This window comes from Pristiophorus japonicus, chromosome 15, assembly GCF_044704955.1.
Source record: "Pristiophorus japonicus isolate sPriJap1 chromosome 15, sPriJap1.hap1, whole genome shotgun sequence".
NCBI classification, from domain to species: Eukaryota; Metazoa; Chordata; class Chondrichthyes; family Pristiophoridae; genus Pristiophorus; species Pristiophorus japonicus.
Genome location: NC_091991.1, coordinates 34750612 through 34822700, shown reverse-complemented (window position 1 = coordinate 34822700; position 72089 = coordinate 34750612). Strand labels below are relative to the sequence as shown.

The 72089-nt window shown below is 45.9% G+C and overlaps 1 protein-coding gene across 1 annotated transcript; it reads right to left on the bottom strand.

Annotated features, from left to right (window-relative positions):
• Positions 1-32693: 32693 nt before the first annotated feature.
• LOC139281528 (huntingtin-interacting protein K-like) lies at positions 32694-59966 on the bottom strand. Its single transcript, XM_070901697.1, has 2 exons — positions 59905-59966; positions 32694-32970 (listed from the first exon to the last, which is right to left on the bottom strand). The coding sequence occupies exons 1-2, from the start codon at positions 59964-59966 to the stop codon at positions 32694-32696; spliced, it is 339 nt and encodes a 112-aa protein (XP_070757798.1).
• Positions 59967-72089: the final 12123 nt, after the last annotated feature.

The following is a 72089-nucleotide window of genomic DNA, read 5'->3' as shown; positions in this document are numbered from 1 at the left end:
CTGAGTACTTGTATCGGGTAAAGTCGGAACAAATTCACGCGGAAGTGGGGGATGAGTACAGTACTGATTTCTGAAGTCAATATCAGAATAAAGATCTTATTGACAATTACCTGCTGAGATAGTTAGCAACTATAATTTTACATAACTTTCACTACTCTTTCGATAGTAAGATGATTATCTGACACCACACCGAGGGTTATTATCAGTGATTTCTGCGCTCCAACCCTAAACCACGCCGAGTATCTTTTGAGTGACAGGGAAATATCAATGCATGAGCGGATAAAGGTGACCTAGATAAGTGGAGGGGCTCTCCCCAGCGCCGTGCCATAAACAAACAGTAAAACCGGATGGAAATGTTGCACCAATCGCCCCACATTCCTCCCTGTGGGGCGAGGAAGGGGAATCTGAATATGACGTGATTGTGAAATGAGACTTTCCGGGGGTATCACTCACCAGCCCAGCCTACAAATAGGGGAGGTGCCAGGCCGCCAAACCGCTGTTGGCGGTGAAAGTGAGATTGTGCAGACAGATCATCCATCAATAGCAGGATGCTCTCTCCGGCCGCTTGGCTCCTATTAGCTTCCATCCCGAGTATTGGAGGAAGCGTGGGGTCGGCCTGCAAACCAGATGTGCCAGATGAGCTGATCAAGGATTTTTGCTCTTGTGTAGAAAGGGTCACCAAGAAGGTGATCCCGTTTGATTTATCTGCCAGAGTGGTTACAAAATCACCTTTCTAAATTTACAGAAATAAAAAAAATGCTTTAATTTTTTGCTGGCAGTTTGCATTGATTTATGGCATTATCTTCCACAATCTTTTCATATACAAAGTGCAGTGTAGATAGGAAGCTCTGCTCGGTGGTTTAACATTATGCTCATGCGTGTAAAGTTAGATAAAATATATTTTATTAAACGCCCATTGGCTTTTAATGACAATTTCGTAAAATGTTATTTACACACAGAGGAAAACTTCCCTTCTGACTGTAAAGTGTGGCACATCCTTTCATTTTTTATTTTTCCAGATTACTGGGACCGATGGACGAATCCTACCACAACTTTGTGAATTTGTGAATATGACAGTAAGTTTATTTATACATCAATATTTATCAAATACTGTAAGATATAAATCCTCTTGTAATCGTTAAATGTTTACTATTATTTTACAGAGAAAGGGCAAATGTACTGTTCTGAAGACGGCTTTGGGATTCTATCGTGTTTTCTTCAAAAGAAATCTACAAAACCTATCTGTACCTAAAGTTGTCAAAAATGATCTATCAAAAATCAAAGATTACACCCAGAAGATAAATTCGAACACAAAATGTGTAAGTTTGCTTTATTTTTCTATATCTAAGCTTTCTATAAAGCATTCGATCAAACTACCTCACTTGCAGATCATTGGATAAGACTTCACTCTGCAAGCAGTGGCATAGAGGCAATACTAAAAGTTGGCACACTGTACATTATGTACAGGATTTTATTTTCCCAGGGAGAGGGTCTGGCGATATGCTCCCCCAGAAATTGTTGAATGCTCATACCTTATTGGGTGCATTTTGGAATATATTTTGAGATATACATCATAGTTTCTGTTGTATATAATACTTTATATGAGAGAATAAACCACAAGTTGAATTTACATAGCTCCTTTAATGTAATAAATCATCCCAAGGCACTTCACATGAGCAATTATCGAACAAAATTCGACACTGAGCCACATAAGGAGGACAGGTGACCAAAAGCTTGGTCAAAGAAGCAGGTTTTAAGAAGTGTCTTAAAGGGGGGAGAAAGAGAGTGAGGTGGACAGGTTTAGGGAGGGAATTCTCGAGCTTAGGGTCTAGCAAGTTGAAGGCTGCCAATGGTGTACCGAAGAAAACTGGGGATGCACAAAGAGGCCAGAATTCGAGGAGTGCAGAGATCTCGGAGAGTTCGAGGACTGGAAGAGTTTACAGAGATGGGAAGGGGTGAGGCCATGGAGGGATTTGAAAACAAGGATTAGGATCCCATCAAACTGGACTGAAACTATAATGGTGAATCATATGTTATAACCTAGTAAGAAAATAATATCCTTGTTTCTTGATCCTGATGTAGTGCTTTACTCCTACAGTTTTTCAGCCTAGAAATTATTGTTGGTAACATTACTGTATTCCTCTGATTATTGTTTAATACAACAAAAACTTACATTTATATAGCACCTTAATGTAATAAAACATTTCAAGGCTTGTCACAGGAACATTATTAAACAAAATTTGACACCGAGCCATATAAGTAAATATTCGGTGTTATGTAATTTAATTTAATTATATAAACACCTCAGTTGCAATAGAGGAGAAAGGAATGTTATACAAATGCACTTAGTGTCCGGCCGCTAATATTAGCAACAGTAATTTCTAGTCTTTGGTCTCTCAATGAATTACTGATAATATAATCAGATAGTAAAAAAAAGCTCTTACAGAATCATAGAATAATACAGCACAGAAGGAGGCCATTCGGTTCATCAAGTCTGCACTGGCTCTTTCGAAGAACAATTCAGTTAGTCCCACTCCCCCGCTCTGTCCCCATATCCCTGCAATCATTTCTCCTTCAAGTATTTATCCAATTCCCTTTTGAAGGCTACTATTAAATCTGTATCCATCACCCTAACAGGCTGTGCATTCCAAATTCTAACCACTCATAGATTCATCGAAACTAACAACACAGAAGGAGGCCATCCTGTGCTGGAATTTTAAAGGAACAGCCGTGTTTAGTCCCTGAGGGGCTCTCGGGAGTTCAGAAGGATGAGGGGTGATCTTATAGAAACATTTAAAATAATGAAAGGGATAGACAAGATAGAGGCAGAGAGGTTGTTTCCACTGGTCGGGGAGACCAGAACTAGGGGGCACAGCCTCAAAATACGGGGGAGCCAATTTAAAACCGAGTTGAGAAGGAATTTCTTCTCCCAGAGGGTTGTGAATCTGTGGAATTCTCTGCCCAAGGAAGCAGTTGAGGCTAGCTCATTGAATGTATTCAAGTCACAGATAGATAGATTTTTAACCAATAAGGGAATTAAGGGTTACGGGGAGCGGACGGGTAAGTGGAGCTAAGTCCACGGCCAGATCAGCCATGATTTTGTTAAATGGCTGAGCAGGCTCGAGGGGCTAGATGGCCTACTCCTGTTCCTAATTCTTATGTTCTTATGTTCAGATCCTGCTTTTTGTCCATAACCCTGTAAGTTGCTCATCCTCAAGTACCTATCTAACTCTGTTTTAAAATTATTTGTGGAATCAGCTTTCACACCTTTTCAGGTAGAGCGTTCCAGATTCCGAAAACTCTGAGTGAAAACATTTCTCGTCTCCCCAATAGATCTTTTCCCAAAGATTTTGAATCTACGACCTCTAGTTATTGACCCACTTGCCAGAGAGGATATTTTTTTTCCCTATTTTACCAAACCTCTCATCATCTTGAAAACAGCTATTAGAATCATAGAAATTTACGGCACAGAAGGAGGCCTTTCGGCGCATCATGTCTGCGCCGGTCGAAAAAGAGCTATCCAGCCTAATCCCACTTTCGAACTCTTGGTTCATAACCTTGTAGTTTATTGCACCTCAAAGTGCATATTCAGATACTTTTTAAAAGCTCTTCCTGACAATGACCACCATGGAGGTTTACAATCTTTATCAGACGATGGCTGCAAATTTCACCTTGAGCTTGTGTTATTTGCCATTCTGTACTTCTGAAGCCAGGTTTGTAGCCTTCAAAAATGAAAACCGCATATACAACATCCCTGTTTGTGTAAGCACAAATGTATACTTTTGGTAGGATTACCTAATCTAACATTACACACAAATTTATGATAAGGCATCACTCAGAAGAAACACCAAAGTGCATAAACTTAAAACCACCATCTGTTAAATTACAGAGACGATGCAAGTCATTTAAGGATCACCCAGCAGAAAAAGCCATGGAGAAATTGCAAGAAGAAAAGCTTATGGTAATGGGTCTTTCACAACTACATTTAGATTATTTTAGATTTATTTAAAATACCAGTCTGTAATGCCGTTAATCATTCTGAAAGCATTGATTTTGTTGAGTCTCAATTCCTCTGCGAAACCTTAAAATGACCTATTTTATTTATGTTTACTCTTAGTTATTGAAGGTAAGATTGCAGTCCAAAAGACAGGTAGATGATGTTAAGAATGTATGTACATGGAGAGAGCAGGTTGATGAACCATACTTTCACAACCCATTTGCAGTGGAGAACTACTTCCTAAAATAATTCCCTTATGCTGGCTTCCAACATGCTGCTGTTGAAACCATCTTGTTTATATTCAACAGCAACCCAAAATTGCCGATTAACTTTAGAACAAATGCACGGTTACCAATTTGTTTTAACAAAGTTGCCACTTTTTCATTACTGCTGGTGCCTGCCTGCAGAATGTCTCTACAGTAGTAGAACAATAGTAGCTAAACCACTTTGTGGCCTGTATGAAGGTTGGTAGGAGTGCTGTGTTTAAGCTCATTGGCAGCTTCTGTGTTTCAGATTGGCTGCCTCTCTCTCTGGACTGGAGCTGAAGTGTTGTTGCTGTCAGAGATGGGCTGCCATTGTCTTCTCTGTCACTTCTGTTGGCACCAGCACTTGTGAATTGTAGCCTTGCATTTCCAACTCTCTATTGGGTCCCAAACTATTGCCAGTCATAGTACCAATTTAAGCAATTTATTTATTGTTGTTGCCAGACATCTATGAAAGGTGTTTGTAAGCAATTGTCAGCTATGGCTCAGTGGGTAGCACACTCGCCTATGAGTCAGAAGGTTCTGGGTCGAAGTCCCACTCCAGGAACTTAAGCACATAAATCAAGGCTGACACTCCAGTGCAGTGCTGAAGGAGTCTTTCGGATGTGACATTACACCGAGGCCCTTTCAAAGATCCCATGGCACTATTTCAAAGAAGAGCAGGGGAGTTAGCCCCGGTGTCCTCAGCCAACAGAACTAAAACAGATTATCTGGTCATTATCACATTGCTGTTTGTGGGAGTTTGCTGTGCGCAAGTTGGCTGCCGTGTTTCCCACATTATAAGAGTGACTACATTCCAAAAGTACGTCATTGGCAGTAAAGTGCTTTGAGACGTCCGGTGAAAGGCACTATATAAATGCAAGTTTTTCTTTCTAGCAAAGTGGCCTAAGTTGACTCACTTGTCCTATTTCCCCGCTGTGCCCATAGGAATTTTACACACTTTCTGTGGAGGAGGGACTTGCTTCTGGATGCCTTCCTTCATGGCCTACTTAAGAATTTTTGAGCAGAAACCCACATCCTAATGATTTATACAGCAGAGTTTAAGCTGGTTTATCGAGCATTTATTTTGAGTTCACTGATGCTATGGACAGCAGTCAGTCCATGGAAATATAATTGTATCTTTTCACTATTCTTACTACGATGAGATGTGCAGATTCTAAGAAAGGTTATTTTGGTTGATACTTGTAGTAAATATTTTTCTGAAATGCAATGCCGAACTTAAATAGAAGCTATTATTTATCGCTTGCTTCTGCCCTGAGGAACCTCGGATAATAGACCTGATGTACTCCAGAAATAACAATGACTAATTATCTGTACTTCTGGTTTAACATTTCCAGGTGAAGGGCTCATCACATGCCACTGTGTCAGAGATCATCTTTCAACTCTACGCTCTTCGAAATCTCCTTCTCGAAATAACCAACAAGCTGCCTTTCACAGGATGTTAATCCTCATCGTTGTCATTTTTGCTGATCAAGTTGGTTTTTAATCTGCTATAAATTTTAAGAACACAAGAAAAGTCAAGAAAGGAAATGGTCATTCAGCCCTTTGAAGCTCATCCTTCTAGAGCTTAATTCTTCCCTGACAGTATCCATCTGTATTTGAGAAAGTGTGCAGTGCATTTAAACAATGTAATGCATTTACATATAAACATTATTCCTTTATTTATTTTGAATTAATCAAAAACATTATTAAACAGTTTCATCTTTAATGCACACAATCTTTTCATAATATATCTTAATTGATTATGTTATTCATCTAGTTATTTATTTGACGTGCTTGTGAACACTTAGCAACATTCACTTTTTGTGAATGGTAAGTTATTTTGTAATGAGGGAGGCAGATTATGCAGTTTTCTTTCAGAGAACTGCAGTTATTCACTGGCTTTTACTTTCACTAGTCAAATTTTCAGTGGTCCAGCTGTAAATTACATATGTCAGCAGGTCAGGGGCAGGAAACTAGATCCAAGAGCCTCAAACTGGTGTTAAGTCTCTTAAAGGAACTTGTTTTCACCTAAGTATCTACGTCATATAAACCTCTTGTTTTCTTCAGTGTCTGCATTGTGTGTGTCAGTGAATTGACTTAGGGCTTCAGTTCTAATTTACAAATGTTTAAAACATTTTGTAATGAAATGATTTGATCGATATATAATAATTTGTTAAAATTGTTTTTCAAGGGGCATTTTGCCCACTTGAAATGCCTATCAGGAATTCAGATGCATGCCTCTCATGATTTTCTGTCCTTTAAAAATAATAGCTGGAAAATCATGGGAAGCCCGTGATGAATTTCTGATACACACTCCCAGCAGGTGGAGCACAAATTTGTAAAGTTAGCCCATAGTGGCTTTTCTGTTTGGATAACAAATGTTAAGTGTTATGTTAAGAATCCCATTTTTCAGTGTGAACATTTTACATTAGAAAGAAACATTGAGTGGATTAGTCACAGATTGATTTGACTTAGATATATAATAAACATAATCATTCTGTTCATAACATAGAGTATTCTATTTTATTGCTTGTTTTACCTAATGCTTTAAATGTATTCTATACAGAATCAAATGCCTTCTGGCTCTATCTCCATCAACCTCCTTTGCTATCTGTTCAAGTTCAGCCCAATGGTATGAATGTATCGCTTGACTTTGAGCTGAGCTTGAAACCCCATTTCGAATCTGCCATTGAGCCTGTGTTTTTCCATCTTGTGAACATTGGTCACTTATCCTTCGACCTTATTTCCTCCATCGCTCAAACTCTTATACAGGCTTTCATCGTTTTGAGGACTAATTTCTCAAGTGCTCTCTTTACCAGCCTTCATTATTCAGAAACTCTGGCCCTGATTTTTACAGGGAGCCTGATTTAAATATGTTAATGAAGTGTCTTGCTTCTCCAAGACGGGGCACTCGCACACCTCGCTACCCGCTGCCTTAAAAATGGCATCGGGCATGTAAGCAGTGGGTTGGGGGATCCTTCCCCATTTTTAGGGTTTAACAACCCCAAACCTCAAGCCCATCATGGGGGTTAATATCGAAGCCTTCATCTTATTTAGAACTCTGCAGTCTAAACCTAATGCTACACAAAGTTACACACACTCAACATCCCCATCCTTGTCTAAATCCGATTCAATTTCAACCTAATGGCCTGGATTTTTCAGTCAACTGCGAATGAGCGGTGGTCACCATTCATTACGGTTACAGCTGCCCACAGACTTATTGTGGGCTTTCGCGCAGCAACGTATGGTCATCGGGAGTCTGAAACAGCGGGGTGTCCTCTACAGGGGATCTGAGACTGTGTGAACGGGTAAAGCAACAACCTGTCCCCTCAACCAATCAGGTTGAAGAATCCTTACTGAGGCTCGCATAGTCGAATCCAGGAAGTGCAAGTTAGAATAATTAATTCAATGTAAAATCATGGACAGAACGCAAAATAAAGTGTGGGAAAGAAAAAAGGGATTAAGAGAGAGAGATTAAAACGACAGCAAGAAAAAGTAAAATAAAATTTAATTTTTAAAAAATCTCCAACAATAATTAAAAGACTTCACACTTGTAGAAGTAAAGTTTCAGTGCCAGAGAAGTTGTTTGCCAGTAATTAGTACCTCGCTGTTAAAAATTCACTTACACTAATATGGACAAGGCCTAACTTTTTCTGCCATGTTTAGTGGGTATCCAGTGGGTACGTACAGCAACTTCACGCCCTTTATGTGTTTGAATGTCGAATCTCTGGATGAGGTACTGGTGTAGTGAAACTTGTAGAAGAATGGGGCAACTCAGACAGCAACTTCCAGATTGCAGCATTTAACTGTGCATGTATATTGCTGCCCAATTTATTCCTTAATAACGGTGAGCACTGATAGCCTCACCGTTATTCCTACCACAAAATCCGTGGCCAACAATCCTTAAATCTCCCACCATATTTGGGAAATCCTTTCCAGCCATATTTGACTATCTAGACACTATGGGGGCAAAATTGCCCCCTTTTATAGCCCCATTAGAGCCTTCGGGGGTACTAACAGAGCACAATGGCGTTTTTGCCCGGGGGAGGGTGCCCTCCCAGGAAATTGCCCTGGAGGTTTGGAGGGGTACTGTCCCGGCAGTGCTATGCCCCGTGATTAGCGCCCTGGTCATCGGCGTGCGCACCGACCACTTTGCGTCCTGCGGGGGAAATTGCCCTGGCAGGCCACGAGGCTGTGTTGAGCAGGCTGTCATCATGCAGCCCAGCACTACGTTTGGATGCCGGGCTGCTGGCCCAGTCGATCGCCCCCCTGGTGGCCCAGTGGCAGCCACCAAAGGGCCTGCAGAGTGCACAGCGGTCCTACCCTTTAATTGAAGGGGAGGGGCGTTGTAGTGTGTCACGCTACACGGAGCATCCGGGTAACACTGGCCTGTTCCACACGACGCTGGACTGAGGGGCCTCTATTCCTCGATTTGGATTCCTGCTTGCACCCTCACCCCTCCACATCATCATCAGATACCATTCAGCTATTGCACCTCTGCCTTCTGGAATTCTCTTCCTAACCTGCTTTGGGTTGCTCGCTTTGTCTCTGCTTTCAAAAGTGTCTTTCTTCAGCTAAGCCTTGGGTCTCCTCCATAAATTTCCTTCATTTTGTGTTCAACATTCACTTGTCCCTTTTGTAAAGTGCCATGAGTGATTTGTCTCCATGAGGACTGCTATGTAAATGAAAATTGTTGTAAATTAGAAATAGGTGAAACAAGTAAACTGTGTTCCTAAATCATATTCATTATTCTAACTCTGGGAGGAGTGAAGATTCTTTGAAACATTTAAGATTCTGAGGGCGATTAACAGGGTAGATGCTGAGACATTGTTTCCCCGTGGCTGGTGAGTCTAGAACGAGGGGTCATAATCTCAGGATAAGGGGTCAGCCATTTAAGACTGAGATGAGGAGGAATTTCTTCACTCACAGGGTTGTGAATCTTTGTAATTCTCTACCTGAAAGAGCTGTGGATGCTGAGTCACTTAGTAATTTCAAGGCTAAGATAGATAGATTTTTGAGCTCTAGGGGAATCAAAGAATATAGGGATTGGGCAGGAAAGTTGAGTTGAGGTCGAAGAGCAGTCATGATCCTATTGAATGACGGAGCAGGCTCGAAATGGCCTACTCCTGCTCTTGCTTCTTATGTTCTTATGTTCACTCTGTGGCTGAGAAATTTGCAGGACAATGAGGAAAGAGCAGGGGGGTGACACTAACTGGATAGGACTTTCACAGAGCCGATACAGACTCGATGGGCTGATTGGTCGCCTTCTATGCTATAAGATTCTAAGATTCTATGACTGTCTCAGCACAATTGAATCATGGCAGCTCCCTGGGCATTTAATGTTGATGTACATTATTCCAGAAAGTTGGCCGTGTAAGACACAGGTTCAACAAAGGAGGCGTGAATACCAATCGGGGCTCAGTTGATGGCACACCGAATCCTGTGAAATCCCACTAAACTGTAGAAACACATATCCTTCTCCCACTGAGAAGCAGCATCCATTGGGAGGGTTAGGAGTTGGCAGGTCTGATGAATAAAGTATCTGTAACTTCATGTATACACCTTTGGATTGTGGACTGTGATTCATTGCAAATGTCCCCAGTGACATTGTGGAATGGTCCAGGGGTATAAAAATTGAGGGCATTGGTTACTTTTACTGCAAGCGGAGTGTGCTCAGAGTTCAGGGTGTAGATCTCCATAAAGCATGACACCGAACTTTTGGATTGCATTTTTATGGAAGCAAAGCTTCTAGATGAACTCCCCTGTGTCAGGCTCCAAAATCTGTGACATGATCACTACCTTCTGATGCACAGATACCATCAGATGGGGAACAGATGTTTTTGATGCAGTCAGACCCTCCTCTTCTCCCTATTGCTCCACCTCCTCACTTTCCATTGCTGCCAAGTGTAATGTATGTACATAAGGTCTGTCCACCAACAGGGGACACTACCGTCGGAGGTCCTAGGGTCATGGGTACGTTCGTGCTGGGCCCGGTATATAATCTGAACTTCACCTTTGTATCTTCACTTATGGAAGCCATTAAAGACTGACCAGGTTACACCTAATCACTGGCTCACAGTACGGAGTTCATTGTAACATTTCATACACTACAACTGGCGACAAGGCAAATACGAACCCCCGCAAAAGTATGGCGAGCACAGCACGATCGACTACTGTTGGAATTCTCGAGAGATTCAATGAGGGAGAGGATTGGGGAGATTTCACGGATGGTCTTGATCAGTATTTCCTGGCAAATGACCTAAACAAAGACGAGGATTCAGAGAAGCGAAGGGCAGTTCTTCTCACAATTTGTGGTCCCACGAGCTATGCACTCATCAAGAATCTGCTCTCACCCACTCTTCCTACCGAAAAGGATTACAAAGAACTGTGTGCTCTAGTTTGGGAACACCTTAAACCCACGGAAGGAATTCTCATATCCAGATATGGCTTCTATATGCACGTTCGTCCAGAAGGCCAGGACGTAGCGGCATTTGTTGCCCACCTGAGACATCTTGCAGGGCCTTGCAAATTTGGGCCTGCATTGGAAGACATGCTGCGTGACTTTTTCGTGATCGGGGTCAACCACGAGGCGATCTTAAGTAAGCTGCTGGCTGTGGAGATGCCGGACCTCAGCAAGGTCATCACCATTGCCCAGGCTTGCATGTCCATGCAGAAAAGCACAAAGCAGATATCGCGACAAAACAGGAACTCCACGGCAAGTACTGTGTACAAAATTGTATCGAAGGCCGGCAGAGCTGAACATGGCAGGGCCTACTCGACTGCGTCTGCAAGACCGGGAGCTGCTCAAAGTTCGCCATCGAGGGACTATTCGACTGCGTATGCGAGAACAGGAGCCGCTCAAAGCCCGCCATCGGGCGCAAATCCGAGCTCAACGTGTTGGCATTGCGGGGGCAATCACCGACCCTATCAATGTCGCTTCAGGCAGTATGTATGCAGAGGGTGTGCGAAGACGGAGCATCTTCAACGGATGTGGCCACAGCAGAGCAAGTGAGCTGCGACACACCACGTGGATGATGATCAATTCAGCGTGGATCTGACAATGCAGCCCGAGGCATTTGAGAGCTCCGAGGAGGAAGTGCATAGCGTAAGTGTGTTCCTAACAAAGAGCCAACCGATAATGATGGAGGTAAAATTAAACGGCGTGCCGGTATCGATGGAATTAGACATGGGTGTGAGTCAATCGATTATGAGCCAGAGGACTTTCAAAAAGCTGTGGGAGACCAAGGTAGGGAGACCCAAGCTGAGTCCGATAAATGCAAAGTTGCATACCCACACCAAAGAGCTCATACCAGTTATTGGTAGTGCAACAGTAAGAGTGTTGTACGAGGGAGCAGTTCATGATCTACCGTTATGTATTATCCCGGGCAATGGCCTATCGTTATTCGGCGGGAGTTGGCGTGAGAAAATAAAATGGAAATGGTACGATATCAAAGCTTTGTCATTAGCGGATGATGATTTGTGTGCTCAAGTGCTGAGCAAATTTCCCTCACTGTTTGAACCGGGAATTAGCAGCTTCAAGGGAGCCAAGGTGCAGATTCACCTAGGCCCAGACGCAAGGCCCATCCATCACAAAGCCAGGGCGGTCCCGCACATGATGAGAAAAGGTCGAGCTCGAATTGGACAGGCAACAACGTGAGGGGGTCATCTCACTGGTTGAATTTAATGAATGGACCAGCCCCATTTTTCTGGTGTTAAAGAGCGATGGCACAGTCAGGATTTGTGGAGACTACAAGGTCACGATCAATCGAGTTTCGAACCCGCTACCGAAAGCTGATGACCTGTTTGCAATGCTAGCCGGGGGAAAATCGTTTATCAAATTGGATCTAACTTCGGCCTACATGACACAGGAACTGGTTGAATCATCAAAGAAACCTACGTGCAAAAACACGCATAAAGGACTGTTTATTTACAACAGGTGCCCTTTTGACATTCGTTCGGCTGCAGCCATATTTCAGAGCACCATGGAGAGCCTATTGAAGTCCGTCTCCAGGACCGTGGTATTCCAAGACGACATCCTAGTCACAGGTCGTGACACCGTCGAGCACCTGCAAAATCTGGAAGAGGCTCTGTGTCGTCTGGACAAATTTGGACTCAGACTGAAACGTTCGAAGTGCGTTTTCATGGCACCAGAGGTTGAATTCCTTGGACGAAAGATTGCTGCAGACAGAATCAGGCCTACAGACACGAAAACAAAGGCCATCAAAAATGCACCCAGACCCCAGAATGTGAAGGAGCTGCATTCGTTCCTGGGTCTTCTCAACTACTTCGGTAACTTCTTACCCAAATTGAGCACAGTATTAGAGCCTTTGCACAAACTGCTCAGGAAAGGAGACGACTGGGTGTGGGGTGAACTTCCTGACAGAGCCTTTGAGAAGGCTAGAAATCTGTTGTGTTCCCTCAAGCTACTGGTCCTGTATGACCCATGCAAGTGTCTAGTTTTGACCTGTGATGCGTCATCCAATGGGGTCAGCTGCGTACTCCAGCAAGCCAAAGAGTCAGGCAAACTACAACCAGTTCATACGCATCTTGAAGCCTGTCCAAGGCGGAAAGAGCCTACGGCATGGTAAAGAAAGAGGCTTTTGCATGTGTTTATGGGGTTAAAAAAAATGCACCAGTACCTATTTGGGCTTCGCTTCGGCTGGAAACCAATTACAAGCCGCTTATATCATTGTTCTCGGAACATAAAGGTATCAATACCAACACATCGTCCCGCATCCAGAAGTGGGCGCTGACATTATCTGCCTATGATTATGTCATTCGCCATAGACTAGGCACCGACAACTGCGCTGATACATTGAGCCGGTTACTGTCGCCCACACCGGAGATGGAAACGCCAATGCCCGCAGAGCTACTCATGGTCATGGATGCCTTTGAGAGTGAAGGGTCGCCTGTCACTGCTCAACAAGTTAAGACCTGGACCAACAAGGATCCGACTCTATCGGTTGTAAAATGTTCTTTCCTTAATGGGGACTGGTCGACCATCCCCAAGGAAATGGGTGATGAAACAAAACCATGCAGCCATCGCAAAGCTGAGCTTTCCATCCAGTCCGACTGTTTACTGTGGGGTAATCGTGTTGTAAGACCCAAGAAAGGCAGGGCGAGATTTGTACGGGAGTTACATAGTACGCATCCCGGTATTGTCATGATGAAGGCCATCGCCAGGTCCCATGTTTGGTGGCCTGGCATTGACTCAGACTTAGAATCATGCGTGCATCAGTGCAGCACTTGCATGCAAATAAGCAATGCCCCAAAGGAAGCTCCGCTCAGTCTATGGTTATGGCCATCCAAACCATAGTCTAGAATCCACATCGACTTTGCAGGCCCATTCCTTGGTAAAATGTTTTTTGTGGTGGTGGATGCATACTCCAAATGGATAGTGTATGGCTCAAATAAAGCAATGTGACTGAGTACTGTAGCCTTGAGTAAGTGTGACCTTAGTCTCTTTATTCTGACTCCAGAGTGCTGGCACAGCATGGGAGGCCTGCTTATATGCAGTGCTGCCAAGGGATGCTGGGATCCCTTGGGACTCCAAAAGATGCGCCCTCTGGTGGCGGTAGAATGCTGGTTACAAGGTGTTGCATACATAACAGATAGAATGTGTGATCATGTCATCCAGCACTTCCACTGCCACCATTGAGAACCTGAGAGCCATGTTTGCCACACATGGTCTGCCAGACATCGTTGTCAACGACAACGGACCATGTTTCACAAGCCTGGAGTTTCAAGAGTTCATGAAACACAACGGCATAAAACACGTGAGGTCAGCCCCGTTCAAACCCGCGTCCAATGGTCAAGTGGACCCTGCAGTTCAAACCATCAAGCAGAGCCTGAAACGCGTAACTCACGGTTCCTTGCAGACATGCCTGTCACGCTTACAGGACAAGGCCACACCATCGCTCACTGGGGTCCTGCCTGCAGAACTATTGATGAAGAGAGTCCTCAAAACCAGGCTCTCTCAAGTCCATCCTGACCTTAACGATCATGTTGAAACCCGACATCAACGCCAGCAGTGGTATCACGACCGCGCCGCAGTGTCACACGACATATCTGTAAATGATCCTGATTATGTACTTGGGTCCTTGACCATGGTTAAGTGGCTCTCGGGTAATGTCATGGATAAGGAGGGTAACCGGGTGTATATGGTTAATCTCAAGAGTGGGTAGATGTGCACGAAACACATTGATCAAATCAAGCTAAGACACACTGAACAGTTGGAAGAAGACATCGCAAGCTTAGACGTCCAGCCATCAGAAGAACCCACTATGGTCAACGCCCAGCCCCAAGTCGTGAGAGATTCGGAAAGCACTGGGATTGTACTGAGACAGTCAACCAGGGAGCGAAGGGCTCCGGACGTCTGAACTTGTAATATGGACTTGTGCCAAGAACTGGGGGGGGGGGGGGGGAATGATGTAATGTATGTACATAAGGTCTGCCCACCAACAGGGGGCACTACCATTGGAGTCATAGGTATACTCGTGCTGGGCCCCGTATATAACCAGAACCTTTGTATCTTCACTTCTGGAAGCCATTAAAGACTGACCAGGTTACACCTGGTCACTGGCTCACAGTACGGAGTTCATTGTATCATTTCATACACTATACCAAGTACAGAGAAATTCCTAGAAGGAGCGTCATTTTCAGATTGATGCTCTTGTATAAGGATTGGTCAGAAATATAGTAGGCTCCAAACTATCAAAAAATAAACAAAATCTGGTATCAAAAATCAACAAATTCTAGAAGGGCCTGCACCCATAGAAAATTATCTTCTTGCCTTCAACACTCACATCCTCCTTAAGTAATTTCTAAATCATCATTGATCCAATGCAGAGAGTGATGGAATGTCAGGTGTACCTGTAGTGGAGGTTATACCAGCCCTTGTCCCACTGCACTCGCTGTCTAACTCCATGACTTCATGTTTATATTCAGAGCAGTTTTTGAGCTGTCAGCATTTTTGTAGTTGCTGGTCAGCTTTTGCTAGTTTTCTGGGTTGGCATGTGTGGGTGGGCCTGTATTTCAGGTGCGCTGCTTCTGTCCACCACTGAGGCAATGTGATCCAAGGAGAGTCTACTCTAATACTGATGTTCCCTCGCATCGAGGGAACATCAGCAGCAGGTCGGGGCCATAAAAGGAGCGGCAAGTGGCGGCCATGGGCAGCGTGGCGGCCCCGACCTGCGAGAGACCATCAGTGGCAGGTCAGGGCCATAAAAGGAGCGGTGAGCGGCGTACCACTTCAAGGTACAGCGCGAGATGGAGCAGGAGGGCGACGGTTGTGAAGAGTGACATCATCAAGATCCAGGTCGGTGATTGGAGCGTGGGCAGATACAGCAGGAGCGACGAGGTCGAGGCGAAGGAGCCGAGAGAGACTGCAGAGGGATGTGATCGGGGCCCAGGGGAGGTGTGAGTTCGGGACCCAGGGACGCAGACGGAGCACAGGTCAGCCCACACTGCGTTTTGTGTGTGCACTAGGTCCGTGCAGCAGTGCTGGTTTCCAGTCGTCTTGGGTAATCCTTGCCACTGGACCAAGACCTACCTCTGTCAAGCCCGTGTGGTGGCTGGTGTGCAACGGCCACCCCACGTTAAAAAAAATTCATGCATCTTCCACCCTTCAGGATGTAGTTTGGGTCCTTCATTGAAACACCTGTGAACTCGTCCTTTTATTGGCGTGGAAGCAAGTCAACCTCGTTCCGAGGGACCGCCTATAATGACTCTAATATTGCAAAACAAACTTACAGGACTTAAATTGTTAAAAATGTAAGACTCATTAAAGCAGCTTTTTTTGAGAGTTATGCAAGGTGCTTGCTTTACCATGTTTCAAACATTGTTTCACATCAGTGCCTGATGCTCAAATCCTCCATTCCCATACACAATGGGGTAGAAACTTGTCTCTGGCCATCGTGCAAAACATGCGGTATTGGTTTGGCCGCCTGCTATTCAATTTGATTGACAGCCATGGAACTGAATATTGGGCAGTGTATGTAACAGGCGGCCAATATAATACCGTCCATTTTATGCTACTGTCCAACATGAATTTCTAGCCCGAGTTGCTTTTGCAGCTCTCATTTGAGATGTGGAAGATTTTAGATAAGGGAAAATAGAAGTGACTGTTCATACAATTTGTCTGTCTGCATGTTTGCTTCCTAAGTGACCTTCAGATGCAAGCGAGCACGCTGACCTATTCACCCACTTGGCCAGCTGTGGGATAAGTTACAATGTGAGCTGCTACATTAAGAGGAGATAATGGGCAGAACGCAGCCTCGGCCTCAAACCATATATTTGCAAAAACAAGGTGTGAAGATAAGAATCATTTACTAATATACCTTTGAAGAACTGAGTCACATACTTCAATAGCTAATTAATCTACTGCACATGACTGAAACTAACTTGGAATGGAAATGATGAATACATTATATGAAAGGAAACCGGATAAATGTTTTTAAATTTCTATTTTATGATATTGTTTTGCTATCAAGTTGCGGAACGCAATTCTTTCCCAGCTTTAACATCCAGTACCGAAAAGAAAGACTTGCATTTATATAGAGCATTTCACGACCATCGGCTGTTCCAAAGCTCTTTACAGCCAATGAAGTACTTTAAAAAAAAGTGTAGTTGCTGTTGTAATCAAGACAGCCATTTTTTGTGCACAGCAAGCTCCCACAAACAGCAATATGATATGACCAGATAAACTGTTTTTAGTGATGTTGAGTGAGGAATAAATATTGGCCAAGACACTGGGGATAATTCCCCTGCTTTTCTTTGAAATCGTGCCATGGCATCTTTTACATCCACCTGAGAGGGCAGACAGGACCTCGGTTTAACATCTCATCTGAAAAACAGCACCTCTGACACTCCCTCAGCACTGCACTAGAGTGTCAGCCTAGATTTGTGTGCTCAAGTCCCTGGAGCTGGACTTGAACTCACAACCTTCGGACTCAGCAGCAAGAGTGCTGCCCACTGAGCCACAGCATTAAGTGCTCCTGAGCCAGTTATAGTATGGACCAGATGAAAAGTGAACATCCTCTACTCTACTCGACATTGGGCTGGAAAGTCTGCTGTGCATGGCCCATTCTTGTGCCGCTAAACAGCCTCCCAAGCCTTTATTGCTATAGGCCAAAGAATCGGCATGCAGTGCCCACTCCCTATGCATATGAAAATAAGGGTCCGAGGCTGCAATTGCCCTGTGCTGGGTTTAGAGTGCATAATTAGAATTGGATTTTTTTTGCGTCGGTGCGGGAATGCCAGCCCTGGCGTGGGATTGACCTCTTTGAGCAAAAAAAATGTTTCTTGAGCTAACAGAGCGTTCATGCAGCGCTTGCACAGCACGCGCTCAGCGCATCAGCTGATGACGTCAGCGCGATGCGAACATGCCACATCATGCTGACGTATCACAACGCCCCTCCTCTTCTTTTAAAGGAGAGAACCACTGCGCACTCTGCAACCTCTTTAGTGGCACCCACTGGGCCACCAGGGAGGATATCGGCTGGGCCAGCAGCCTGGCACCCAAAAGCAGGTGCCAGTCTGCATGTTGGTGGCCCGACCACACCAGCAGCTGCCATTGTTGGGCCGACTGAAACGTCGGCTGGCAGAAAAAAGATGGCAGCCGCCGCGCTACCACGACCCCTGTAAGGGCAGCCGGGACGCCCCAGCCACCACAGCTCCTTGCACTGAGAAGCTGTCAATGGCATCACCCCAATGCTGACCTCGTGTCCTGCAGGGTAATTTCCCCCGAGGGGCGCAAAGTGGTTGGCGCAGGGTGATAAGGGGTCAGCATGCATGGTGATGATGTCATCGGTGTGTGCTGTGCAGTGCACTAATTGCAAGGTACGGCGCAAACCACTTTTTGCCATTGGAGCCCCGGGGGCAAATCGGCGTGGGTTGATGTGCCCGCGCGCTAACTCATTAGCACTCCATTAGAACCGGCCGGCAGCGCTAACTGGCCCTGTGCAAAGGGGCAATTTCAGAATGTCTATTTAAAGCCCCCACTGCACGAGTGGCTTGCTCTGGAGCAGATGGCGATGGTTACACTTAGGAAAACCATGTCTACATGTGGCCTAACAGGTGGGCCTTCAAGGGACTGTCTGTTAGGCTGCAGCCAACAAAGTAAGGTTTTAAAATATACCTACCTGAATGTGGAGCTGGGATGAGCAGCAGTACTTCTCCTGATCCCACATACAAAAAATTCCAGGTAGCTGCCGGTTACTCCCCCTACCCCCGATTGCCACTTCCGCCTGATTTCCGTGCACACCTCCCTGCCCCACCACCCCCCCCATGATCACCGGCGCTCCCCCTCCCGATTGCAACTGCTCCCTCCTGAGCTAGTAACTCCCTTCCCGATCTTCAATCACCTTTCATGGTGAGCTGCCTGCTACCCTCCGCAGCTTGCCAGCTCAATAGCAATGAGGCCCCAGGCCCAATATCGGGGGCACCTCATACCTCACCATTCAGGGCATGGCAAAAATAGGCATGCCCAAATTTCTTGGCCAATATGTCTTAACTGAACTCCCAGAAGATCACAGTTAGCATGTTATTTCATTTCATATATTAGCTAGTCTTATGACCTGTCTGCCTGAGACTGTCAAATTAGAGACAGATTTTTGTGCAGTCTTGTTTAACGAACATTCGCACTAACTCATTTCATATAAGCAGTGGAAAAATACTTTCACCCCATTAGGTGGAACTGGATGTAAATTGAGGTCTGTACAGAAAAGGGCACTGTACTCATACACTGCACCACCTAGTTCCCCATAAGTTGTTTATTTTAAAACAGAGGCTTCTTCTTGCGTATGGTAATAGCAAAGCAAATCAAACGTCAATATCCAAGTTGGATATCCAGGACAAAGCTTCCGGTGTAACAGCGTGGATATCTTGTAGACTGCCTGCAAATTTCCTCTGAGGGCAGTGCTCAATGATGTGCTCCAGAGTCTGATTAGGAGCTCCACAGTCACATGATGGGGATGCTTTAATCTTCCACCTATGGAGAAGGTGGCAGCATCTACCATGACCGGTTCTGAGGTGGTTGATGGTTGTCTACTGTTTGTGAGGAAGGTTTGATCCTTCAAGTTGTACTGTGGGGTCCTCTATAAGGAATCCATTCCAAGTATTTCGCCATCGGTCATCAAGGCTGAGAAGAGATCGCTGAAGGGCTTTGACGATGGTCCAAAATGGCCTTCTAGATTTGAGACTGGCTGGTGGTAGGTTGTTCAAGTCAGCCTGGACCAGCATGTCTTTGCTGGTGTAGTGGTTGTATTCTCTGGAGACTGAATATTCATGGCATAGGTGTGTTGGTATGATGTTTGCAAGCACGGGAAGCCAAGGTGTTGGTGCCGATAATAGCGTACCAGTGATAATTCTCATAGAAGAATTCAGCTGGACATTAAACAGATTTGACATACAGATAGCCATGCCGGAGAGCAGTACTCCGCTGTAGAGTGCACCAGGGCGAGTGCTGCTGTACGCAGGGTTTGAGCGTCTGCTCCCCATGTGGATCCGGCGAGTTTCTGGAGCAAGTTGATCCTACTCTTTAGTTTCTTCCCAAAATTCTGGAGATGTTGTCTATCTGACAGTATTCGATCAAGCGTGACTCCTAAATAGGAGAGTTTTTGGCATGGTTTACCTCTGCGCCGCAAAAGGAGACTTTCAAAGTTTGGTTTGCTTAATGGATGTTGAGGTGGAATGTTGAGGTGACGGTCTTTTGCGGGTTCGGCCAAAGTCGCCATTGGCGGAAGTAAGTCTCCATCCTCTGTAAATCACTGGTCAGGGGCTTAAACCGAGGCTTAAACCGAGGCTTAAAATGTAACAGATAACTGATCACTTCACAAGATATGATAGGTGCCCTCAAATATTGTGTTGCCAATGATATTGTTACTACTGATCAACTTTTTGGACAGTAGTTTTTCATTGAGCAGTTTTGACCTTTTTTGTATTTTAATGACTTTTTAAAAAGCAGAAAAAATTGGGAGAATGGAATGAAGAAAACAAGTTTAATCAGGTTGGAGCAGGAGAAGAGTGTCAGCATTGAAGGGGTGAAAGAGAGTAGAGCCACTATGCTCTGGTGGGTTAGAGGGAAAAAAAGAGTATCTGTGTGAAATGCTGGGGAGCTGGATGGGATGGTGAGGGACAGAATTTGGGTGAGATAATGTTCGGATAAATAATGGTCTATTGAAATCAGATATCACTTTGTTTTTCCTATTTTTAAGGATGAAAAAGTGATTAAGTCTGAAGTACCAAAGTGTTTAAAATTAATCAGATGTATCTTTTTAATGTAAAAATTCAAAGTCATCAATGAGAACATGCCTCCAGGTCTCCTAAAAATGCACCATCAATGTTATGCCTTCAACATTTGGAATTCCCCCTCAGGCTTCCATGTATTTTTCCAACAATGCAAGTGAAGGAATGTTGGATATACTTACAGCTTAAGTTAAAAGGTCTGTGTAACTACTTTCACATATCAGTACCAATTTTTTAGCTATTAGCTGTGTCAGCTTTTTTGAAACAGTTGGTCAGCTTTTGAGCATTTTCTAGGCTGACATCTATTCCCCAGGGATGCTGGCAGACCTACAGCACATTGTTAGCTGACAAGGAAATGAGAGATATCGCTAAGTCTGGCATCACTAAAATCAATGTTCAAACCTGGAGGGTACACAATGCTCAGTAGGTAGATGAGTTACTGTTCCTGTTAAGTCCTGACTCTAATGTACTGACTTACACGAGACACATGCTGAAGTCAAGGTCACTCAGGACCTGCACCTTTAATTTCAGCTCTCCAGTGCTGCACTTGCCCGAGACCTCCCTTTATATATCTCAGTGGGACAGGTATGGAGTGTCTCCTGCAAGTGCACCACTGGTGGTAAGGTATGCTTATTGTTACAGGTCATATCCAGTTACAGTCATGTATAGCATGGTAAGATACAGTTATATACAGTAATATGAGATACATGACATCACCCTCCCCCAAAGTCTTATTGCTTTTATAGATTCAGTCTCTCAGGTGGTCTACGCTCTCGCAAGGAGCGTCTTAGTTGTGGTTCAGTTGTTTGCCTTGGTGACTGTGTTTCGTTCGGTGTGATTGCTGGTATCTCGCCTGGGCTGTCTGTTGAGACTGCCCTTTCCTCAGGTCGTTCCACCTGTCTGTCCACCAGGTATGGTGTAAGTTCCACATTGTGGTCTGCCTCTGGTTCTTCAGTGTTATCAGTGAATCTACTTTTTACTTGGTCTACATGCCTCCGACAGGTTTGACCATTGTCCATTTGTACAACCAGTAGCCTGTTTCCCTTTTTGTCTGTTACTGTCCCTGCAAGCCATTTGCGACCCAGGCCATCGTTTAGCACAAACACTTTGTCCCCTATCTCATTCCACCTCCCCCTCGAATTTCGGTCATGGTACTCAGTTAGCTTTTGACGCTGAGCCTCAACAATTTCATGCATGTCTGGGAGGATTAACGAGAGCCTGGTCTTTAAGGTTCGTTTCATCAATAGTTGCGCGGGGGGAACCCCAGTCAACGAATGCGGACGAGATCTGTATGCCAGCAGCAGTCGCGACAGGCGGCTCTGCAGCATGGGACCTTGGATTCTGAGCATGACTTGTTTAATGATCTGCACTGCTCGCTCCACCTGGCCATTGGAGGCCGGCTTGAAAGGTGCCGTCTTAACGTGATTTATGCCGTGGTCAACTATAAAATTGTGAAATTCTGCACTGGTGAAGCACGGACCATTATCACTGACCAATATGTCAGGAATGCCGTGCGTTGCAAACATGGTTCTAAGGCTCTCCACAGTGGTGGAGATGGTGCTCGAGTTTAAAATGGTGCACTCGATCCATTTTGAAAATGCATTAACGACTACGAGGAACATTTTGCTCATGAATGGGCCCGCATAGTCTACATGCACCCGGGACCACGGTTTGGTGGGCCAGGGCCAGGAGCTTAGCGGGGCCTCCCTGGGGGTATTACTGAATTGGGCACAAATGGTGCACGGACTGACGCAGAGCTCTAAGTCCACGTCAATGCCAGGCCACCAGACATGACATCTGGCTATGGCCTTCATAAGGACGATCCCCGGGTGTTCGTGATGGAGCTCCCGGACAAATGCCTCCCTGCCTCGTAAGGGCATAACTACTCAGCTGCCCCACATCAGGCAGTCTGCCTGTAGTGAGAGTTCATGCATGCGCCTATGGAAGGGTTTGACCTCCTCGGTGCAGGCATCGCAAGCCTCTGCCCAGTCACCGGTTAAAACGCATCTTTTAACTAGAGATAACGTGGGGTCGCTGGTCGTCCAGGCTCTGATTTGGCGAGCCGTCATGGGCGAACTTGTGGATTCAAAGGCATTGATTGCCGTGACCTTCTCACAGTCCTGTTCGTCGGACCCTTCTGTGGTCGCCAGGGGTAGCCTGCTAAGCGCGTCGGCACAATTGTCTGTGCCTGGTCTATGCCTTATCATGCTGCCAGCATGAGTGCCCACCGCTGAATGCGCGCCGAGGTGTTGGTGTTGATTGCCTTGCACTCGGATAGTCGGGACTTGAGGGGTTTGTGGTCGGTTTCTAACGCAAACTTGGCCCCCAAAATGTATTGGTGCATCTTTTTGACAAAGTGCACGCACGCAAGCGCCTCCTTCTCAACCATACCGTACCTGCGCTCCGCTCGCGAAAGTGACCTGGAAGCATAAGCAACGGGCTGCAATTTACCCGCATCATTGATGTGCTGTAAAATGTACCCGACCCCGTACGCTGACGCATCACACGTAAGTACTAACTTTTTACCTGGGTCAAAAAAGGCTAAAACACTTTTGGAACATAGAAGGTTGCGTGCCTTATTGAAGGCACGTTCTTGGGCGTCCCCCCAAAACCAATCACATCCCTTTCTGAGTAGCACATGGAGAGGCTCCAGCAGCATGCTCAAGTTCTGCATAAAGTTCCCAAAGTAATTGAGTAGCCCGAGAAAGGCGTGCAGGAGACCAAAGACGGAGTGGTGAGAGTGGGCATGAGAGGGGTATTCAAAGCGGTGAGACCCACAGAGGTCAAGGTCACACGTGGGAAGAGAATGGCGTTTTGCAATAAAACGGTAATCTCACTTGCATTTGGTCTCACCAGTGTAGAGCAGGCCAGCAAATACAGTATTATTGATCGGAGGAAGTAGATATAATTTGTGGTCTCACATGGAAAGTGTTTTTGGGCTTAGATAGTGTTATTGGAAGAGCTGAATGAACATAAGAACATAAGAAATAGGAGCAGGAGTAGGCTATTTGACCCCTCGAACCTGCTCCGTCATTTAATAAGATCATGGCTGATCTGATCGTGGACTCAGCTCCACTTCCCTGCCCGCTCCCTATAACCCTTTACTCTCTTATCAGTCAAAAATCTGTCTATTTCCATCTTAAATATATTCAGTGACCCAGCCTCCACAGCTCTCTGGGGCAGAGAATTCCACAGAATTACAACCCTCTGATAGAAGAAATTCCTCCTCATCTCAGTTTTAAATGGGCGGCCCCTTATTCTGAGACTATGCCCACTAGTTTTAGTTCCCCTATGAGTGGAAATATCCTCTCTGCATCCACCTTGTCGAGCCCCCTCATTATCTTACATGTTTCGATAAGATCACCACTCATTCTTCTTAACTTCAGTGAGCATAGGCCCAACCTACTCAACCTATTTTCATAAGGCAACCCCTTCATCTCTGGAATTAACCTAGTGAACCTTCTCTGAACTGCCTCCAATGCAAGTATATCCTTCCTTAAAAAGGAGACCAAAACTGAATGCAGTACTCTAGGTGTGGCCTCAGCAATACCCTGTACAGTTGTAGCAGGACTTCTCTGCTTTTATAATCTATCCCCCTTGCAATAAAGGCCAGCATTCCATTTGTCTTCCTGATTACTTGCTGTACCTGCTATTAACATTTGTGTTTCATGCACAAGGACCCCCAGGTCCCTCTGCACTGCAGCACTTTGCAATTGTTCTCCATTTAAATTATAATTTGCTTTTCTATTTTTTCTGCCAAAATGGATAACCTCACACTTTCCCACATTGTACTCCAGCTGCCAATTTTTTGCATACTCACTTAGCCTGTCTATATCCCTTTGCAGATTTTTTGTGTCCTCCTCACAATTTGCTTTCCCACCCATCTTTGTATCTTCAGCAAAATTGGCTACATTACACTCGGTCGCTTCATCCAAGTCATTAATATAGATTGTAAATAGTTGAGGCCCCAGCACCGATCCCTGCGGCACCCCACTAGTTACTGTTTGCCAACTGGAATATGACCCGTTTATCCTGACTCTTTTTTCTGTTAGTTAGCCAATCATCTATCCATGCTAATATATTACTCCCAACCCCATGAACTTTTATCTTGTGCAGTAACCTTTTATGTGGCACCTTATCGAATGCCTTCTGGAAATCCAAATACACCACATCCACTGGTTCCTCCTTATCCACCCTGCTCGTCACTTCCTCAAAAAACTCCAGCAAATTTGTCAAACACGATTTCCCTTTCATAAAACCTTGCTCACTCTGGAAATATCCTCTCTGCATCCACCTTGCCGAGCCCCCTCATTATCGTATATGTTTCGATAAGAGCACCTCTCATTCTTCTGAACTCCAATGAGTATAGGCCCAACCTACTCAACCTATCTTCATAAGTCAAAGCCTCATCTCTGGAATTGAATGATGCTTTTCCAAATGTTCTGCTACTGCTTCCTTAATAATGGACTCCAGCATCCAGCAATGGATGGTGTTGCATCTGCTGTGGTTGCATGGGAAAGTGCCAGTGAAAGGGTAGCCAGAGTTCAGGGTGATAAGAGAAAGAACAAAGATATCCTCGATGGACTGATCCCTCTGGAAGCCAGAGATGGATGGGGAGGGGAAAATCTGGTGGTGGTATCATGTTGTAAGTCGTGGGAAATTATCTGAAGAATGCAGGAGATGGTGAGGTGGAAGGTGAGCAAATAGGGGACCCTATCATTGTTGTGAGTGGAGGTCGAGGGGTTGAGAAGAGAGGCACAGGAAATAGCAACTACTTTTGAGTGGTAATCTTGGTTGAGGACAAAGGGCATTTTAGATGCTCTGATATGGAAAAGGGAGTCATCAGGTTGTCAGAGCAAGTGTGATAGAAATGGAGAAACTTGGAGAAAAGGAAGGATTTTTTTTACATAATTGGAAGAGCATAATCAGGGTAGTTAGATGAGTCTGTGGGCTTGTAATAGATGGCTGTAGAAGGGCCAAAACCAGAGATGAAGAGAGAGAAGTCCAAGAGAAGAAGGGAAGAGTAAGGACTGGCTGGATATTAGAAGCATAGTTAATGACATTCAAACATCTGTGCTCCCTGAAACTATCAGGATTAGATTGATGAGACTGGTCTTCCTGTTTCAGTTATCTCCTGTTGCACTCTGTTGTTAAACTACCTATGATACATATTTCAAAAACAATAAAATTGTCGCAAATTACAAATTCTGTGCAGTCTTTCAAATTCACTGGTCAGCCTGTGCCATTCAGCAGAACACTGGGGGACACAGTGGATAATTTAATGCAAGACGTATCTGTCTTTCATATCAGAGCACTGCATCAGAACATGTCATCAATTTCCCCCTTCAAAGGTTCCTTCCTGCACAATGACTGTCTAAAGCTCCCCTTCCATTACTGCTGCACTATTATGGAATACTAACAAAAATACACAATAAAGGCCCAGCCTGCATAAGAGGCCATGCGGGCAAAATTCAGCCCCCTTGCTCCGGGGGCTGAAAACGGGCCCCTGTACACGGTGATGATGTTGTCATTGCTGGCGCAGTGACCCGAGGCGCTACCGGCAGGAGCGATACGCTACTGATTAGCGTCTCCTCTAACTCCCGTGGAACTTCACGGGAGTCGGTAGCGGCCCAGTGCCCTGGGCGAAAAGTTGTTTGCGCCCTATTAGGGTCCCCACAACACAAATTTCTTCCCCCATGTTTGCAGTCCAATAAAAAAATAGTTTGAAAATTGTGTTTTTAAATTACACTTCCAAAATAAAATTAAAGCGTGGAGAAAATGTCCACAAGCAGAGAGATTTAAACACGCTGTCCCCTATCCACTGAGCCAGCTGGATGTCTTTGTACCTAATGGTCACTCTTTTGGCATGGATGACACACCGATTGGTGTCTTCAATAAGCTAAGGCAAGAAAACTGCTTTGCTCTATCAGCTCGCTCTGAAATTACTTCACTGAGTGTTTTACCAATATTTTCTGTTATACATGGACAGGATTATGAATATTCAAGTGCCATCTGAGCCCAGAGGGCAGCAGGGCATGGTGCCAAACAGGTGAAGAATGCAGAACTTCATTAATTCAGACCTCCTAGCCCTCCCGGGATGCACTGCAGTAAGGACAATCAGACTCCTGAGTCTGAGTATCACCATGCCATCTAGAATTATCACTCATGCCACCTGGAGGGAGGTGGCACTGACGCTGGCTGCCAACTCCCTCACCCCCAAGAGCCACAAGAAGCTCCATATCCTCAGCAGGGCAGACAAGGCAGCACACTACACACCTCCACCTTTACTTTCTTGTCCCTTTCCACCACCCCCCCCATCCCCCCCCCCCCACTGCCACCGATACCCATAAAGTTACAGTAGTAGCAGCAAGAGGAAATTCCTGGCCTCGGAAACTACCTACTGAGCAACACTATCTCTTCCCTTTTAGAAGATATGATTTATTTTTCAGTCCTTTAACCGGGATCATGGAAACATTGTGCCTTGTTGTTTCCCTCCTGAGCTGGTCTGGTCTTGTAGATTATAGAACGATCCACATGCTTTCTGGACTGTCTGCACTGATTGCAAGTGGTTGCTTCAAACTAACTTGGGACCATGAGAACTGTAGCCACCTTATCATCAACAAATTACACTGGCTGAGTATGATTGGGTACAACTCTCTACTTTTATCATCTTTTAAAAACAATTACTAATGCTCATGTTTAAATCCCTTCATGGCCTTGCTCCTCTCTGTCTCTGTGACCTCCTTCAGGCCTATAACCTTGCCCTCCAAACGCTCCATTCCTCTGATTCTGGCCTTGTGTAAATCCCTTCATGGCCTTGCTGCAATCTATTTCTGTAGCCTCCTTCAGGCCTATAACCACCCAATTGAACTCTCCATTCCTCTGACTCTGGCCTCTTGTGCATCCCCACCACTGGCAGTTGTGCCTTCAGCTGCCTCTGGAATTCCATACCTAAACCCTTCCACCTCACTATCTCCCTGTCATCCTTTAAGATCCTGTCTACAACCCAACTCTTTGATGAAGCTTCTGGTCACCTATGCTAATGTCTCCTTCTTTAGCTTGGTGTCCATTTTTTTGATTTTGCCTCTGTGATGTGCCTTTGGGTGTTTCATATGCATTCCCCTCTACCATCCATCTAAAATAACCTACCCAACTGGACTGATCCCTATATCATTTAAAAAACTGTAATCATATTCCTTTACGCCTGCATTTCTCTAAAGTAAATAGCCCTAACTCTCGGAATCTATCCTTATCGGCAACAGTGCTTAGGTTAAGTATCATCTGGCCACATCTCTCCACACTTTCTCCAGAACTTCAATATCCCTCACCATGTGCAAGAACTAAAACTGGCCACAATACTCCAATGCAGAGGTACCAAAGTCTTATAAAGCCTGAGTATCATGTTTTTTGTTTTATATTCAATGGTTCCAACAATGTATCCCAAGCCCTATTGTCTTTCCACAATTTTATATGGTTTGATGAAGGAGCGAGCTCCCGTTTTTGTGAGGCTAATGGAAGAACAGAGCAAATTGTCCAGCAAATTGTGGTAATTCGCAACTCATGACATATCTCTTCCTCGCCACAATTTGCTGGGTTTTTCTACACACTGATAACAAATTGCATCTTGAACTCGTTATTATTTTTCCAGCAAATTCTGGGCCATTAATCAGGAGATTTGCTTTGACAGCCTGTCATTGAATGTAGCACCCGATAGAGGGAGTTGTTCATTACTGCCTATAATGTATTAGGGGATTGTAGCCAACCAAAAATAGGGAAGGAGCAGGGCAGTCAAAAGTTGGGAATTGTCATGCTAATAATCTGTAATGCAAAAGGAAATGGAGAAAACTAAGTGAAGTTAACCAGCTATGTATTTGTCTTCCAGTCAACATATTAATGCAAGTTCTTTCATTCTTTTTCTTCAACATTGAAGCTGCCTAAAGCTAATTCTGCGAATCCTGATTTAGTCAAATAATAAATCCTGTAGCGCTCAAGGATATACATAAATATAATTTTCATTACTTTTGCATTTATTGCAAAAGATTTATAATCCCAATTGTTGCTTCCTAATAAACTTCCAGTGTACTGCTTTTGGTAGTTGCAGTTGTAGTTTGTAATCCATTAAAAAAATTCAACACCTACCAAAATGCCAGACACAATTTGTACATCGGTACTACTGATGAAAAATGCATGTGAAATTACTGGAGGATACAACTCGAACTGCTCAAAAGCTTCTTCTAGTCAGCGACATGAACAGAGCAACTTCATTTATATAAGCTTTCAGAACTTGCTAGGCAATGGAATTCCATCGATGAAAAACCCTCCATACATTCCTGGAAAAAATTGACAGCCCAACAACTTTTCAGGCTGAGTGATGCTAGGGGAATGGAACTTTAATCATTTCTGACAGCCAGTGTCAGCATCAAGCACTTCTCGATCAAGTATAGCACAGCTGATCACAGAGTAAAGTTCCCTCAACTCAGCCCCAATTATGTGCCTCAGTTTCAACATCAGAAGAGCACCTATTTTGCATACCAACCATTATGTGGTCTCTCTGGGTGAGAATGCCAACCAGTGCTGAAATAGGTACAGTTTTCAGCTGTGTGACAATGCCCACTAGGAACTGAATCAAGACTGTCCAAAGAAACAGCAGAGAGAGCAGACGTTCATACCAACACTCTGGCCTGATTTAAAACTTGGCCCAAGAAGTGAAAGCCTTGTGTCTAAAGCACTGTGGCACCCTGTTCCCCCACCTCTTTTTTTATAGGCTGCCATGAAAATGGGTGCTGTAGGTACAAAGTTCTCCATCGACCACTTTGGAAATGGATAGTATAGATGCATTGCACTCCACAGATTGCCTCGAAGTACATATTGGTGATGTAAAGTTTTCCATAGACTGCCAGAAAAAATAATGCTATAAATAGTTTCTCATAGGAGAATAGATGTCAGAAAATAGATGTCAGTAAATAAAAAACAAAGTTAAGTTGTTGGACCCAGATTTTGCAGTAAAAATAACGGTGAGACTATCAGCATTCAACGTTATTAAAGAATAAATCAGACAGCAACTTCTGGTGACAGCACATGTGCAATTAAACACAGAAATCAGGAAGTTGCTGTCTGAGTTGCCCTGCTCCTCCAGAAGCTTTGCTATATCGGCATTTAAATACATGGAAGGGCGTGAAGTTGGGATACTTACATGATAGATACACACTAAACTCAGCAGAAAAACTTAGGGTTTGTCCATTCAAGTGTAAGTGAATTTTTAAGTCTTAATTACTGCCAAACAACCTCTTTGACACAGAAAATTAACTTTTACAAGTGTGGAGTCTCATTCCTTCAGATTTTAATTATTGTTGAAGATTTAAAAACATTTGTTTTACTTTTTCTTTCTGTCTCTTTTATCGCTCTCTTAATCTCATCTTTCTTTCCCCTTTTTTATTTCGCTTTCTGTACATAATTTGCCATTGAATTAATTATTCTAACTTACACTTCCTAGTTTAGACGCTGCATGTAAGGATTATTCAATCTGATTGGTTAAGGTGATACACAGTTTCTTGCCCTGTTCACAGAATTCCCAGATCCCACTTAGAGGGCACCACGAGGTTTTGTATTTCTAATCACCACAAATTCTAGTGCAAAAGCCCATAGAAAGTCTGTGCGCAAGTGTAAGTGTAATGAATGGCTAGCACTGTTGATTTGCTGCTGACCGCAAAATCTGGGATATTAATTGCAAAAATGAAAACTGTTAAAGTATTTTTTGTAAGTATTTGTTTCTCCTTAAATCTCATTTGACATAAGGAAATATTATTAGATAATACAAAGCAGGTAAAAATTAAAAAATGATTAGTTTATACTGCAGCTGAAAAAGTAGCTGGGAGCAATGGCATAAGTGGTGAACACTCTTTTATTAACACAGACTTACATGGCTTCACTGGAGGGTCAAATGTTTGCTCATTAGTCCTTGAATTAATATTTATTTCAAATAGTTTTGTGTTATTATTGAATTCTGCATAAATGTACATGTTTTATCGGGTCATGATACAATATAAAGCAATAGAAAATACATGCTGCCTTGCAGGTTCCTTGGTGCTTGCAGGTATATACATTGAGTGAGCTGTACAGTTATTTGCACTTGGATGGAGTTTACTAATTGGCAAGGCAGGGTCATTCCTGATCGGGAAGTTCAGGTAATATGGGGATGGGGGTGGAGTTTGAGACAGTGAGAGACAGAGACAGAAGGACAGAAGGAGAGAGAGCAAGACAGTGAGGGTGTAAGGGAGAGGGTGAGTTATTGTTAGGAGCTGATTGCTGAGTGGGCTAAGGGGTAGTGATTTGTTTATTCGGTGATTGGTCTAGGAAGCACCTTGGCTGTGAGGTTTGAGGTGGATCAGAGCAAGGGGTTCCAGGTTGCTCTTTTATAATATTATGCCAGCAGTACTTACAATAACAATAGTTGAAAAATCAATTGCAGTGACAGTAGACGATAATTAAAAGCAACAGTAGTGATTATATATTTCAGAATTATCACCATTATTAATTTTAGATTCCCTAGCTGAGAGGGCACCAGGTAATCTGATTGCAGACTTTTGCAAGTTTTCTCAAGTTTGCTATTGGAAATCGCATATGATTGGCCTAAGCTGATTTTCTCTTCTTCTTGGTATCTCCCAAATCAAGAACTTGTGATGTGGGAAATTCCAGGAGCAAAACTACAACCTACCCGACCATGGCACAACAGAGTGGAAAAACTTCCTTCACCATACTTATCTTTTGATCAAGGTATTACAGGGGTCCAATGTTCAACTCAATACAGCACTCCGTGTTCTAAATCGTATTGATTGTCACCAGTAATTTAAAGAACAACAAAAGACCCATTATAATAATTGCTTTATTAATTAAAAAAAAACATTGAAACAACTTGAATTTCTTCCACAAAATTTGGGCTGGATGTTTTGTTAGATATTATATGGCCCGGCCCTTGTATCCGATTAGAAACAAGGCAAATTTGAGTTAGTAACAATGGGCCCAAGTTTCCCCAGAAGTTGCTCCTATTTTTTTGGAGCAACTAGTTTTTTTTGGAGTATCTTAAAAATCGCAATTCTCCCCATTTAGTTTGCTCCAGTTTAAGTGAGTTAGTTCAGTTACTTTTTAGTTCAGTTTTTTTTTTCAAAAGTGGGCATTACCAGCCACTTATGCCTGTTTTAACCATTTAAGCAAGTTTGGCCAGCAAAAAGTTATTCCAAACTAACTTAGGCCAGCGTATATGTTCACTTTTATACGCTCAGAAAAACCTTTCGGAGACTTAAGAAATCAGCGCAGGTAGCCAGAGAAGGGGGGGGGGGGGTGAGGGGAGCGGGGGTGGGGGGGGAGGGAAGTGAGAGGATTTTCCAAAGCACTAAACACCTTCACAACAACATTAAAGAAGCATAAGTACATTTAAAGCACCAAGCACTAAACAAAGTACAAAAATAAGCATTCAATAACAAATAAAAAATACAAGGAAGTTGAGAGGACCTGCACCAAGACTTGCAAAGCACTAAACAAAGCACAAAAAGTAATAAGCAATTAATTAACAAATAAAAAATAGAAGGAACCCTGCACCTAAAGCACCAAGACCAAAGTAATAAGCAATCAATAAAAATAAAAAAATAGAAGTCCTACCTTTATGTGAAGGGAAGGCAGAGGGAGGGGAGAGGAAGGAGGGAGAGGAGGGGCATGGAGAGGGGTGGAAAGAAGGGGGGGGGAAGAGGGGGGAAGGGGCAGAGGAGGGTGGGGAGGTGGAAGCACCCTCTTGATCAAATGGTACAAATCTTCTGGAAGGTCTGGAGCCAGCCCCTTGGACTTCAATATCCTGAGGATCTTGTTCCCAGTAACAAAATGCACCTGGGCAAAACCATGGGAATCCCTTTTTTCTAGATTCAATTAGCTTGGATTTTATTGTTTCAAGTTCTGAATCCTTTCAATCTTTTCCATTTTGAAGGCTATGGCCATCTTCAGGATTCATCGCCGGGGCACAACGAGGAACCCTTGCACAAGCAAAGCATTCATTTCACGGCGACGCCCCAATCCTGCCCCCAAACAGTGGACAACGTTAAACATACAAGCCTCCCTAGGTCCCATCCTACTCACGTCTTGCCCCCAGTCTCTTTGCTTTCCTGCTATCCCACTCCTCCGAACATCTCCGAGACAGTCCCAAGGAACGCTCGATGGCCTCAGTCAGTGAGAGCAATCAAGGCTTCAACGACATTTCCCAGATGCTCCCGGAGACTACGCTCTGCTGCACTTCGAGAAATCTCCATCTCATTCATAATGACTTCAACATCTTCCTTCTTGATGGTCACTTTTGCCAGCTCCTTCTCCCTTTCTTGTTTGGCTTTCTGTTCCTGGGATCTTCTGTCTCCGATGACGGACATTGTCGTCTCCAGGTCCGAGCTCAGGATCTCCTTCTTCTCCGTGTGGGAGCACAGTCCTGCATTTCTGAACTCTTTGCTTCAGCACACGGTCTGAAGTTTGGATTAAGAAAACAGTCAGATTGAAATTTGGATTAAAAAAACAGGAAGATTAGAAGATTGGAGCGAAAAGAGCAAGACAGCTGTTTACAACATATTGGTGACCCCGACGTGATGTTCAAAAGTTTGTTGGCTTATTTGAAGACCCCGATGTGAAGCAGAAAGTTGGCTGAGTTGTTCGAAGAAGTGTTTCCCACACATCAGTTCGAGGGGTGAGCATTCTCTTAGTTGTCGTGACTTAAAGGGATCTTCAGTTAGTAATAGGAGGATTGGGGAATATTCCAGATGAGGTCCGGTCATTTCTTAATGAGTGGATTGAGTCTAAAGGGGGATCTTATGGAATAAGGCAGGAAACAATGACAGGAGGATGGAGAGAGACACGGCAGTCCTTAGTGGAGAGTGTCCAGTTAAAAAAGATTAAAGTGTTTGGGTTAAAAAGTGATAAAAAGAGAAAAGCATTAGTGTAACAGTGTCTAATGCTGGGGATTCAAATGTTAGGAGAAGAGGCTGAGGTTAGAGATAGAGAAGTCTCAAAACTCAGAGAGCAGCTAACAGCAGTGAGTAAAGAAGTAGAGAACTGCCGATTTCAGGCATTCGGGGCAGCCAGGACTGTTCTGATGCTGGATCAGCATCTTTCCGATGAACAGAACCGTAATCAAGATCTCGAGAAAGGAATATCTAAGCTGCAGCAGATGGTGGTATTAGGTTGTCCAGCGGAGACAGCAATTGATAAAACCAGGTGGTATTCAGAGGATTCCCCAGGTCTGAGAGTTGAAAAGGGGATTAAGGGACAGGGAGAATGCCCACCGTTCCCATCCGCAACTCCTTTGTCTTCTCTGACTTCGGAGCCTCGAACCTGTGTGGTACGCATGGCAATGTTAGGTACGGAGGTGGAGCAGTTAGATGCCTCGTTGGTTCCTCAGACGCTTCACACGCCACAACATTATACATGACCTTCCGGTAATGCGGAGAGTGGGGGAAGCACTTTCGGGTGGACAAGGATGAGCAGGATGATTCCTCTACTCCCCATGGAGCTCGTGAGGGGAACACTACCTTAAGTGGTTTTGGGGATTCCTGGTATGAGCGAGGAGGGGTAACGTTACAGGACATGAGAGCTATCCATAGTGAAGTGGGACCTGCACCGCTTCAGGATCTTAATAAGTTTGCCCAATGGTGGTATGATATTCTGGGATGGTGGCAGTCAGGGAAAATATCAGAGAAATCGAGGGTTCACATGGTTTTGCGAGCTTTAGGGAATCACCGGGGAAAGGTAGTAGGTTTTGAAACAACTTCCAGGTCTCTGCTTGGTAGAATAATAGCTGCAATCTTTGGTGCTCACTCAGGGCCACAGTTAATAAAGCGGCTTGCATTATTACCAGGGGAAGGACCCAGGGAAGCGGTGAAATGTATATTCCAGTTGTGTAAAAGTTTGGGAAGTAATTGGATTGATACGTCAATTTGGGGATGGTACACATAGAGAGATCATTTTGATTCTCTTATCTCCTTCAGTAGTTCTGGAAGTAGATGCCTGGGGCGGGGACGATAGTTTTGATAAATGGTTGGCAAGGGTAGAAAGCTTGTTTCAGAGAGCTGCAGAAATCTCAATCATGGAAGTGACACAGGGGTTACAGCAATGGAAGACAGAAAGGCCTGAGTGGATGAATCCCGCGAGGAGTCGCATAAAAGGAGCAGGACCAGGTGGTGCCTGGATCGCGACCCATCAGTTGATTGAGGACAGGGATAAACTGGCTAAAGAATTAGAAAAGTTAAAAGAAAAGTTGAAGAAACAGGAAAGTGGAGTGAGAGTCACAGACAGGGATGATACCTCGGTTCGGTTTCTGAGGTCAGGGGTCGATTCCGCAGGTGAGGGAAGATTCCTATAGGGATGTCGGCTCAACCACACATGTCGTTCCTTTAGGACCCTTACTTCAGGATAGGGGTGGCCATACCCTTATCGAGGCATGTGTGGAAGGGCAGCGGGTAATTGACACAGGGTCTGCCGAACAAATGAAGGTGCTCCTGGAGGAAGGGGATTCCCCTCTTTCGAGACAGTACCCTATCTCCCCAGATGCACAAAGAATAGTTACTGAACAGTCAGAGATAAAAGCAGTGGGAGAAGCTTGTCCAGAAACATTTAAAGTTTCTGCAGGAATGGGCTGTCTCAGAACTGATGAGATGTTCAGTGAAAAGCTCAAATGTAGGAGTTACAAACATGATCTTAAAGGATGCGAAGTAGAAGTTGGTGCATTGCAAATGTCGAGAGAGAAAATCACAGCAGTTCCGAAGGGTGAACTAAGAGAAGGACTGGGTCTCTCGACTGACTATTCAGCATTTCCGTCATCCTTTACTCTATGTTGTTACCCTTCTCCCACAAAGCAGAGAAAATTGTTAAAACCTGTGCAGAAGACACCGATTGCGAGTTTACATTTCTGAATGTAAACAGCATGGAATTCAGTCGAAAACATCAAAAATTGAAAGCTGACCCTTAAGTGAAAATGGATATGGTGATCACAGACCAACGGACTTTAAAATGGCATCCTGAGAATCTGAGTCTGCAGCAACCCTACTTTGACCCTAATCGTGCTGCTATTTGGAAGAAGGAAATATGGAAATGGAATATAAGATTTCAACAGCTACAGAGTTTGAATCAAGCAATCGTTGTGGACATTAACCATTTACTGCGGATGTTGTGTTCGAAAACAAGAACTACAACTGGACAATGCTGTTGACTGAGCACGAACGACCATGCAAATGTATGTTGCCCAGATAAGACCTGCAGAGAGGCGAGGAGAAGTATTGGGGGAATGTGGGAGCACAGTCCTGCATTTCTGAACTCTTTGACTCTTTGCTTCAGCACAAGGTCTGAAGTTTGGATTAAGAAAACAGTAAGATTGAAGTTTGGATTAAAAAACAGGAAGATTGGAAGTTTGGATCGAAAAGAGACTGCTGGACAATATGGTGCCTTCCAGCCATTGAAATGAGTGACATCGCTGGTGGTATTTCTCCAGCGACTTGAGGTGTCTACTGTACATAGTCCACGTCTCTGAGTCATACAGGAGGATGGGTATTACTGCGACCCAGTAGACCATGAGCTTGATGACAGTTTTGAGGGACTGGTCTTCAAACACTCTTTTCCTCAGGCGGCCGAAGGCTGCACTGGCGCACTGGAGGCGGTGTTGGATCTCGTCGTCAATGCCTGCTCTTGTTGATAGGAGGCCCAGAGATGTCTCCGCAAGATCCTGCAAATCCCCTGGGAGGACAGACGTAGAAACATTAGCGTCCTCATCCAAGCCAACATCCCCAGCATTGAAGCACTAACCACACTTGATCAGTTCCGCTGGGCAGGCCACGTAGTTCGCATGCCAGTCACGAGACTCCCAAAGCAAGCGCTCTACTCGGCACTCGTCAACAGCAAACGAGCCAAAGGCGGGCAGAGGAAACGTTACAAGGACACCCTCAAAGCCTCCCTGATAAAGTGCGACATTCCCACTGACACCTGGGAGTCCCTGGCCATAGACCGCTCTAAGTGGAGGAAGTGCATTCGGGAGGGCACTGAGCTCCTCGAGTATCGTCGCCGAGAGCATGCAGAAATCAAGCGCAGGCAGCAGATGGAGCGTGTGGTAAACAGGCTCCCTGCCCACCCTTCCCTTCAACCACTGTCTGTCCCACCTGTGACTGAGACTGTGGTTCTCGTATTGGACTGTACAGCCACCTAAGAACTCATGCTAAGAGTGGAAGCAAGTCTTCCTCGATTCCGAGGGATGATGAAATGAGTAACTGGTCATTGTCTGGATGTTAAATATTTGAGTACCTTAGAACTAAATGATGTTAAGAATATAGAAATTCATGATTAAACGATTTGATGATGTCTGTGTGTTAAGTCTTTGAGTGTAACTTTGTTATTATGCAAGGGAACGATTCTGTATGTTAAGTATTTGATTGTACCTTTGTTACTATTTAATGACATCTGTAGATTAAATAAGCAATGTTAAGTATTTGAGCACCTTGTTACGGTGGGAATAATGGAATATTTGAGTACCTTAGAACTAAATGATGTTAAGTATTTGAGTACCTTGTTACGGTGGGAATAATAGTCCATATGTTAAACAATTTAGAAAGCAGTTAGTCATGATTGTCTAAATGCAAAGAATAAGAGTTCAAAGGCATTTTCAGTATAAAGATGAGACTCACACGTACACACAGAGCAGAGACACTCAGACAGCAGAGACACTCAGACAGCAGAGACACTCAGACTGCAGAGACACTGGACATTCGGAAGGTGTGTGCCTCAAGCAGCCACGGAAATCGAAGCAAGCTGTCTTTGTGAAGTGTTGTCAGTAACTTTCATACTTGGTTTGTTTAGTTTGAATGTTTAAATAAAAGCCCCAATCCAGCCTTTACTACAACTGAGTGTGTGCGAGTAATTCAACGTTAAAAGCAACAAAGCGAAAAGAGCTTGACAGCCGTTTACAACACTCTGCAGAGTCGGTCACCCGCTCCAGGAGTCCATTCAGCCAGGGCTAGGGGCAGCGTGCTTCGGGCCCCTCCCACACAGCCTGCAGAGATTCGGGGGCGAGGAGCTACTGCACATGCGCACACACTCTAGCGTGCATGTGCAGAGGTCCCGGCACTGTTTTCAGCGCCGGGACTTGGCTCCGCCCCCCACTGGATGTGGTGCACTACGCCGAGGCTGAAGACGTCCCGAGGAGCAGGGAGAATTCCTCGGTAAGTTTTAGGCGCGCTTTTTGTTCCAGAAAGTCGGCGCACCTCACGGAGGTGCACCATTCTAAGTGTCGCGGCGAACTTGGGCCCAATAAGACTAAGACTAATGAGAACTGCCTGGCAGCTGCCTAACCAATCGCAGTTGTCCACAGCCTTTCAAAGCTGCAGCTGCCTGGGAACTGCAGATGCTGTCTTGAACCTGATTTATACTGTGTCATATTTTCCATTTGTCGCAGTTCTGCAATGTGGTGAGCGTGCAGATGCCCTGAATTCACCTTTTTATATACTGGGCTGAATTCAGAGTAACACTGAAGCAATGGTGGGGAAGGTTCATACAAGCCAGCAATGTAAACCCACACTGAAGCACAACTACCCAGGATCGGAACAAAATGGCAACCATGATGTTACTGGTGGCCATTTAAGCTTGTTGTCAACAGCACTGTAGAGCCAGAGAACAACATCACCAAATAAGGTGGTGTTCTGAAGTCATGGCTGGAATTTTAATCTGAAGGTGGGTAGAGAGCGGGAAGGGCCTAGAAAGCATAGAAACATAGAAAATAGGTGCAGGAGTAGGCCATTTGGCCCTTCTAGCCTGCACCGCCATTCAATGAGTTCATGGCTGAACATGCAACTTCAGTACCCCATTCCTGCTTTCTCGCCATACCCCTTGATCCCCCTAGTAGTAAGGACTTCATCTAACTCCTTTTTGAATATATTTAGTGAATTGAGTGAAGCAAGTCGGAAAGCCCGGGAGAATGGCAGGGCCTGATTAATATTTCAAAGCTCTGTTTCCCTCCCGCATGCAGCTAGATGGAGAGGCTTGTTGGCTGTCGGGTGGGTAGACCTGCAGCACTAGGCCGCAGAGAGGAGGGAGGGACCGAGGGCTGGAGAAGGATCGTGGGGGGCGGGGGGCGGGGGGGGGGGGTAGTGTTCACAGAAGCCGGAAGAGGATCGGGGGGGGGGGGGTGGCGCAGAGGGCAGCAGTGTGGTCAAGTGCCAGGAGAGGATCGGGCCGGAAGGGTGAGGCCAGGAAAGCGAACAGGGGCCAGAAGGGGGCGATCGGAGGCCGGAGAGGAGAATAGGAGGCCTCGGGGAGGGGAGGTCAGGGGAGGGGGGAGGAGGGTGGGGAGGTGGATAGGAAGCCTCTTGGAGGGAAGTTGGAGTCCTCGAAGGAGAGGTCGGGGGAGATCGGAAGGATCGGGGTGGCGTGTGATGTGTGATCACGGAGAGCTGGTTGAGGAAGGGACGTTGGATCCAGCAGGTGTGGCAAAGCATTTACCTCCTGGATCCAGCTGTCCTCACCTCGCTTTAGCTGGCGGGTTTCCCAAGGCCTGGGAAACCCGGCCAACCAGAGTTAACTTTGAAATGGTGGATCACCATGAAGCACTTAAATGAGCGACCCGCCTCCTGGGAGTGGGTTGGTTGCCTGCCCCCTTGTCCCGCTGCTGTTAAAACCGGAAGTGGTTGGGCTGCAGGCAGGTTGGGGGTCGGTAATCAGTTTTTTAAAACTCTTTAACCTCCCACCCAAACCCAACCCACCCATTTTTGGGGGGTTAATATTCCCCCCTCCCCCCATGTATGCCTTCCAATTTATATGATGAAAGCACCTCAAATAGCACGCCACTGTCAGTAGCACTTGCATGGCAAGAGAGAGATGGAAGTCCCTGGTGCTGTCCAGAACTCAGCCTGTGAAACTTCACTGTCACAGAATAATGCATCTTTCAAAGAGAGTTGCTCGTGTAGTTTTTTGGCCTGCATTTGATATTATAGAAAGAATGAAATAACTATATAGTGCATTCCATGGCCTCAGGACATCCCAAAGAGCTTCATAACCAATGAATTACTTTTGAAGTATAGTCACTTGTTGTCACGGAGGCAAATATGGCAGCCCATTTCGTATAGCAAAGTCCCGCAGACAGCAATGCGATAGATGACCAGTTAATCTGTTTTTGGTGATGTTGATTGCGAGCTAAATGTTGGCCAGGACACTGGGGGAACTCCCTGTCCCTCTTTGAACAGTACCCTATGTCATGTATGTAACCTTCATGTAACTGTAACCTTCATGTAACAACACTGCTAATTGTATACATCTAAGAAATGCACACCTTGACCACAGGGGATGAACTTGTGGGAGACACTCCTCACCTGGTCATCCAGGTGTATAAAGGGAGGTCCCACGCAGGGTCATCACTTCTTGGTCCTGTGAATAAAGGTTCGGGTCACAAAATGACCTTGTCTGCAGAATGTGCCTCATGTGAAATGATAGTGGTGTGTAAGGACATTACATTTGGCGACGAGAAACGGGAATCAACGACTCATGAGAATGGCCACCGGTAGCACAGAGGAATGGTACTGTGTTGGTGAGGACTGGGACGATTTTGTTGAGAGGCTCCAGCAGAGCTTTGTCACGAAGGACTCGCTGGGAGATGCACCGGCTGACAAGCGAAGGGCGCATCTACCGACCAGCTGTGGACCTAAGACATACGCGCTGATGAAAGACCTGCTCGCACCCGAGAAACCGGTGGACAAAACCTTTGAAGAGCTCAGCAAACTGATTGGTGAGCACCTCAAACCTGCGAGCAGTATACACATGGCCCAACACCGATTCTATACACACCGACGTCGGGAAGGACAGAGCATACCAGACTTCGTTGCAGACCTTCGGTGCTTGGCCAGCCTCTGTAAGTTCACAAACGCCTACAGGGGGAGATGTTAAGGGATTTCTTTATTGAGGGCATTGGTCATGCCGGGATTTTCAGAAAGCTAATTGAGACCAAGGACTTGACCTTGGAAATGGCGGCATTGATGGCTCAGACCTTCATGGAGGTGGAGGAGGAAACCAAGATAATATACGCGCGCAACTCTGCTTCCAACATGGTGATGGATCAGGGAGTTAACATTGTAAACGCGACTCAGAACCCCGCAGGCAGGCAAGGGCAATTCGACACCACTCAGGCAGCAACAGACTCTAGAGTGGGTCCTCAACAGAGACAATGTCAGGTTGAACGGACATTTACGCCATCACGGTGGACAATGCGTCCCGGGATGGGACCATTGACACTCACTAACAGAGTGCTCAAGAGTAATCAAAGAGACAATCAGAGAGGAATGCCTGATAACAGCCCTTTTGTTCACAACAATCTCAGCTCATGCTGGAGGTGCGGGCAGACATGCTGCAAAAACCTGTGGGTTTCAACAATTTATCTGTAGAAACTGTAACTTCAGTGGACATTTAGCCAGAATGTGCAGGAAGCCCACAGCGAGGCTAATTTACGAGGCAGATGAACCAGAAGAAGGGTCTGCAAGGCAGGTTGATGCTTGGGACAAAGCAATGGACGCTGAAGTTCAGCGGGTTCATGTGGCAAACATCCACAGCTCATATACCAAAATGCCACCTATGATGATGAAAGTCCTATTAAACGGCATCCTGGTACGCATGGAGCTGGACACAGGGGGTAGCCAATCACTTATGAGTGTCCAACAATTCGAGAAACTATGGCCACTCAGAGCTAGCAGACCCAAACTAGAACGCATTGATACACAATTACGGACGTACACCAAAGAGGTCATCCCAGTGTGAGGCAGTGCAATGTTGGTGGTCACACATAATGAGTCAGAGAACCGGCTGCCACTCTGGATTGCCCCGGGAAATGGTCCCGCGCTTTTGGGGAGGAGCTGGCTAGCCTAGATGAACTGGAAATGGGGGGATGTGCACGCCATTTCATCTGTGGTGCGAAGTTCATGCTCACAAGTCCTACAGAAATTTGAGTCACTATTTCAACCTGGTGTCGGGACTTTCAAAGGTACCAAAGTAGTGATACGCATCACCCCGGACGCCAGAGCGGTGCATCACAAGGCCAGAGTTGTACTGTATGTGATGCGGGAGAAAATTGAGAGCGAGTTGGACAGGTTGCTAAGAGAGGACATAATTTCACCCATTGAATTCAGCAACTGTGCAAGCCCCATTGTCCCTGTCCTAAAAACGGATGGCTCGGTCAGGATCTGTGGCGACTACAAGGCCACTATCAACCGAGTGTCACTACAAGACCAATACCTGCTTCCGAGAGCGGAGGATTTTTTTGCCACGCTGGCAGGCGGCAAGCTGTTCACCAAGTTGGACCTCACTTCAGCCTACATGACCCAGGAACTGGCCGAAGAATCCAAGCTACTGACCACCATCCACCATCACCACGCACAAGGGGCTGTTTGTCTACAACAGGTGTCCATTTGGCATTCGATCAGTGGCCGCTATCTTTCAAAGGAACCTGGAAAGCCTCCTCAAATCCATTCCTGGAACAATCGTATTTCAGAAAGATATCCTTATCATATCATGGGTCGAGACACCGAGGAACAACTCCACAACCTGGAGAAGGTGCTACGCCGACTGGACCGGGTAGGCCTGCGACTAAAGAAGTCCAAGTGTGCGTTTTTGGCCCCAGAGGTCGCGTTTTTGGGCAGGAGGGTTGCCTCAGACAGGATCCGGCCTACTGAATCCAAAACGGAGGCGATTCATCATGTGCCCAGGCCCGGCAACACATCGGAGTTTCTGGGACTCTTGAACTATTTCGGGAACTTTCTGCCGAACTTAAGCACATTGTTGGAGCTGCTACACGTACTCCTGCGTAAGAGTTGCAATTGGTTTTGGGGGGACTGTCAGGAACGGGCTTTCAATCGGGCGCGGAACCTGCATTGTTCTAATAAGCTGTTGACCCTGTACAACCCCTGTAAGAAATTGGTTTTGACATGTGATGTATCATCCTATGGGGTTGGGTGCATGTTGCAGCAGAGTAATGATGAGGGCCAGCTCCAACCTGTGGCTTATGCCTCCAGGTCGCTCTCCCAAGCAGAACGGGGAAATGGCTTGGTTGAAAAGGAAGCACTCGCATGTGTCTACGGGGTGAAAAGTTGCACCAGTACCATTTTGGCAGAAGGTTCGAGTTAGAAACGGACCACAAGTCGTTAACATCCTTGTTGTCAGACAGCAAAGCTGTCAATGCCAATGCGTCAGCTCGCATACAGCGATGGGCTCTCACGCTGGCTGCGTACGACTACACCATACGGCACCGGCCAGGCACCGAAAATTGCGCTGACGCGCTCAGCAGGCTTCCACTGGCCACCACTGAGGAGGCAGCGGAGCAAAGCGCTGAGATCGTCATGGCCGTTGATGCCTTTGACAGCCCATCACAGCCCGCCAGATCAAAATCTGGACCAACAGAGATCCCCTCCTATCTTTGATTAAGAAATGTGTCCTGACTGGGGATTGAGCGCCCGCACACGGAGCATGCCCCGAGAAGGTCAGACTGTTTCACAGACGGATGGATGAGCTCTCCATCCAAGCCGACTGCCTACTATGGAGCAGCCGGGTAGTCATGACCCAGAAGGGAAGGGAAGCATTCATCAGGGAACTCCACAGCGAACACCCAGGCAAATGGCTAATGAAGGCCATTGCCCGGTCACATGTATGGTTGCTGGGAATTGACTCAGACCTGGAACACTGTGTTCGCAGGTGCACGACATGTGCCCAGCTGGACAATGCCCCCAGGGAGGCCCCACTCAGTCCATGGCACTGATCCACCAGGCCATGGTCACGTATTCAGGTAGACTACGCAGGCCCGTTCATTGGGAAAATGTTCTTTATTGTTGTTGATGTGTACTCGAAATAGATCGAGTGCATCATATTGAATTAATGCACGACATCCACCACTGTGGAGAGTCTGCATGCGGTCTTTGCGACCCACGGCTTGCCGGACATCCTGGTTAGCGACAACGGCCCGTGTTTCACTAGCTATGAATTCCGGGTGTTCATGTCGGATAATGGCATCAAACATGTCAGGACGGCATCGTTCAAGCCGGCTTCCAATGGCCAGCCGGAACATGTGGTCCAAATCATAAAACAGGGCATGCTCCGGATTCAAGGACTCTCCCTTCAATGCCGCCTATCGTGCCTCCTGCTCGCCTATAGGTCCCAACCGCATTCGCTCACGGGAGTCCCGCCCACGGAACTACTCATGAAACGTACACTTAAAACTCGGCTGTCCCTCATTCATCCAGTCCTGTCAGATATTGTTGAGGGCAAGCGCCAGTCCCAAAATGAGTGCCATGACCATAACTCAAAGGGGAGATGTATAGAAATCGATGACCCTGTATTTGTTCTTAATCACGCTTTGGAGCCCAAATGGCTTGAGGGTACTGTAATTGGCAAAGAGGGGAATAGGGTCATAGTGTTCAGACTTAACAATGGACAGATATGCCGCAAGCATCTGGACCAAGTAAAAAAAAGGTTCAGCATAGACACTGAGGAACCTGAGGAAGATCATGAGATGTTGCCCACACCACCGCCAGTGAACGAGCAACAAGAACATTCAGCAGCATGCACAGTCCCTGCGGCCAGCCTGGACAAGCCGGAATCACCACAGGTGACAGAGACGCATGCCAAGGCTCAACAACCAGAGCCCCAACTGCGGCGCTCCATGAGAGAGCATTGGCAACCTGAAAGACTTAATCTTTGACCCCATAAGAAGTTGGGTTGAGGGTGGGGGGAGGTTATGTCATGTATGTAACCTTCATGTAACTGTAACCTTCATGTAACATAGAAACATAGAAAATAGGTGCAAGAGTAGGCCATTCGGCCCTTCTAGCCTGCACCGCCATTCAATGAGTTCATGGCTGATCATGCAACTTCAGTACCCCATTCCTGCTTTCTCGCCATACCCCTTGATCTAACTCCTTTTTGAATATATTTAGTGAATTGGTCTCAACAACTTTCTGTGGTAGAGAATTCCACAGGTTCACCACTCTCTGGGTGAAGAAGTTTCACCTCATCTCGGTCCTAAATGGCTTACCCCTTATCCTTAGATTGTGACCCCTGGTTCTGGACTTCCCCAACATTGGAAACATTCTTCCTGCATCTAACCTGTCTAAACCCGTCAGAATTTTAAACGTTTCTATGAGGTCCCCTCTCATTCTTCTGAACTCCAGTGAATACAAGCCCAGTTGATCCAGTCTTTCTTGATAGGTCAGTCCCACCATCCCGGGAATCAGTCTGGTGAACCTTCGCTGCACTCCCTCAATAGCAAGAATGTCCTTCCTCAGGTTAGGAGACCAAAACTGTACACAATACTCCAGGTGTGGCCTCACCAAGGCTCTGTACAATTGTAGCAATACCTCCCTGCCCCTGTACTCAAATCCCCTCGCTATGAAGGCCAACATGCCATTTGTTTTCTTAACCGCCTGCTGTACCTGCATGCCAACCTTCAATGACTGATGTACCATGACACCCAGGTCTTGTTGCACTTCCCCTTTTCCTAATCTGTCACCATTCAGATAATAGTCTGTCTCTCTGTTTTTACCACCAAAGTGGATAACCTCACATTTATCCACATTATACTTCATCTGCCATGCATTTGCCCACTCACCTAACCTATCCAAGTCGCTCTGCAGCCTCATAGCATCCTCCTCACAGCTCACACTGCCACCCAACTTAGTGTCATCCGCAAATTTGGAGATACTACATTTAATCCCCTCGTCTAAATCATTAATGTACAGGGTAAACAGCTGGGGCCCCAGCACAGAACCTTGCGGTACCCCACTAGTCACTGCCTGCCATTCTGAAAAGTCCCCATTTACTCCTACTCTTTGCTTCCTGTCTGCCAACCAGTTCTCAATCCATGTCAGCACACTACCCCCAATCGCATGTGCTTTAAATTTGCACATTAATCTCTTGTGTGGGACCTTGTCGAAAGCCTTCTGAAAGTCCAAATACACCACATCAACTGGTTTCCCCTTGTCCACTCTACTGCAAACATCCTCAAAAAATTCCAGAAGATTTGTCAAGCATGATTTCCCTTTCACAAATCCATGCTGACTTGGACCTATCATGTCACCTCTTTCCAAATGCGCTGCTATGACATCCTTAATAATTGATTCCATCATTTTCCCCACTACCGATGTCAGGCTGACCAGTCTATGATTCCCTGTTTTCTCTCTCCCTCCTTTTTTTAAAAGTGGGGTTACATTGGCTAACCTCCACTCGATAGGAATGGATCCAGAGTCAATGGAATGTTGGAAAATGACTGTCAATGCATCCGCTATTTCCAAGGCCACCTCCTTAAGTACTCTGGTATGCAGTCCATCGGGCCCTGGGGATTTATTGGCCTTCAATCCCATCAATTTCCCCAACACAACTTCCCGACTAATAAGGATTTCCCTCAGTTCCTCCTCCTTGCGAGACCCTCTGATCCCTTTTATATCCGGAAGGTTGTTTGTGTCCTCCTTAGTGAATACTGAACCAAAGTACTTGTTTAATTGGTCCGCCATTTCTTTGTTCCCCATTATGACTTCCCCTGATTCTGACTACAGGGGACCTACATTTGTCTTTACTAATCTTTTTCTCTTTACATATCTATAGAAACTTTTGCAATCTGTCTTAAAGTTCCCTGCAAGCTTCTTCTCGTACTGCATTTTCCCTGCCCTAATCAAACCCTTTGTCCTCCTCTGCTGAGTTCTAAATTTCTCCCAGTCCCCGGGTTCGCTGCTATTTCTGGCCAATTTGTATGCCACTTCCTTGGCTTTAATACTATCCCTGATTTCCCTTGATAGCCACGGTTGAGCCACCTTCCCTTTTTTATTTTTACGCCAGACAGGAATGTACAATTGTTGTAGTTCATCCATGCGGTCGCTAAATGTCTGCCATTGCCCATCCACAGTCAACCCCTTAAGTATAATTCGCCAATCTATCCTAGCCAATTCACGCCTCATACCTTCAAAGTTACCCTTCTTTAAGTTCTGGACCATGGTCTCTGAATTAACTGTTTCATTCTCCATCCTAATGCAGAATTCCACCATATTATGGTCACTCTTCCCCAAGGGGCCTCGCACGAGATTGCTAATTAATCCTCTCTCATTACACAACACCCAGTCTAAGATGGCCTCCCCCCTAGTTGGTTCCTCGACATATTGGTCTCGAAAACCATCCCTTATGCACTCCAGGAAATCCTCCTCCACCGTATTGCTTCCAATTTGGTTAGCCCAATCTATGTGCATATTAAAGTCACCCATTATAACTGCTGCACCCTTATTGCATGCACCCCTAATTTCCTGTTTGATGCCCTCCCCAACATCACTACTACTGTTTGGAGGTCTGTACACAACTCCCACTAACGTTTTTTGCCCTTTGGTGTTCTGCAGCTCTACCCATATAGATTCCACGTCATCCAAGCTAATGTCCTTCCTAACTATTGCATTAATCTCCTCCTTAACCAGCAATGCTACCCCACCTGCTTTTCCTTTTATTCTATCCTTCCTGAATGTTGAATACCCCTGGATGTTGAGTTCCCAGCCCTGATCATCCTGGAGCTACGTCTCTGTAATCCCAATCACATCATATTTGTTAACATCTATTTGCACAGTTAATTCATCCAGCTTATTACGGATACTCCTTGCATTAAGACACAAAGCCTTCAGGCTTGTTTTTTTAACATCCTTTGTCCTTTTAGAATTTTGCTGTACAGTGGCCCTTTTTGTTCTTTGCCTTGGGTTTCTCAAGGTAACAACACTGCATACTGTATACACCTAAGAAATGCACACCTTGACTACAGGGGGTGAACTTGTGGGAGACATTCCTCACCTGTTCATCCAGATATATAAAGGGAGGTCCCACGCAGGGTCATCACTTCTTGGTCCTGTGAATAAAGGTTCTGGTCACAGAGTGACCTTGTCTGCAGAATGTGTCTCGTGTGAATTTATAGTAGTGTGTCAGGACATTACACCCTAGAATCATTTACATCGACCTGAAGAAGCAGAAGATTAATGTCTTCTCCTAAAGATTGTTGATCCGATATTGCAGCTCTGTGGTTCAGTGTCAGCCTACATTATGTGCTCAAATCCTGGTTTAATCAGGTTTATCACATTTCTATAGTGTGTGAGGGAGTCATAAGACTATCAGATCAAATGGAAAAAGTCTTCCTTCAGTTACTATTATGAGTCAATTCTGCTATCCACTCTGAGTATCTGGGTCAGTGGACACAATGCCAGTTGAAACTCTGGACACAAACTGGGTCAGTGGAAAATTGTGATAGTTGGCACAAGCTATCTTGCCACATATCTTCGCCTCCACAATTTCTACTGCTTATGTTTATGCTAAAATTTGTAGGCATGCTAATGTCAATCCTGCTCCAAAATATGCCAAACTCTGCAAGCCACATCTGTTTGCATCAGAACCCAGCTCTTAAACAAATTGGCTTAAATGAGAACAGCTTTGAAGACTGTAAAATGGTTCATTATTCAAAATACATATTTTAATTGTCAATTGGGGATTCTTTGGGGAAAAGGAGTTCACAGAATAATGTTATAAAAGAACATAAGGAAAGATCATCGGGCCAATTAACTCTTGCATCACTAGATCCGTGCAGCAGAGCTGGTCTCCAGTTGTCTTGGTTAATCCTTGCCACTGGACCAAGACCTAGCTCTGTCAAGCCCGTGTGGTGACTGGTGTGCAATGGCTACCATACATTAAAAAAATCCACGCACAGGCATCTTCCACTCTTCAAGATGTAGTTCGGGACCTGGAATAATAGGTCCTTCATTGAAACACCTGTGAACTCATCCCTTTTTGACGTGGAAGCAAGGCATCCTCATTTTGAGGGACTGCCTATGATGATGATGACATTAACTCTCTCCTCGTGACATCTAATTGTATTTGAAAGACCATGTCCGTTGTACCCCGTAGTGGACGGAATCCACACTTTGACTTCGGAAGGAGCTCCTCAGCCACAGGGAGAAGACGTTGAGGAGGATTCCAGCGATGACTTTCCCAGTGGTTGACAACAGGGAGATTCCTCTGTATTTGCCGCAGTCGGACTTATCCCCTTTTTAAAAGATGGTCACGATTACTGCTTCTCTGAAATCTCCCGGCATACTCTCCTCCTTCGAGATGAGAGAGATGAGGTCATGCATTCATGCCAATAGTGCCTCTCCACCATACTTCAGTACCTCATATACAGTAGACAACTCAAATCGCTGGAGAAATACCACCAACGATGTCTCCACAAGATCCTGCAAATCCCCTGGGAGGATTGATGCACCAACGTCAGTGTTCTCGATCAGGCCAACATCCCCAGCATCGAAGCACTGACCACACTTGACCAATTCCATTGGGTAGGCCACATTGTTCACATGCCCGACACAAGACTCCCAAAGCAAGTATTCTACTCAGAACTACTGCATGGCAAGCAAGCCCCAAGTGGACAGAGGAAACGTTTCAAAGACACCCTCAAAGCCTCCTTGATAAAGTACAACATCCCCAGTGACACCTGGGAATCCCTGGCCCAAGATCGCCCTAAGTGAAGGAAGAGCATCCAGGAGGGCGCTGAGCAGCTCGAGTCTTGTCGCCAAGAGCATGTAGAAAACAAGCACAGGCAGCGGAAGGAGCGTGCGGCAAACCAGACTCCTCACACACCCTTTCCTCCAACGACTGTCCCATCTGTGACAGAGACTGAATTCCAATATTGGACTGTTCAGTCACCTGAGAACTCACTTTTAGAGTGGAAGCAAGTCTTCCTTGATTTCGAGGGACTGCGTATGATGATGTATTTGGAAGCATACCATCTATACAATTTAGTGTCTGAGCCAGAGCAGCCTGCTGGAGGGCCTATATTAATGTTTTAGAACTTAACCATTACAAATGGTTTGAAAGATTCCTTGATGATCCCAACAAACTCCAGCATTCTTCAGAGTGTTGAGCAGATGGTCTAATCAGAAGAATTTAAAGAAAGTAAAATTAACATTATACAAGAAAACCTGTACTTATCTGATCATTTGTTTGTATAGACCGGTCAGCCTGACATTGGTAGTGGGTAAAATGATGGAATCAATTATTAAGGATGTCATAGCAGCGCATTTGGAAAGAGGTGACATGATAGATCCAAGTCAGCATGGATTTGTGAAAGGGAAATCATGCTTGACAAATCTTCTGGAATATTTTGAGGATGTTTGCAGTAGAGTGGACAAGGGGGAACCAGTTGATGTAGTGTATTTGGACTTTCAGAAGGCTTTCGACAAGGACCCACACAAGAGATTAATGTGTAAAGTTAAAGCACATGGGATTGGGGTTAGTGTGCTGACGTGGATTGAGAACTGGTTGGCAGACAGGAAGCAAAGAGTAGGAGTAAATGGGTACTTTTTAGAATGGCAGGCAGTGACTAGTGGGGTACCGCAAGGTCCTGTGCTGGGGCCCAGCTGTTTACATTGTACATTAATGATTTAGACGAGGGGATTAAATGTAGTATCTCCAAATTTGCGGATGACACTAAGTTGGGTGGCAGTGTGAGCTGTGAGGAGGATGCTATGAGGCTGCAGAGTGACTTGGATAGGTTGGGTGAATGGGCAAATGCATGGCAGATGAAGTATAATGTGGATAAATGTGAGGTTATCCACTTTGGTGGTAAAAACAGAGAGACAGACTATTATCTGAATGGTGACAGATTAGGAAAAGGGGAGGTGCAACGAGACCTGGGTGTCATGGTACATCAGTCATTGAAGGTTGGCATGCAGGTACAACAGGCGGTTAAGAAAGCAAATGGCATGTTGGCCTTCATAGCGAGGGGATTTGAGTACAGAGGCAGGGAGGTGTTACTATAGTTGTACAGGGCCTTGGTGAGGCCACACCTGGAGTATTGTGTACAGTTTTGGTCTCCTAACCTGAGGAAGGACATTCTTGCTATTGAGGGAGTGCAGCGAAGGTTCACCAGACTGATTCCCGGGATGGCAGGACTGACATATCAAGAAAGGCTGGATCAACTGGGCTTATATTCACTGGAGTTCAGAAGAATGAGAGGGGATCTCACAGAAACATTTAAAATTCTGACGGGTTTAGACAGGTTAGATGCAGGAAGAATGTTCCCAATGTTGGGGAAGTCCAGAACCAGGGGTCACAGTCTAAGGATAAGTGGTAAGCCATTTAGGACCGAGATGAGGAGAAACTTCTTCACCCAGAGAGTGGTGAGCCTGTGGAATTCTCTACCACAGAAAGTTGTTGAAGCCAATTCACTAAATATATTTAAAAAGGTGTTAGATGTAGTCCTTACAACTCGGGGGATCAAGGTGTATGGCGAGAAAGCAGGAACGGGGTACTGAAGTTGCATGTTCAGCCATGAATTCATTGAATGGCGGTGCAGGCTCGAAGGGCCGAATGGCCTACTCCTGCACCTATTTTCTATGTTTCTATGTTGTTAGAACTACCACCCACCTAGTAAGCAGATCAATATCTTCTACAAACATAATTTTGTCACAATGCTTTTGATTTCCTGAATGAACTGTGGCTTCTGTCACTGATTGAAGTTTAAGTAGAGCAGCTTTTGTCAAACAAAGATAATGATGAAATGTGCAATTTTTAGCTGAAAGAATTATAATGCAATTCTATTTTGATTCATGTGTACTGAACAAAAATGCTTTCATGTTAAAATGCTTGGGTGCTAATTTGAGAACTTAAAACCCTTCAGACAATTAGTTTAACCCTTTGTTTTTGCCTTTTTCATTTTTAAACAAATATGACTCTCCACATTGCAGCATTTCTGTAAGGGTAAATGGTTACCTTGGATTCTTCTGTAGGTTTTGGACTACCTAGAAAAGCATTGTACCCACACGTAGCTTACTGGAAATGTTATCTGGTAGGCAATAAGTTTACCGTAAACACTCAGTCAATATCACAGTTAAAGCTGACCACAGATTCTGACATTCGAAAGGTCTATCTATGGCTCAGACACAAAATTGACAGGAAGCAAATACACATAAACTGAAATGCACCACAATACCTCATAGTGTGATTTTCATGGCATACTGTACAAACTATTCAGCATTCTTAACATTCTGACAATACATTGTTAAAATTATTAAAATACACTAATAGAAATCCTGTGTAGTTTATAAAAAGATTGTTTTTAAAAGGATCAAAGCCAAGATGAAAAGCAAGTGCCCAAGACTGGCACTTGTAATTGTTAGATTAACATTTTTTGTAGTGACAGACACTCACGTGCTAGACTGGCACCAATAGAGGCACTGTGCATACTGGCTTCAGATGCATTACCAATACAAGGACCTAGGTACATGTCTATCACAGAACCAAATACAGTTTCTAAATCCTACGCATTTCCCCAACTTTACAATAGTCTTTGATGGTAATAGCATTCAAAACTTTCACAAAATTGGTAAGCATTTGTATTGGAAAATACATTATTAGCATGATGATTTACACCAATAATCATGAGAATGGCAATACAAAGAAGGCTTGGATGGATGCCAAGTGCCCTGAGATATTTAATGATCTCTGTTCAGCTTATTAGATACAGCCAAAACACTATTATGCTATCTGTCAAACAAAAATACTGTATAATTTTCTGTATCAATTCTATTCCACTCCTTCAACTCTGCCTTGTTTCAGAATTTCTCAACTTAACACTGGACTTCCAGTTAAAAAAAGGAGATAAGAACATAAGAAATAGGAGCAGGTGTAGACCATTCGGCTCCTCGAGTCTGCTCGCCATTCAATAAGATCAAGATAAAAGACACTTGTAACATCACATAATTCCCACAGTTTCCAATGAATACATTCTACCAGCTAAAAGAATAATGAATCCATGGCATAGAATAATCATCTTAATTTCCCTGAGGTGGAAGAATTGGCAGAAAATACAATTGCAAAGTCTTAATTTTGGCAGAAGATGCTATGATGAAAAAATACTGATGGGCAAATAATGTTAGCAATAGTCAGGAGATGGTTTTTGTTGCTGTACAAATATTTTTTCATATTAGCAGTTTGAATGGCATTGATAGAAAAAGAAAGACCCAATTGTGCAGGAGACCTGTAGAAATGTAGTTAATGGCCTGGAATTTCATGGAAACCTGCGTTGAAACAACAACATAAAACTGATTTTCAGCACAAAAGATTGAGGAAATTCAGACGTGACTCATGTTGGTTTTTACATTACGCTCAAGTTTGCTTAATCTTTTGTGCCAATTCCGCAAAACCTCAGCACTGATGCTCATGCAAAAGAGCAGCTCACATGACTTTCCTACATTTATGGAGTTTGACAGGGATTTTTTTCCAAACTGTTTCTTACTGATGCTTGCACTGTATTTTTTATATATTTGAATGTTTTTTTATGGCATCAAATTACATTAAAAATTGAAAAGCTTCCAGGATTGCATTGTCTTGAACATGCTGTGCCTGATGTGCATAAATGATGGTTCAATGACTTCAAACTTTAATTTTCATAGATAAAGAGGGATTTGAAGAAAGAGTAGTGCGTAAGTTCTATGTTTTCCTCGGGCCCCGGTTGTTTACTCTCATTTCTGCCTAGTTATGCTGCTTTTTACATTCCAGCATATGCTAAAGAGAATGGCAGAACATTTTGGTGTAAATCAGCAAGTTCAGCATAAAAACTGGTGTAAATTTCAGCATATCTTATGCCAATCCAGGACATTCTGAGTTTAGCCAGAGTCCCTCAGTTCCAGGCCTTATCACTGTCTTGATCTAGATCAAAACACAAGAGCTAAATGCTGGGGGAGGAATGAGTATTGTTGTCCTCGATATAGAAACATAGAAAAATAGGTGCAGGAGTCGGCCATTCGGCCCTTCGAGCCTGCACCACCATTCAATAAGATCATGGCTGATCATTCCTTCAGTACCCCTTTCCTGCTTTCTCTCCATACCCATTGATCCCCTTAACCATAAGAACCATATCTAACTCCCTCTTGAATATATCCAGTGAACTGGCATCAACAACTCTCTGCGGCAGGGAATTCCACAGGTTAACAACTCTCTGTGAAGAAGTTTCTCCTCATCTCAGTCCTAAATGGCCTGCCCCTTATCCTAAGACTATGTCCTCTGGTTCTGGACTTCCCCAACATCGGGAACATTCGTCCCGCATCTAACCGGTCCAGTCCCGTCAGAATCTTATATGTTTCTATGAGATCCTCTCTCATCCTTCTAAACTCCAGTGAATAAAGGCCCAGTTGATCCAGTCTCTCCTCATATGACAGCCCAGCCACCCCTGGAATCAGTCTGGTGAACCTTCGCTGCACTCCCTCAATAGCAAGAACGTCCTTCCTCAGACTAGGAGACCAAAACTGAACACAATATTCCAGGTGAGGCCTCACTAAGACCCTGTACAACTGCAGTAAGACCTCCCTGCTTCTATATTCAAATCCCCTAGCTATGAAGGCCAACATACCATTTGCCTTCTTTACCGCCTGCTGTACCTGCATGCCCACTTTCAGTGACTGATGAACCATGACACCCAGGTCTCGTTGCACCTCACCTTTTCCTAGTCTGCCGCCATTCAGATAATAGTCTGCTTTTGTGTTTTATCATGGTAGCATTTGACCAATTATGGCACTAAGGAGCTCTAGGAAAACTGAGGTCAATAAGGTCAAAGGGAAAGTACTTCAGTGGCTTGGGTCATACTTGACACAAAGGAAAATATTTATGTCTGAGGCCAATCATCACAGCACCAGGAAATGCTGCAAGAGTTCATCAGGGAAGCAGTCTTGGTACAACGATCTTCAGCTGTTTCATTAATGACCTTCCCTTTGTTATAATGTTGAGAGTGGAGATGCTTGCTGATTGACTCCATTCACATTTCCTTTGATAATGAAACAGCCCATGCCAGCCTACAGCAGGACCTAGATAACAGCCAGGCTTTGGCTAACAAATGTTCTGGATGAGTTGGATGTTTATGTCAGGTGGAACTTGCAACCATGAGAAGCGATTTGGAAAAGATAAGCATGATGTGACAAAAGGCATCAATCAGAGTTTGAGCAGCAGTGGGGTAAGGTTTCGAGGTGGAAGTAGACGGTCTTAGTGATGCCGCGTTTGGAACTCAGCTTAGGGTCAAGCAGGACATCAAGGTTTCACACCACTTGATTGATATGTTGATAAGGCAAGGTGGGAGGAGCATTATATGGTATGTAAATACCTGTTGGGCCAAATGGTCTGTTTCTATGCTGATAAATTTGATGTAATTCTATGTAATGACCGAGTAACCAGGGCGGGGAATGGGATCTGGGGCCAATGGGTGTCTGGTGGAAGCCAAACAGGATGACTTCAGTCTTAAGCTAAATAAGATTGTGAAATTGTCTGGTTACTGTCAATGGAGGACACAGGTTCTCCAATCAATCTACACATGAGACTGATGTGAAACCAGCAACCCTCCTCCACGTTGGTCTGGGTCTCAGAGATTTCTTGAGCTATAAAAAGGTATTATTTCGGTTGGAGAGTGAGGGATGTTATAAAGTGAACACCAATTCCAGTGATGGAGTAACACCCTGCCTGTTGCAACACGTTTTGAAGAACACAATTAATGAGGGAGGGGTGGGAGACACCTCCAACCTTCCCAAGTGATTAGTAAGGATGAAACAAGCATGTTTTAAGGACACAAATGAAAGGACTGCAATACCTTATAATGCCTGTAGTTCAGTAACAGGAGATTGATGTTCTTGTAGTTTGGCTCTCTGCTAAATGTCACTTTGCAGGTCGGCAATGCTTAGTAAATAACAAGTGCCAAGTAATTTGTTGGTTTACACCTCCGACTTAATGATTTATTTCAGGAATGAACGCACTTTGCACAAGTGCACTTCTATTTGCATGATTGATGAGGGTACTGTGCAATGTTTGCAGTTCAATACTTCCGTTTCGGTGCAGAGTACCAGTATTCAGAAAATTATAAGCAATAGAAAGGCATGTTTGCAATACTATTGGTGTAAATAACCTTCAAAATGAAATGGTGATGTTTTGCTAGAAGTTTGCAGAAAAAAACATAACTAAAGGTAAATTAAGGTTAAGAAAACTAAAAGGTTCCCTAAGTCACTGGGTGCTTGTTCCATCACATTCTCAGTGAAGGGCAGGACAGAGCAGCCTGTGTGTTAATGCATCAGCATCTGTCGTCTCTATCACTCTCTAATACAGTAGAAACAATATTTAACTTGCAAGTTAGTACCACTGATCCAATTTTGTACATAAAAACGTACTTTAAAAAAAATTCGGTCATGGGATGTGGGCATCGCTGGCAAGGCCAGCATTTATTGCCACCCCAATTGCCCTTGAGAGGGAGCCACCTTCTTGAACTGTGAGGTGAAGGTGAAGATACTCCCACAGTAAGTATACTTCTTTGTAGTGGTTTGGTACAACGGAATGGTTTGGTACAACTGAATGGCTTGCGCGGCTATTTCAGAGGGCAGCTAAGTGTCAGCCACATTGCTGGACAAATATCATGATGGACATCTCAGCATGGAACTGCAAAATTATAAGCAAAATAAACTTCAGGTTGCAAGTGTATCATTTTCAGAAATAATAGAAAGATGGGATGCAATGTGTACATTGTAGTAAGTTAATCAATGGTCAGTAACATAATACTATATACAAACTAGAAAAGAACATATCCTACTGGAACAAAGTACAATTTTGTCCCTCCTTCATATCTCACATTTCTTACTGCCTTGAACTAAAGCTGATATTTATTTTTTATTTTTGGAAAGGCCGCATCAGCTGATTTACTATATCATGAACTGGATGTGCGATGGGGTATGGGAGTAGGGGCAGGACCAGGGCAGTTTCTCTCAACTGTTCATTAACTAAATGGCACCTTACCTCCTCAGTCTGCTCCCTTGTATTCTGCCTAGACCTTGGGGTGAATTTCCTCACGGCTTCTCCTGCTTCGCTGCCGTAACTGAAGTGGCAGATCGGCAGAAACCATGTTTACATTCTTGATTAGGGCTTCCGCTGAAGTTATGGTGGCAGAATGGGAGATGCCCTGAGGGAATTCACCCTGATTGTTTTTATTTTCTTGCCTTCACAACATACCAAAGCTGGATTACTAACAGTATATACTGTCCCTGTCTCACAACCTCACAACCCCTCCAAGATGTCTGCATCCTCAAATTCTGCCCTCTTGAGCATCCCTGATTATAAATCGCTCAACCATCAGTGGCTATGCCTTCAATTGCCTCGACCCTACATTCTGGAATTCGTTCCCTAAACCTCTCTACCTCTCTTTTCTCCTTAAAATCTACCTCTTTGACCAAGCTTTTGGGTCATCTGCCGTAATTTCTTCTTATCTGGCTCGGTGTCAAAACATTTTTTTAATCTTCTAACACTCCTGTGAAGTACCTTGGGACGTTTTACTATGTTAAAGGTGCAATATAAATACAAGCTGCTGTTGTTGTCTCTACCACCAAACCCAATCAGTATGAGAAGCGCTCAATCATTTTTCTTCCTCCCAGTTCTAGGATTAGTTGAACATATCTCAGCATCAGCTTTTGCTCAAGAGGGCGGGTGAGGCAAAATGGAGAAGGAATTCCTTTCAGGGAGCAAGGATACTGGTCCAGGTTTCTCAGATATTGATATTTTGTCAGTCATTACTAAAGTCAAAGATCAATCCTCCAGCATCAATTTATTTCAGTCAAATAAAATGCTCTCTCACTGGGGTTTTTGTGCTCAATCAGGGTGATGGCTATCAGTGCCACAAAAGGTGCATTCTTCCACTTTCAGCACTAGGGGCCCAAGTTTCGAGCCGTGCCTAGAACGGCGCAGTCCCGACCTGGACGCCCGTTTTTCGCCCCACAAAGTGCACCTAAAAAAAACCTCCGTATTCTCCACCTCCCTGCAGGTCCTCTGGCCCTCGGCGCAGCGCAGCAGGAGCTGTAGGGGGCGGAGCCAGGTCCCTGCGCTGAAAACAGTGCCGGGACCGCTGCACATGCGCGCTACAGTGGGCGCGCAAGTGCAGTAGCTCCAGGCGCCCAAAACTGTGTGGGAGGGGCCAAAGCACGCAGCCCCTAGCCCTGGCCGAATGGCCTTACTGGGGCTGCGTGAATAAGGCTCCTCCCACGGCCAGCTCCTGCTTCCTCCCGCCCCGACTCGACTCCCGCTTCCCGCCTCCGGACGGAACCCGACCCGACTCCCGCTCCCCCCCCCCAGACTGGACCTGACCCGACTCCCATTCCCCCCACTGACTGGACCCGACCCGACTCCCGCTCCCCCCCTCGCCCCCCCCCCCCGGACCCGACCCGATCCGACTCCCGGTCCCCCCCCCCCGACTGGACCCGACCCGACTCCCGCTCCCCCCCGCCCCCGGACTGGATCCGACCTGACCTCCCTCTCCCCGACCTGACTTCCCTCTCCCTCCCTCCCTCCCCCCGACCCGACCTGACCCGACCCAACGCCACCTACCTGTAAATCTGGTGCTGGGGACGGGCCCGGCCCGAAGTCTCGGGCCCGTCCCGTTCAGCCTCCCTCCCCCTTCTCCTTTCCCCCCCCCATCTCCTTTCCCCCCCCCCAATCTCCTTCCCCCCCCCAATCTCCTTCCCCCCCCCAATCTCCTTCCACCCCTCCCATCTCCTTCCCCCCATCTCCTTTCTCCCCCATCTCCCCTTTATCCCCTTCTCCCCCCCTCTCTCCCTCTACCCTCCTCCTCCCCCTCCCCCTCCCCTCGCTGTCAGAAACACAGACACTGACAGACAGAGAATGAGAGACACACACAGACAGACAGAGAGATAGAGACACTGACAGAGACACACTGTGGGGGGCGGGGGGGGGGGGGGCATCCCAGCACGCTGTTGGAGGGCTCCCGGTGCTGCAGTCGGTAAGTAGAAAATGTTTTATTTATTGATTTAAAAAAAAAATTATTTCTTATAAATTTTTTTTTGATTGATTTACTGGTTGATTTATTGATGTATTTATCATTTATTATTGATGATGGCTCTTTATTTGTAAAACTGAAGTGTTTAATGTTTGTAAACTTCCCTTTAAACCCCCCCCCCCCCGCATTCCCTACGCCTGATTTGTAACCTACGCCTGATTTTCTAAAGTGTAGACAAGGTTTTATCGAGCGTACAAAAATCTTCACTTACTCCATTCTAAGTTAGTTTCACTACGAAACTTTGAAAACAGGCGTAAGTGGCCGGACACGCCCCCTTTTGAAAAAAAAATTCTGTTCCAAAGTGAAACTTTTCTAACTGACTAGAACTGGAGCAAACTAAATGACGAGAATTCCGATTTCTAAGATACTCCGTTCTACACCAGTTGCTTCTAAAAATCAGGAGCAAATCATGTGGAAACTTGGGGCCTATATGTCAGCAACCAACAGCACCAGGTCAGATACAGTATTAGTCACATGCAGCATAAAGCTCCTACTAGTCTATCCCAACAATGTGCCATAACACAAAGTGTGGGTTCAGACTGCTCAAACTCATGTCTTTTGGAACTCTTACCGATAACAAATGAAGAAGACTTTCATTTCATCAGTTTAGGCCAGATCTGAACACAGATCCTAATCATGAAAGGAAAGTATCACAGCCCACTTTATTGTATCATCAGTCCCCTACACTTTTTATTTTTTCTTATCCTTCCTGTGCAATGGGTTTAGCCATACTGAAGAAGTACAATTGTTCTAGAGGGCTTATGGAGCAGTTTATCATAGTACATTTAAAAGTGCAACAGTTTTGATGATATCGCCTGTACAACATTGACTTCTCTTTGAAACAGTACCCTCAACACATTTGTTACCATAAGCTGCATACTTCAAATCAATTTATTATAAAGTAAAAATAATGTTTTCTTCAATTCATCTCTAATCTTTAGCTTCTTTCATATAAATTTATGGAAATACAAATTGAACCTCCCTTATCCGGGACTCCCTTATCTGACACCACCTCTCGTCCGGCACCATGCCTGGCAGCTCCTGATACCTCCTTTCTATACAGTATAAATGCACACGAGACTCATGCTTGAGAGAAGATCAGTCTGTGACCTGTCCTTTATTCCTTAGCACTCAAGTGATGAAAGTGGATGGAGCTTCTCCTTTTATACCTGAAGGTCCAGGTTAGGAGTGTCTCCCACAAGTTCACCACCTAGTGGTCATTGTTCTCACAGTGTACAACTTAGGTCAGATTATACATGGGTTACAATGCTGGTTGAATACATGACATCACCTCCCCCCCCAAAGTCTTATTGGGATCACAGGTTGAGTCTCTCTGGTGGTTTACGCTCTCTTGCAGAGCGCCTGAGTTGGGGCTCCGGTTGTTGGGCGCTGGCCTGAGTGTCTGCTGTTTGCGGTGCCTCAAGCCTATCCGGACTGCCCACAGTAACTGGGCTCTCCTCCCTTTGGTCCCAGTGTTCGGTCACCTGTGGTGGGGTGAACTCTACATCGTTTTCTTCCGCTGCTTCTTCAATGGGGTTGCTGAACCTCCTTTTTGTTTGATCCACATGTTTGCGGCAGATTTGTCCATTGGCAAGTTTAACTACCAGAATCCTATTTCCCTCTTTGGCAACCACAGTGCCTGCGAGCCATTTGGGCCCTGCAGCGTAGTTGAGGACAAAAACAGGGTAATTTACATCAATACATCGCGCCCTCGCATTCCTGTCATGGTAGTCATATTGTAACTGGCGCCTGCTCTCGACAATTTCTTTCATGGTGGGGTGTATAAGGGATAAACGGGTTTTGAGCATCCTTTTCATTAGCAGCTCTGCGGGTGGAACCTCTGTGAGTGAGTGTGGTCAGGATCTGTAGGCCAACAGGAAGCGTGATAAGCGGCTTTGTAGGGAACCCCCTTGGATTCTGAGCATCCCCTGTTTGATTATCTGCACTGCTCATTCTGCCTGGCCGTTTGAGGCCGGCTTGAACGGTGCCATTCTGACATGGTTAATTCCATTGCCTGCCATGAAGTCCTGGAATTCAGTGCTTGTGAAGCACGGGCCATTGTCGCCGACCAAGATGTCCGGTAGACCGTGGGCGGCAAACATTGCCCGTAGACATTCTACCTTGGCAGAGGATGTGCTTGAATTTAAAATGTCACACTCAATCCATTTGGAGCAGCATCTACTACAACCTAAAACATTTTTTCCATGAAAGGACCTGCATAGTCCACATGGATGCATGACCAAGGCTTGGCGGGCCATGGGCAGGGGCTAAGGGGGGCTTCCCTGGGCGCATAAACCCAGCTCGGCACACGTGTTGCACCTGCGAACACAAAGTTCCAGATCTGCATCTATCCCTGGCCACTAAACGTGTGACCTGGCAATTGCCTTTATCATGACAATGCCTGGGTGCTCATTGTGGAGTTCTCTGATGAACACCTCTCTGCCCATCTGGGGCATGACTACGCGGTTTCCCCACAGTAGCCAATCGGCCTGAATCGAGAGTTCATCCCTGCGCCTGTGAAATGGTTTAAATTCCTCAGGACATGCCCTGTACGTGGCTGCCCAGTCCCCATTCAGGACACATTTCTTGACTAGAGACAATAGCGGGTCTCTATTTGTCCAGACTTTAATCTGACGGGCTGTCAAGGGTGAGCCTTCACTTCTGAAAGCTTCAACAGCCATGACCATCTCAGCAGCATGCTTGGTAGCCCCCTCAGTGGTGGCTAGTGGGAGCCTGCTGAGTGCATCGGCGCAATTTTCGATGCCCGGTCTGTGCCGAATTGTATAGTCATAGGCAGCTAATGTAAGTGCCCACCTCTGCGGGCCGATGCGTTTGCATTTATGGCCTTGTTGTCGGCCAAAAGGGACGTTAGGGATTTGTGATCTGTCTCCAGCTTTCCTGCCAAACAGGTACTGGTGCGTTTTCTTTACCGCATATACACATGCGAGCGCCTCCTTTTCTACCATCCCAAAACCCCTTTCTGCCTGGGACAGACTTCTGGAGGCATAAGCTACTGGCTGTAACTGACCCTTGGCATTGACTTGCTGCAACACACACCCGACACCATAGGACGACGCATCGCACATTAACACAAGTTTCTTACATGGGTCATATAGCGTCAACAGATTGTTGGAACATAACAAATTGCGTGCTATATTAAAAGCCCTTTCCTGGCTGTCCCCCCAGACCCATTCGCGACCTTTGCATAGGAGCACGTGTAGCGGCTCTAGCAGCGTGCTCAATTTGGGAAGAAAGTTACCAAAATAGTTCAGGAGCCCCAGGAACGAACGCAGCTCCGTCGTGTTACGGGGTCTGGGTGCTCTCTGGATCACTTCCGTCTTGGATGCAGCTACCCTCATCCCCAGGAATTCTACCTCTGGAGCTAGGAAGGCGCACTTCGCCTTTTTCAGTCGCAGCCCTACCCGGTCCAGTCTGCGTAGCACCTCCTCAAGGTTGTGGAGGTATTCTTCAGTATCGTAACCCGTGATGAGAATGTCGTCCTGAAAAACCACCGTCCCTGGAATCGACTTGAGGAGGCTTTCCATATTTCGTTGGAAGATCGTGGATCCCGAACGGACATCTGTTGTACTCAAACAACCCCTTGTGTGTCGTGATGGTGGTCAGCTTCTTCGACTCACTCGCCAGCTCCTGGGTCATGTAAGCTGAGGTCAGTTCCAATTTTGAAAAAAGTTTGCCACTGGATAGTGTCGCAAAGAGGTCCACTGCTCTCTGTAGTGGGTTCTGGTCTTGGAGTGACATCCGATTGATGGTGGCCTTGTAATCACCACATATCCTGACCGACCCATCGGGCTCGCCCAGTTACTGAATTCGACTGGCGAGATGATGCCTTCCCTCAGCAGGCGGTCCAATTCGCCTTCTATCTTTTCCCGCATCACGTACGGCACTGCTTTGGCCTTGTGCTGTATTGGCCTGGCGTCCGGGTTTATGTGAATCACTACCTTGGACCCCATGAAAGTGCCAATGCCGGGTTGAAATAATGAGTCAAATTTGTCCAGGATCTATGAGCATGATACTCGCTCCACAGAGGAAATTGCATTGACATCGCCCCATTTCCAGTTCATGACAGCAAGCCAACTCCTCTCTAGTAGTGCGGGACCGTCCCCCGGGACAACGCAGAGTGGCAACCTGTTCTCCGAATCTTTGTGGGTCGCGACTACCGTGGCGCTGCCTGGCACCGGAATTATCTCCTTTGTGTATGTCAGTAGCTGTGTGTCAATTGGCGATAATTTTGGCCTCCTGGCCTTGGACGCCCACAACTTTTCGAACTGTTTGATACCCATCAGGGACTGGCTGGCCCCCGTGTCTAGCTCCATTGATACTGGGATGCCATTGAGGAGCACTTTCATCATTAGCGGTGGCGTCCTGGTGTATGAACTGTATAAGTGCTCCACATGAACTCACTGAACTTCAGCTCCCAGCGATTTCCCCCAGCGTTCATTTCTGCAATTTCTGCAGGTATTTTGCTCATCTCTGCAAACTCCGGCTGAGTGTGTGCCCCCACGCCTCCAACATGAACTGTTTTTGTAAACAAAAGGTCTCTTGCCAGTCGATCGTGCCTGACTGCCCCTGTGACTGTCCTTGAGTGCGCCATTAACAGGTGTTGATGGCCCCATTACTGGCCGCATTGTCCCTTGCAATGGCGTGAATCGCTGTTCAGCTTGCCATTGTCTCTTTCGAACTCCCCCTCTGGGTTCGACTACATGTTGGGGCATGCCGATTACCCTTGACTGCCTGGAGAACTGTGTGCTGCTTTAACAATGTTGAATCTCTGTCCCAACCATTCCTTAACACAGTACCTCTCGTCTGTTCTGCTAGTGGCCATGCTCGTGTGCAGTTTCTTGTCGCCATTGATACGTCCTTACTATACAGTATAAATACACACGAGGCCCATGCTTGAGAGAAGGTCAGTCTGTGACCTGTCCTTTATTCCTTAGCCCTCAAGTGATGAAAGTGGGTGGAGCTTCCCCTTTTTTCCCTGAAGGTCCAGGTTGGGAGTGTCTCCCACAAGTTCACCACCTAGTGGTCATTGTTCTCACAGTGTACAACTTAGGTCATTTTATACATGGGTTACAATGCTGGCTGACTACATGACAGTTCCGACATGAACAAATTGAACAAATTGAAGTCCTTCCTTGTGACCAAGGAATCGCTGGCCTGACCCCGTGATCCACTGCACCCCCCCCACCCCACCCACAATCTCTCTGTCGCATTCCCAGCCGCAAGCCAGCCAGCCCCAATATCACCTTGCTCAGTACCTGTACCATCCAATTTAACGTGACCTCCCCTTGGCCGGAAAAATCCCTTATCCAGCACATGCCAGGTCCCGAGTGTGCTGGATAAGAGAGGTTCATCCTGTAGTTGGATTGGAGCTGTCTGTGTGCAGCGCCACCTCCTGCTATTTTAGTGGAATTTTTCAATTGATGCAGATTGGTGTCAACAAGACACAGATAGAAATCAGTGACTGTCTAACAATATATTAGAGAATTGATTTTATGATAAATTTTACCCAATTATTAGATATAAAATAGATACAATAATTTGAAAAACAAGGGCTGATCAGAGAGAGCCAGCATGGATTTGTATAGGGTAAGTCATGTCTAACGAAACCTGTTATATTTTTTGAGGAGGTAACTAACGTGGTAGATGAATTGGTTAGGAGATAGGAAACAGAGAGTATGGATATGTACTCAAATTGGCAGTCTATGACTAGTGGTTTTCCCCAGGGATCTGTACTGGGGCCACAGTTTTTCATTATATTTATAAATGACTTGGATGAAGGAATAGTGAGCCATATTTCTAAGTTTGCTGACGACACTAAGTTAGGTGGCACAGTAAATAGTGCAGATGGATTGAGGATTGGTTAACGGGCAGATAACAGAAGTAGGAATAAACGGATCATTTTCGGGTTGGCAGGCTATAACTAGTGAGGTGCCGCAAGGATCAGTGCTTGGATCTCAGCTATCCACAATCTATAATCAATGGTTTGGATGAGTGGACCAAATGTAATATATTCAAGTTTGCTGATGATACAAAGCTAGGTGAGAATGTAAGTTGTGAGGAGGATGCAAAGAGATTTCAAGTGGATATAGACATGCTAAGTGAGTGGGCAAGAACATAGCAAATGGAATATAATGTGGAGAAATGTGAAGTTATCCACTTTGTAGGACAAATAGAAAAACAGAGTATTTTTTGAACTGTGAGAGATTGGGAAATGTTAGTGTTCAGAGGGACCTGGGTGTCCTTGTACACGAATCACTGAAAGTTAACATGCAGGTACAGCAGGTAATTAAGAAAGCAAATGGCCTTTATTACAAGAGGATTTAAGTATAAGAGTAAAAACATCTTACTACAATTATATAGGGCCCTGATGAGACCACACCTGGAATATTGTGTACAGTTTTGTTCTCCTTACCTAAGGAAGGCTATACTTGCCATAGAGGGAGTGCAACAAAGGTTCACCAGACTGATTCCTGGGATGGGGGGATTGTCCTATGAGGTGACATTGAGTAGACTAGGCCTATATTCTCTAGAGTTTAGAAGAATGAGAGATGATCTCATTGAAACATACAAAATTCTTACAGGACTTGACATGGTAGATGCAGGGAGGATGTTTCCCCTGGCTGGGGAGTCTAGAACCAGGGGTCTCAGAATAAGGAGTCGGCCATTTAGAACTGAGTTAAGGAGAAAGTTCTTTACTCAGAGAGTGGTGAATCTTTAAATTCTCTACCCCAGAGGACTGTGGATACGCAGTCGTTGAGTATATTCAAGACAGAGATCGATAGATTTTTGAATATTAAGAGAATCAAGGGATTTGGGGTAGTGCAGGAAAGTGGAGTTGAGGTCGAAGATCAGCCATGATCTTATTGAATGGCGGAGCAGGCTCGAGGGGCCGAATGACCTACTCCTGCTCCTAATTCTTATGTTCTTACAATTGTTTTGCTCACGTTCAGCCTATGGAGTTTCAACAATTGATATATTGGAGTTTGTAGATGCCAGTTTTATGTTGAAATAATAGGTAAACATTTGTAAATACATACTGGATTTTCGGTTAATTTGCACCCTATTTTGTACCTCGGTGAGGCATAAAAAGGTGTTTCTGGGCGTCAACTGGGGCGGCCAAGATTTAGTGCCTGGCCGGAAGTTTTGCCAATGGTTTTGCAGCGGCGCAAAATCTTAATACCCCGCCTGCCGTTTTGACCGTCAGGATAATGTCAATCATCGTGCAACGCCGCGCTAGCGCCCTGGGTGGAACTTTCGTACATTTCGCCTGATTTAGCGTCTGCCCCAGGACCCGACCAGAAAAACCAGACAACCCCAGGGTGCACCAAGCGCAATAGGCGCCATGTTTAAAGGGACGCTGGAGAATGTAATGTCCCATGTGTGACTGACTGCCACGGTTGCGAGCAGAATCGGAACTTTTATGTGAGTTTCTCGTTTGTTTTTAAGGTCAGCAAGAGAGTGCAATGGGGCCATGTTAGGTGGGGAGCCACTCATGCTGGCTGCTATTGCCAGATGGCTTCAAGCTGGAAGGTGGCTTATTGTTCATAGTTTGCAATGGAATCGAAGAGGGCGCAGACATTTGGGCAAGGTCTTACCCCCCACGGGTTTACAGGGAACATCAGTCCTACCTACACATTTCTGATGCGCAGTGCGTTCGAAGGCTACGCTTCAGAAAAGGGGTCACAGCGATATGCTCACTCCTATTGTCATGTATGTAACCTTCATGTAACAGCACTGCATACTGTATACACCTAAGAAATGCACACCTTGACCACAGGGGGTGAACTTGTGGGAGACACTCCTCACCTGGTCATCCAGGTATATAAAGGGAGGTCCCACGCAGGGTCATCACTTCTTGATCCTGTGAATAAAGGTTCGGGTCACAGAGTGACCTTGTCTGCAGAATGTGCCTCGTGTGAATTTATAGTGATGTGTAAGGACATTACATTTGGCGACGAGAAACGGGAATCAACAACTCACGAGAATGGCCACCAGTAGCACAGAGGAATGGTACTGTGTTGGTGAGGACTGGGACGATTTTGTTGAGAGGCTCCAGCAGAGCTTTGTCATGAAGGACTCGCTGGGAGATGCAACAGCTGACAAGCGAAGGGCGCATCTACTGACCAGCTGTGGACCTAAGACGTACGCGCTGATGAAAGACCAGCTTGCACCTGAGAAACCGGTGGACAAAACTTTTGAAGAGCTCAGCAAACTGATCGGTGAGCACCTCAAACCGGCGAGCAGTATACACATGGCCCAACACCGATTCTATACACACCGCGTCGGGAAGGACAGAGCATACCGGACTTCGTTGCAGACCTTCGGTGCTTGGCCAGCCTCTGTAAGTTCACAGATGTCTGCAGGGGGGAGATGTTAAGGGATTTCTTTATTGAGGGCATTGGTCATGCCGGGATTTTCAGAAAGCTAATTGAGACTAAGGACTTGACCTTGGAAACGTCGGCGTTGATGGCTCAGACCTTCATGGCGGGGGAGGAGGAAACCAAAATATACGCACGCAACTCTGCTTCCAACGTGGCGATGGATCAGGGAGTTAACATAAACCGTGACTCAGAACCCCGCAGGCAGGCAAGGGCAATTCGACACAACCCAGGCAGCAACAGACTCTAGAGTGGGTCCTCAACAGAGACAATGGCAGGTTGAACGGACATTTACGCCATCACAGTGGACAATGTATCCTGGAATGGGGCCATTGACACCCACTAACAGAGTGCTCAAGAGTAATCAAAGAGACAATCAGAGGAATGCCTGGTAACAGCTCTTTTGTTCACAACAATCTCAGCTCATGCTGGAGGTGCGGGGGCAGACATGCTGCAGAAACCTGCAGGTTTCAACAATTTATCTGTAGAAATTGTAACTTCAGTGGACATTTAGCCAGAATGTGCAGGAAGCCCACAGCGAGGCTAATTTACGAGGCAGATGAACCAGAAGAGGGGTCTGCAAGGCAGGTTGATGCTTGGGACAAAGCAATGGACACTGAAGTTCAGCGGGTTCATGTGGAAAACATCCACAGCTCATATACCAAAACGCCACCTATGATGATGAAAGTCCTATTCAACGGCATCCTGGTACGCATGGAGCTGGACACAGGGGCCAGCCAGTCACTCATGAGTGTCCAACAATTCGAGAAGCTATGGCCACTCAGAGGTGGCAGACCCAAACTAGAACGCATTGACAAGCAATTATGGACACACCAAAGAGATCATCCCAGTGCTAGGCAGTGCAATGTTGGTGGTCACACATAATGGATCAGAGAACCGGCTGCCACTCTGGATTGTCCCGGGAAATGGTCCCGCGCTTTTGGGGGAGGAGCTGGCTAGCCAAGATGAACTGGAAATGGGGGGTGTGCACGCCATTTCATCTGTGGAGGGAAGTTCATGCTCACAAGCCCTATTTCAACCTGGTGTCGGGACTTTCAAAGGTACCAAAGTAGTGATACGCATCACCCTGGACGCCAGAGCACTGCACCACAAAGCCAGAGCTGTGCCGTAAGTGTTGCGGGAGAAAATTGAGAGTGAGTTGGACAGGTTGCTAAGAGAGGGCATAATTTCGCCCGATGAATTCAGTGACTGGGCAAGCTCCATCGTCCCTGTCCTAAAAACGGATGGTTCGGTTAGGATCTGTGGCGACTACAAGGCCACTATCAACCGAGTGTCACTACAAGACCAATACCCGCTTCCGAGAGCGGAGGATCTTTTTGCCACGCTGGCAGGCGGCAAGCTGTTCACCAAATTGGACCTCATTTCAGCCTACATGACCCAAGAACTGGCTGAAGAATCCAAGTTACTGATCACCATCACCATGCACAAGGGGCTGTTTGTCTACAACAGGTGTCTGTTTAGCATTCGATCAGCGGCCGCTATCTTTCAAAGGAACATGGAAAGCTTGCTCAAATCCATCCTTGGAACAATTGTATTTCAGGACGACATCCTTATCACGGGTCGAGACAACGAGGAACACCTCCACAACCTGGAGGAGGTGCTACGCCGACTGGACCGGGTAGGCCTGCAACTAAAGAAGTCCAAGTGTGTGCTTTTGGCCCCAGAGGTCGAGTTTTTGGGCAGAAGGGTTGCCACAGACGGGATCCGGCCTACCGAATCCAAAACAGAGGCAATTCATCGTGCGCCCAGGCCCGGCAACACATCGGAGTGGTGTTCATTTCTGGGACTCTTGAACTATTTCGGGAACTTTCTGCTGAACTTAAGCACATTGTTGGAGCTGCTACATGTGCTCCTGCGTAAGGGTTGCGATTGGTTTTGGAGGGACTGTCAGGAACGGGCTTTCAATCGGGCGCGGAACCTGCTTTGTTCTAATATGCTGTTGACCCTGTACAACCCCTGTAAGAAATTGGTGTTGACATGTGATGCATCATCCTATAGGGTTCGGTGCGTGTTGCAGCAGAGTAATGATAAGGGCCAACTCCAACCTGTGGCTTATGCCTCCAGGTCGCTCTCCCAAGCAGAACGGAGATATGGGATGGTTGAAAAGGAAGCACTCGCATGTGTCTACAGGGTGAAAAAGTTGCACCAGTACCTTTTTGGCAGAAGGTTCGAGGCAGAAACGGACCACAAGCTGTTAACATCCCTGTTGTCAGACAGCAAAGCTGTCAATGCCAATGCTTCAGCTCGCATACAGCGATGGGCGCTTATGCTGGCTGCGTATGACTGTTGATGCCTTTGACAACGAAGGCTCCCCCATCACAGCCCGCCAGATCAAAATCTGGACCAACAGAGATCCCCTCCTATACTTGATTAAGAAATGTGTCCTGACTTGGGATTGGGCGCCCACACACGGAGCATGCCCCAAGGAGGTCAGACCGTTTCACAGACGGATGGATGAGCTCTCCATCCAAGCCGACTGCCTACTATGGGACAGCTGGGAACGGAAGTGAAGCATTTAGCAGGGAACTCCACAGTGAGCACCCAGGCATCGTGCTAATGAAGGCATTGCCCGGTCACATGTATGGTGGCCGGGAATTGACTCAGACCTGGAACACTGTGTTCGCAGGTGCACGACGTGTGCCCAGCTGGGTAATGCACCCAGGGAGGCCCCACTCAGCCCGTGGCCCTGGCCCACCAGGCCATGGTCACGTATTCACGTAGACTATGCGGACCCATTCATGGGAAAAATGCTCCACATTGTCGTTGATGCGTACTCAAAATGGATCGAGTGCATCATATTGAATTCATGCACGACATCTACCACTGTGGAGAATCTGCGTGCGGTCTTTGCGACCACGGCTTGCCAGACATCCTGATTCGCGACAACGGCCCGTGTTTCACGAGCTATGAATTCCGGGAGTTCATGTCGGGTAATGGCATCAAACATGTCAGGACAGCACCGTTCAAGCAAGGCTTCCAATGGCCAGGCGGAACGTGCGGTCCAAATCATAAAACAGGGCATGATCCGGATTCAAGGACCCTCCCTTCAATGCCGCCTATCGTGCCTCCTGCTGGCCTATAGGTCCCGACCGCATTCGCTCACGGGAGTCCCGCCCGCGGAACTACTCATGAAATGTACACTTAAAACTCGGCTGTCCCTCATTCATCCAGTCCTGTCAGACATTGTTGAGGGCAAGCGCCAGTCCCAAAATAATGCCATGAACGTAACTCAAAGGGGAGATGTATAGAAATCGATGACCCTGTATTTGTTCTTAATCACGCTTTGGGGCCCAAATGGTTTGAGGGTACTGTAATTGGCAAAGAGGGGAATAGGGTCATAGTGGTCAGACTTAATGGACAGATATGCAGCAAGCATCTGGACCAAGTAAAAAAAAAAAAGGTTCAGCTTGGACACTGAGGAACCTGAGGAAGATCATGAGATGTTGCCCACACCACCGCCAGTGAACGAGCAACAAGAACTTTCAGCAGCATGTACAGTCCCTGTGGCCAGCCCGGACAAGCCGGAATCACCACAGGTGACAGAGACGCATGCCAAGGCTCAACAACCAGAGCCCCAACTGCGGCGCTCCACGAGAGAGCGTTGGCCACCTGAAAGACTTAATCTTTGACCCCATAAGACGTTGGGTTGGGGGCGGGGGGGGAGGTTATGTCATGTATGTAATCTTCATGTAACTGTAACTTTCATGTAACAACACTGCAGACTGTATACACACAAGAAATGCACACCTTGACCACAGGGGGTGAACTTGTGGGAGACACTCCTCACCTGGTCATCCAGGTATATAAAGGGAGGTCCCACGCAGGGTCATCACTTCTTGGTCCTGTGAATAAAGATTCGGGTCACAGAGTGACCTTGTCTGCAGAATGTGCCTCGTGTGAATTTATAGTGGTGTGTAAGGACATTAACCTACAGGCAGACCTACAGCCTACCAGCGGCAACAGGACTCTACTGCCTGTAGAGGTGAAGGTGATTGTGGCGCTGGCCTTCTATGTTTCTGCTCCTTCTAGGCAGCAGCAGGGGACATATGCTTCATCTCACAGCACGCTACACATTGCTAAATTCACTAGGTCACAATGGCACTCTACGCACGCAGAATGGACTTCATAAACTTCCCAATGAACAAGGAGAGCCAGAATGAGAGGGCTGTAGGTTTTGGATGATTTGCAGGCTTCCCCAAGGTTCAGGGTGCCCTTGACTGTACGTAAGTCACCCTGCGAGCACCAACACAGAATGCAGAGGTCTTCCAAAACAGAAGGGGATTCCACTCACTAAATGTTCAGCTTGTCTGCGACCACACTCCGCATCATGGCAGTCAATGCCCGATATCCAGGGAGCACACATGATGCTTTCATCTTGCATGAGAGCAGTGTCTCAAAAATGTTCCAGCGATAGGCACGAGGTTAGAGCTGGCTGATTGGGGACAAAGATTACGGCCTCACCACCTTCCTCATGACCCCTCTGGAACCCTGAGACAGAAGCCGAGCAGCGCTATAATGTCAGCCATGCAGCCACCTGCAACATCATTGAACAGACAATTGGAGTGCTGAAGCAGCGCTTCCGATGCCTGGACCACTCTGGAGGCTGCCTACAATACTCCCCTCAGGAGGTCTCGGAGTTCATTGTGGTGTGCTGCATGCTACACATCTTGAGGCATTGCTAATGGGGATTGCAGGACCACCTCAGGAGGAGGAGGAGGAAGTTGAGAAAGGGAAGCCTGGCGAAGAACACATGCCGCCGCCACCAGGACCACAGGGGAGGCAGGTGGAGATGTGGCCGCTGCAAAGGCCTTACGTCGGCAACTCATCATTCAACGCTTTACTTGAAGGTTGAATGGCAGGTTTGAGCGTTGCCTCGCCACTCTATTCCACCATGCTGACTATTCCCCCACTCACTCTGCAAATGAGACACTAGACAGCAATGGTTAAGGTGAAGGAAAAACCACCCCGCCAACAAAGCCCACAATGATTTCACTGAGTCAGGCATTTCACAGAAAATCTGCATCCTGCAGTGCCATCAATACAAAAGTAAATGCTGCATCCTGTAGTGACATGAACATAGAAACATAGAAAATAAGTGCAGGAGTAGGCCATTCGGCCCTTCGAGCCTGCACCGCCATTCAATGAGTTCATGGCTCAACATGCAACTTCAGTACCCCATTCCTGCTTTCTCGCCATACCCCTTGATCCCCCTAGTAGTAAGGACTACATCTAACTCCTTTTTGAATATATTTAGTGAATTGGCCTCAACA

Bases quoted from the DNA above. Each gene is read 5' to 3' on its own strand.
- LOC139281528 (XM_070901697.1), bottom strand. From the start codon at position 59,966: ATGTGGATCAAACAAAAAGGAGGTTCAGCAACCCCATTGAAGAAGCAG. The intron at 32,971-59,904 runs GTAGAGTTCACC...CGTGTGCTGAAG, and splicing joins AAGCAGCGGAAGAAAACGAT to CAAAGAGTTCAGAAATGCAG.